At 45.2% G+C, this 71,762-nt stretch overlaps 3 protein-coding genes and 1 long non-coding RNA gene across 6 annotated transcripts; 2 read left to right on the forward strand and 2 right to left on the reverse strand.

The window, feature by feature from the left end:
* The first annotated feature begins 28,920 nt into the window (after positions 1-28,920).
* pfdn1 (prefoldin subunit 1) lies at positions 28,921-31,368 on the forward strand. The gene is made up of 4 exons (XM_062453870.1): positions 28,921-28,989; positions 29,416-29,582; positions 29,795-29,879; positions 31,122-31,368. Exons 1-4 carry the CDS (start codon positions 28,957-28,959, stop codon positions 31,203-31,205), a joined length of 369 nt encoding a protein of 122 aa, XP_062309854.1. The 5' UTR covers positions 28,921-28,956; the 3' UTR covers positions 31,206-31,368.
* Positions 31,369-37,335: 5,967 nt separating this feature from the next.
* On the forward strand, positions 37,336-53,440 carry slc23a1 (solute carrier family 23 member 1). 3 transcript variants are annotated; one of them, XM_062453670.1, is made up of 14 exons: positions 37,336-37,485; positions 44,459-44,605; positions 44,747-44,904; positions 45,426-45,514; positions 46,381-46,448; positions 47,275-47,456; positions 47,660-47,780; positions 48,009-48,165; positions 48,334-48,481; positions 48,639-48,744; positions 48,987-49,116; positions 51,632-51,775; positions 51,969-52,064; positions 52,661-53,439. In XM_062453670.1, the coding sequence occupies exons 1-14, from the start codon at positions 37,462-37,464 to the stop codon at positions 52,942-52,944; spliced, it is 1,854 nt and encodes a 617-aa protein (XP_062309654.1). In that variant the 5' UTR covers positions 37,336-37,461; the 3' UTR covers positions 52,945-53,439. The 3 variants fall into 3 exon arrangements, with proteins under 3 accessions (XP_062309654.1, XP_062309655.1, XP_062309657.1); XM_062453673.1 differs by having other exon boundaries at positions 37,355-37,485; positions 44,767-44,904; positions 52,661-53,440; XM_062453671.1 differs by lacking the exon at positions 51,969-52,064 and having other exon boundaries at positions 52,661-53,440.
* A 3,516-nt stretch (positions 53,441-56,956) lies between these two features.
* LOC134013579 (golgin subfamily A member 6-like protein 22) lies at positions 56,957-58,570 on the reverse strand (the record flags this gene model as incomplete). The annotated part of the gene is made up of 1 exon (XM_062453081.1): positions 56,957-58,570. A coding segment is annotated over one exon (1,614 nt), but the record flags the coding sequence as incomplete, so codon positions are not given.
* Positions 58,571-58,698: 128 nt separating this feature from the next.
* On the reverse strand, positions 58,699-60,049 carry LOC134014056 (uncharacterized). Its single transcript, XR_009929020.1, has 3 exons — positions 59,923-60,049; positions 59,702-59,761; positions 58,699-59,001 (listed from the first exon to the last, which is right to left on the reverse strand). It is a non-coding gene; the product is annotated as an uncharacterized LOC134014056 (long non-coding RNA).
* Between the last annotated feature and the right edge of the window lie 11,713 nt (positions 60,050-71,762).

The following is a 71,762-nucleotide window of genomic DNA, read 5'->3' on the forward strand; positions in this document are numbered from 1 at the left end:
GTGTCTATTCCAATATGTAATGGTGGTATTCAATGACACATATCTGTGTTCTAGAAAGAGTGGTCTGGAGTCGCAGAGGTCCGATAATATCAGCTTTAATGCAGCAGTTGGAAATCAACAAGTACAGAGCTCTGGGGTTGTCTACGTTTCCCTACCCGCAACAGAGTTTGGGCTGGTTCACGAAGTCCAACTGGCTATCTGTCCCTCCCCAGCATATATTTATACAGTGCAATTGAAACACAAGTATCAAAAAAGGGTTCAGCTTGTTCTAGGGAGTTTTTCTTGCCTACGCGCGTCCCACCTGCTCGGGTGCCATCTCCACCCAGTTTCAAGGTTGTTTCTGAAAATGAAGAGATAGAGACACATTTACATTTAGTCATTTAGCAGACGCTCTTATCCAGAGCGACTTACAGTAAGTACAGGGACATTCCCCCGAGGCAAGTAGGGTGAAGTGCCTTGCCCAAGGACACAACGTCAGTCGGCATGACCGGGAATCGAACTGGCAACCATCGGATTACTAGCCCGACTCCCTCACCACTCAGCCACCTGACTCCCCACACTCCCCACACACAAAGAACAGCCTGCTTCCCACACTCAGTGTGAGACCCAATGTTTAAGCCTGAGCACACTTCTAAGTTCATACCTTTAATAAGCCCAATGCATAACTTTAATAAGCACAATATATTCTTTAATCCCTCTTTTGATCTCTGAAAACACCAGAGATCAATCAACATAGCCCGGACCAACCACCGCCTCCTCGTCCTGGTCAGCCAGCCCCAGCAACGGCATTTGGAACCCCTTCGTCGGGTTCTCCTCAGCCGAGACAATGATCCTGTTACACAGGGACCTGATACATGGGATACAGCAACAATCATGTTGATATTGATATAGCACACTCTTAAGTAAAATAGCGGAAACCTTCTTAGTCCAGTACAATTCTAGTGTGGTCAAGCAGTATCACTCTTGACCTAGTCGTAACCCTCTTTTCCGGACTCTCACATTCGAAGCAATAGCAAAAGGTTCACTGGCCCTTCTCCACCAACTCCTGCAACGTACGACTGGATTCTGGAGCAGCTCAACACATGCTCCAGTGGTACCACGTACTTCCTTTCCCCAGCACCCTTAGGGCGTGCAAGGTTCTCTCGATGACCTTGAATGGTCCTGTCCATAAATGTACAACAGGCTTCCCCGTACATCTGATGATGTATTGGGGCAGGTGGGACAGGGTCTTCAAGGGGAAGGGAGGGGGGCAGACCACTCATAGGTCTGATGAGGCATAGGGGCAGATGGGGCAGGGTCTCCAAGGGGAAGATCATCCAGTGAGAAAGGGGGGGGGACATGGTCTCCAGGGGAATAGGGCCTTAGAATAGGGGTTAGGTAGTCAGACCCGCCGGTCTGACTCGTCCTGAAGCAGAAAAGAGTTACAGTCCCAGCATCACCTTATCTCCCATGATCAAGCAGTAACTGAGTCAAATGAGATGCGAACAGTCGAACACCAATGATTAAACACAGATTTTGAAATCAAGAACCCATTTGAGGATTTAAAGTGGATATTTTTAAAGTTCAAATAAATCCCTCCTTTCACACCCTTATAGGGTGTGACAACAAACCCAAATTTAAAAAAATATCCCATTACCGATTACACAATGTTGACATACAAATCAACAATAATGATGAGACTATGCAGCGTTATGGCAAAGTGGTGTGGACACACTGGACACAGTGGGAAAACCCTAATGATGTTATAGGGGAAAACCCACCGTCACTCCACAGAGTGGACATTCGACATCCATGTATCCACGGCAGACCTGGACATGCTCACAGGCCCCCTTCACCACATACATACAACTTTAGCCAAGCTTTTAGAATTGTAATAAAATAAAATAAATTTGAAACAAATAGAAAAACCAGAAATTAGACAGGATATTTTAACGTTTTCATAAGATCCCTCCTTTCATTGATAACTTTAATCAATACCCAATCTCCTCGTTTGACTCCTCCACTCTTTGATTTACTGCTTCACCTGGAACAGAACTTAGCAGAAGACATCTCTTTTCTCGTGAGCATTAGGTTTAAGTTGTGGAATTATGATCTTCCATAATTCAATTCAAATGTTGTTAATGCATCTGGTACAGGACTGGGAAAGATTTCAATCCACTGTAAACATATCTATAATTACCAGGCAGTATTGACCCTTCAGTTTTCTTATTGTTGAGCAAACACATGTAGCTAACAGCATCTAATAAGACAATACATCATCATTTGATATTCAACTCCTATTAGTCATGCCTAGAAATGACAATCTGTTTCTTTGTTCCCTTCTTTAGAAAATCAACTGTTAGTCTAATTTCTTTCACTCCAGAAAACCTTTTCTGTCTTTTAAAACAGTTAAGTTTAAGACCAATATTGTTTTAGATTCTCTATTTTACCAAATCTCAAGCAATTTTCATTATGCCAAACCAGAATCTGTATGCTTCTTAAATGAAATAGAGACCAAATAATGTTCTTAATGTAGCTATTAACCAAACATTTTTCCCAACTATATTTTCTATAAAGGTCAGATAGGTAGAACTTCATAACTCGTTTTGCTGCAGTTCAAAACGAGCCAATTAGCTCAAACCATCATAACCACAATTTATCAGACTTGGTGAGTCTTCCCAAATTATTTCAGAACTGAATGTTATAATAACCCTCTTCATGCACTAATACCATGTATTAATACAACATTATCACAGCCTAACTGTTTATCCCAAACAGTATGCCAGGCTCTGATAACACTCAAATAAAACTTAAAACCAAATTACAATTAAACTCCAAATAAAAATACATTTCGTTTTTTCTCTTGTTCATTTTTAGCCAAATTACATCTAATACCTTTATCAAAACTCTTAAAAACCCTAGATTTTACTATTTTGACTTAAAATGTTATCCCATATACCCTCAAAGTATATTCATAGTTTCCTCTTCAAACATCAGTGTTTAAACCAATCATCTCTTCACATCCACAAAACGTTCTCTTGTTTCATTTCATAACCTTCCATGCCTCTCTAAACCAATCCTTTATGTAACTTTCCAATTGCTTCCTCATAATTTTTCACATACATTTCCTCAAACCATTCTTTGACCAACACAGCTGGTTTGCTCTAGTATAACTCTTCCAATTGTATTAGAACCAATTTATTAACCAGGGGTTCAATTTCTGCATTTTTACCGAATACCATCACACATCACAGATTTTCCGCCTATAAATACAAGTTCTGGTCGGAAAGGCTTAAAAAAAAAAACTCCCTGTTTGGCTAGGAATTATAACAAATGTTGATCACGCATTTGTTAACCACCAAACTTGGAATTCATCTAAACGAACACATCTATCAGCATTAATACTCACATAATTATGCAGAACTATACCCTCTGGGATCACCTTTGTAAGATCTCAAGTAACGGGACTCTTTTAGCCCCCACCTTTCTCCATCTCTCCTCGGGATTTCTTTAACTTCTTGGTCAAAGGAAAAAACACACCACACTCCTCTCTATTTTTATTCAACTCAATCTGACTCTACACAAATAGACAGTGTTCAGGGACTCTAACCCTTGGAGAGGACTCTAACCTCCCTCTTGACAAAGACCGTGTTCAGGGACTCAAACCCTTGGAGAGGACTAACCTCCCTCTTGACGTGTTCAGGGACTCTAACCCTTGGAGAGGACTCTAACCTCCCTCTTGACGTGTTCAGGGACTCTAACCCTTGGAGAGGACTCTAACCTCCCTCTTGACAAAGACAACGTGTTCAGGGACTCTAATCCTTGGAGAGGACTCTAACCTCCCTCTTGACGTGTTCAGGGACTCTAACCCTTGGAGAGGACTCTAACCTCCCTCTTGACGTGTTCAGGGACTCTAACCCTTGGAGAGGACTCTAACCTCCCTCTTGACGTGTTCAGGGACTCTAACCCTTGGAGAGGACTCTAACCTCCCTCTTGACGTGTTCAGGGACTCTAACCCTTGGAGAGGACTCTAACCTCCCTCTTGACAAAGACAAAACTTAAACACGGTTGATTTCCCACCACTGTTGGTTTGATTAGGTACGATGAAACATAGTAATTGTCTAAATTTGGTTCTCAGTTCCGAATAGCAGTACTTTTAATTAACAGCTGGAGTCAGGTGGCTAAACGCTTAGGGAATCGGGCTAGTAATCTGAAGGTTGCCAGTTCGATTCCCGGCCGTGCAAAATGACGTTGTGTCCTTGGGCAAGGCACTTCACCCTACTTGCCTCGGGGGAATGTCCCTGTACTTACTGTAAGTCGCTCTGGATAAGAGCGTCTGCTAAATGTAAATGTAAACAGGTGTCTGCTTACCTTTTTTTATGTTGAGGCCTCTGACGATTACGTCTGCCTCCTCGTACCGGTGTATGGGTCTCTCCCCCGATCCGTCGGTCGGGCCGGAACCCTCTGGACTCCCAATTTTCAGCGTCGGGGTCACCAGTTGAAGGATTGAAATTCTTTGTGTCTATTCCAATATGTAATGATGGTAGTCAATGACACAAGTCTGTGTTCTAGAAAGAGTGTTCTGGAGTCGCAGAGGTCCCATAATATCAGCTTTAATGCAGCAGTTGGAAATCAACAAGTACAGAGCTCTGGGGTTGTCTACGTTTCCCTACCCGCAACAGAGTTTGGGCTGGTTCACGAAGTCCAACTGGCTATCTGTCCCTCCCCAGCATATATTTATACAGTGCAATTGAAACACAAGTATCAAAAAAGGGTTCAGCTTGTTCTCTCGTGCGTCAGGGAGTTGTTCTTGCCTACGCGCGTCCCACCTGCTCGGGTGCCATCTCCACCCAGTTTCAAGGTTGTTTCTGAAAATGAAGAGATAGAGACACAAAGAACAGCCTGCTTCCCACACTCAGTGTGAGACCCAATGTTTAAGCCTGAGCACACTTCTAAGTTCATACCTTTAATAAGCCCAATGCATAACTTTAATAAGCACAATATATTCTTTAATGCCCTACCAGAGAAGGAAACACCTTGGATCACTGCTACTCTACAATCAGCAAAGCATACCATGCGGTCCCCCGAGCAGCACTGAGTCACTCTGACCACGCCATGGTCCACCTGATTCCTGCATACAGGCAGAAGCTAAAGCGCTGTAAGCCTGCTGTGAGGACATCAAAACAGTGGACCAGTGAAGCTATGGAGGATCTGCGGGCGTGCTTGGACTGCACTGACTGGGACATGTTCACGACCAGGCCCGTAACGGAAACACATGAAGCCACCCCGCAGAATAAGCCTGAGAGCCCCCCCCCCCCCCACCACATATGTAACGGATAATGTAATACAAATACCGACGGGACGAACAGGACCCCGACGCGATCAACTGAACTTTTTGGAACATTCTGAAGAGCCGTGTAATAAATGCAAGATATCAAAACTCAAGCTTGTCTTGTGAGGGAAATTTATTCAATAAGAATAAAACACTCAAACGGTTTGCAGGTGAATAGCCTACACATGTGCGCGTCTTTTAGCAAATCTGTGTGCAAAGTCTTTTACCACACTCTTTACATCTAAACTGCGCGCACATTAATTTTCTATGCTAAGGATGGCCAGACCTGACAGCCTCTCTTGTGACATGGAGCTTCTGAGATATGTTTTGATCAGTTTCAGCTTGGAAAATGACCTTTCAGCGCTTGCGACAGTCACGGGTATTGTCAGAAATAATTTGATGGCCGTGGCTACATCAGGCACACTTGATAGTATGGAGTTGTGTTTTATTATTAGCGTGTTCGCTAACAGTGCGTTCACACTGCAGCGTTTTTTAACGCTCTGCATCGCTTGCCTTCCCACAGTACACCACGCTCGGGGGCGTGTTAGACAAGTTAATACAGAGTTGTAGTTCTCTAAGGTCACTGTTGTAGTCATGGCCAAGCGTGCGGATTTGGGTTCATGTACTCACAATATCGATCAAAATACCACTTTTACACAACATTTATGTAAGTGCAAGATTTTACTAGTGCAAGATTACAGTAGAATACATGTTACGCCACCGGTCACTCAACCAGTCGTTTGTAGGCTGGGCTAGCAGTGGCACAGAACAGTCACGTAATGTGACGAGACTGAATTTAAAAGTAGGCTATAAAAACACACTAGGAACAATGACGACATCGGCAACCATGCACCATGCATTATTAGTTTAATGTAATCTTTAAATTCAGGCTCGTCACATTAGTAACTTTGTTCTGAACAGAACTGGGTGTGCAGACACATACGAAAAGTTTCTCCTCCATCTTGAAATTGTGAAACCTAGAAATGTTTATCATGACCAAAGGTTGCTACGTTACAAGAAACAAGAAAACAATCCGATTGGCCAACGCTAGCGTTTTCACGCTCCTCATTTACATAAAGTTGAGAAAATCCAACTTGCAACGCTCCGCTCCGCTCCGCTCGCCTTCCCACAATGCCCTACGCGAGCGTCAACGCCTGGTTTCATTGAAAATGAATTGGAAGCCGACGCCACGCGCCACCCGCTCCGCTGCAGTGTGAACGCACTGTAAATCATAAATGGAGCAATTTTTTGTTGTGTGAATCTTGTAGAAAGCAATGACTGTACGTTTTACACGATCATAATATGTATATAACTGAAATACAATGACTTATTGTAACTTTGATTATGTTTTTTGTATGTTTAAATAGTCAAACGCAATCGCTGCAACTGCACGATACTACTGTCGCATACGTTATCATGTTTGCTAATAATGTCAGTTATGTAATATATTTTATAATTAAGCACTTTTTCTACTTTCTCTTTTTTTGTAGTTTCACTCCATTTTAATGTTGTCAGCTTGATAGGAAGTCAATAAAGGAGCCAGGCCAATTTTCCTGGCTCTTGGAAAGGAGGCTCTGTTAACGCTAGGAAGCACAACACAGACAGAGCAGTACAGCTGTCAAAGTATAGGCTAACGTTAGCTACGTGGTACAGTAATGTTAGCTATAGCAAACAGTACAATACCTGTCTCTTCTGGCAGGTGAGTGCATCCTTCACCGGCTGAAATTTGTAATTTTGGGAAGTTTGGCATTTAATTCAGAAATGTTCTGTTTTGAATGCCGCTTTTGGGCACCGCTTTTAAATGTGCGTTTCATTTTTCCTACGCTACGCTACAGTTAGCTACCTATTTGCAGCGGGCTCGCAGGTCTGTGTGACCATCTGACCTACTTCATCATGTCACTTACCTAGCTAACAAAGAAAGCACAATTAAATATACAGTTAGGTCCATAAATATTTGGACATTGACACAATTTTCATAATTTTGGCTCTGTATACCACCACAATGGATTTGAAATTAAACAATCAAGATGTGCTTTAAGTGCAGACTTTCAGCTTTAATTTCAGGGTATTTACATCCAAATCAGGTGAACGGTGTAGGAATTACAACACATTTTATATGTGGCCCCCCGCTTTTTAAGGGACCAAAAATAATTGGACAAACTAACATAATCATAAATCTAATTGTCACTTTTAATACTTGGTTGCAAATCCTTTGCAGTCAATGACAGCCTGAAGTCTGGAACCCATAGACATCACCAGACGCTGGGTTTCATCCCTGGTGATGCTCTGCCAGGCCTCTACTGCAACTGTCTTCAGTTCCTGCTTGTTCTTGGGGCATTTTCCCTTCAGTTTTGTCTTTAGCAAGTGAAATGCATGCTCAATTGGATTTAGGTCAGGTGATTGACTTGGCCATTGCAGAACATTCCACTTCTTTGCCTTAAAAAACTCTTTGGTTGCTTTCGCAGTATGCTTCGGGTCATTGTCCATCTGCACTGTGAAGCGCCGTCCTATGAGTTCTGAAGCATTTGGCTGAATCTGAGCAGATAATATTGCCAGAAACACTTCAGAATTCATCCTACTGCTTTTGTCAGCAGTCACATCATCGATAAATACAAGGGAACCAGTTCCATTGGCAGCCATACATGCCCACGCCATAACACTACCTCCACCATGCTTCACTGACGAGGTGGTATGCTTTGGATCATGAGCAGTTCCTTCCCTTCTCCTTACTCTTGTAGCACAGTCCACAGACAAAGCACGGTACCATCACACCTTCTCCTACCCCCGACAAGGAAAGGGTCTTCCCCCTTTGTCCTTCTCCCAGAGGAGAAGCTTCAAAGCTTCTGACCCAGCATGGGGTCAGATACAGAGGCCACACGGCCCACAGTATCAGACAAAGGATTTACAAGGAAGAACTTTCTTATGTGGATTTACAAACATATTCTCAAGGACTACATGGCTCATGGACACTATTTCAATGACAGTAGTTGATGTGTTATAATGTGTGTTTTTCCCATTTACTTAGAACATTGTTTAATTGAGGTTTGATTATAACTTCCCTTCAAGTATAGTTAAGCCAGCCAATCTTGATATCAAAATGATTGTACCATACTAACAAAACCATTTACGAATGTTGTATTGTTATATTCTGAAGTTTGAGCATTCCATGGACAGTTGAAATAACGGAACTCAAAAGGTACAGCTACTTCACACCTAGGCAGATCTCAGGACGACGCCCAGGTGGGGGGAAACGGACCAATGAAAGAGGTCACCTTCAAGGGGACCCCCCCCTTTTCCTTTGGAGTATAAAACCCCCAAACGTACAATCACCCCCGCTTGTTCGTAGGATTAAACTGAAGTGCTAGCTACATTTCTAAACTATTCCTCTCAACCTGCAAATTCACTGAGCGCCCGGAACTTTGGCCAAAGATTCCGTTGTTCTATTTTCGTTGGACGATAACAAAACCATTGACTCTACCCTTCTTCAAACCGACAAAAGTAACTACGATTTGCAATATTTCTTACCTGTGACATATTGGCATGTTGTGATTAAATTGTTGATGTTTGATTGTAATTTACAAATGAGTTAGCTTAACCCTTGCTAAGTCAGTTGCCCTTGCTCGTCCATTGTTACCACAAAGGCCTACCTGTCCCTCTCTACCCCTCTCTCTCCCTTCCCCCTTTACACGCGCTCTACACAGCCATTGTGTTGCTCGCCCTCATTTGCATCCAGCCACTGTACTACTCTGACTAACCCATAACTTATCTGGTATTTGTTCATTATAATTACATTCTCCTAAATAAATCATTGTGTATAACATTCGCGTATCACTCACGTTATCTGATCTGCTCTACTTTCATAGAATTCACGACTTAAGATTAGACTGATTATTACGAAGGCTATTATTTAAATATTATTCAATAAGGTTTCCTCTATCCCTTTAACAATAAGAGGTGGTGCCCCCCCCCAAGAACTACATACTTTATTATAAATTAAGTATTGCTAATCTTAAACGAGCAAACCCCGCTACACTCTTCTCTTCCCATCATTCAGGTACAAGTTGATCTTGGTCTCATCTGTCCATAGGATGTTGTTCCAGAACTGTACAGGGTCTTTTAGATGTTTTTTGGCAAACTCTAATCTGGTCTTCCTGTTTTTGAGACTCACCAATGGTTTACATCTTGTGGTGAACCCTCTGTATTTACTCTGGTGAAGTCTTCTCTTAATTTTTGACTTTGACACAGATACGCCTACCTCCTGGAGAGTGTTCTTGATCTGGCCAACTGTTGTGAAGGGGTTTTTCTTCACCAGGGAAAGAATTCTTCTGTCATCCACCACAGTTGTTTTCCGTGGTCTTCCGGGTCTTTTGGTATTGCTGAGCTCACCAGTGCGTTCTTTCTTTTTAAGAATGTACCAAACAGTTGATTTGGCCACACCTAATGTTTTTGCTATCTCTCTGATAGGTTTGTTTTGATTTTTCAGCCTAACGATGGCTTGCTTCACTGATGGTGACAGCTCTTTGGACTTCATATTGAGAGTTGACAGCAACAGATTCCAAACACAAATACCATACTTGAAATGAACTCTAGACCTTTTATCTGCTCCTTGTCAATGAAATAACGAACTCCCATGAGGGAATAACATACACCTGGCCATGGAACAGCTGAGCAGCCAATTGTCCAATTACTTTTGGTCCCTTAAAAAGGGGGGGGCCACATATAAAATGTATTGTAATTCCTACACCGTTCACCTGATTTGGATGTAAATACCCTGAAATTAAAGCTGAAAGTCTGCACTTAAAGCACATCTTGATTGTTTCATTTCAAATCCATTGTGGTGGTATACAGAGCCAAAATGATGAAAATTTTGTCAATGTCCAAATATTTATGGACCTAACTGTACTTTCCTTTATTTTTATATCAACTCTGGAAACACAGACAAGACAATAAGACATCCCATGTAATTCAAATTGGATAAAAAAATTAAAAAAACGGGGGGCCTGGCACGCGAGGCCCCCCATCCCTGCAAGGCCCCCCCGCGGTGCGGGGGTAATCTTTACGGGCCTGTTCACGACTGCTACCAATAGTCTGGATGAGCTCACAGAGGCTGTGACATCATACATCAGCTTCTGTGAGGACTGCTGTATACCAACACGCACCAGGGTGAGCTACAATAACGACAAACCCTGGTTTACAGCTAAACTCAGAAGGTTGAGGTCAGCGAAAGAGGCCGCGTTTAGGAGTGGGGACAAAGACAGTTTCAAGGAGTCAAAGAACAGGTTTAGCAAGGCGGTGAGGGAGGCTAAACGACTGTACTCGGAGAGACTAAAACACCAATTCTCTGCAAACGACTCTGCTTCTGTCTGGAGAGGGCTCAGGCAGATTACCAACTACAAGCCCAGAGCCCCCCACTCCACTAACGACTCCCGCCTGGCCAACGACCTGAATGAGTTCTACTGCAGATTTGAAAGACAATTGGACAGTCCTGAACTACCCCTTCCCACCCAGGAGGCCTCCCACCTCCCCCCCTCTACAGTGACGACTCTCTCCATTCAGGAGGGTGAAGTTAACAGAATTTTTAAGAGGCAGAATCCCCGCAAAGCAGCTGGGCCGGACTCTGTCTCTCCAGAGACAGAGTCAAGCACTGCGCTGACCAGCTGTCTCCGGTGTTTACCTACATCTTTAACACCTCCCTTGAGACATGCCATGTGCCAGCCTGTCTCAAGTCCTCCACCATCATCCCTGTGCCCAGAAAGCCAAGGCCAACAGGACATAATGACTACAGACCCGTCGCCCTGACCTCTGTGGTAATGAAGTCTTTCGAGCGCCTGGTGCTGGCACACCTTAAATCCATCACAGACCCTCTACTGGACCCCCTGCAGTTTGCCTACAGAGCCAACAGGTCTGTGGACGATGCAGTTAACATGGCCCTCCACTTCACCCTACAGCACCTGGACTCCCCAGCATCCTATGCCAGGATCCTGTTTGTGGACTTCAGCTCTGCCTTCAATACCATCATCCCCACCCTGCTTCAAGACAAGCTCTCCCAGATGAACGTGCCTGATTCCACCTGCAGGTGGATCACTGACTTCCTGTCTGACAGGAAGCACTGCGTTAAGCTGGGAACACAAGTCTCTGACTCCCGGTCCATCAGCACCGGATCACCTCAGGGCTGCGTCCTTTCTCCTCTGCTCTTCTCCCTGTACACCAACAGCTGCACCTCCAGTCATCCGTCCGTCAAACTCCTGAAGTTTGCGGACGACACCACCCTTATTGGGCTCATCTCTGGTGGAGACGAGTCTGATTATAGGTGGGAAGCGGCCAACCTGGTGACCTGGTGCAGCCAGAACAACTTGGAGCTCAATGCTCTTAAGACAGTGGAGATGGTTGTGGACTTCAGGAAGAACACAGCCCCACTCACCCCCATCACCCTGTGTGACTCCCCAGTCAACACTGGTGGGGAAACGTAGACAACCCCAGAGCTCTGTACTTGTTGATTTCCAACTGCTGCATTAAAGCTGATATTATGGGACCTCTGCGACTCCAGAACACTCTTTCTAGAACACAGACTTGTGTCATTGACTACCATCATTACATATTGGAATAGACACAAAGAATTTCAATCCTTCAACTGGTGACCCCGACGCTGAAAATTGGGAGTCCAGAGGGTTCCGGCCCGACCGACGGATCGGGGGAGAGACCCATACACCGGTACGAGGAGGCAGACGTAATCGTCAGAGGCCTCAACATAAAAAAGGGTAAGCAGACACCTGTTTACATTTACATTTAGTCATTTAGCAGACGCTCTTATCCAGAGCGACTTACAGTAAGTACAGGGACATTCCCCCGAGGCAAGTAGGGTGAAGTGCCTTGCCCAAGGACATAACGTCATTTTGCACGGCCGGGAATCGAACTGGCAACCTTCAGATTACTAGCCCGATTCCCTAAGCGTTTAGCCACCTGACTCCAGCTGTTAATTAAAAGTACTGCTATTCGGAACTGAGAACCAAATTTAGACGATTACTATGTTTCATCGTACCTAATCAAACCAACAGTGGTGGGAAATCAACCGTGTTTAAGTTTTGTCTTTGTCAAGAGGGAGGTTAGAGTCCTCTCCAAGGGTTAGAGTCCCTGAACACGTCAAGAGGGAGGTTAGAGTCCTCTCCAAGGGTTAGAGTCCCTGAACACGTCAAGAGGGAGGTTAGAGTCCTCTCCAAGGGTTAGAGTCCCTGAACACGTCAAGAGGGAGGTTAGAGTCCTCTCCAAGGGTTAGAGTCCCTGAACACGTCAAGAGGGAGGTTAGAGTCCTCTCCAAGGATTAGAGTCCCTGAACACGTTGTCTTTGTCAAGAGGGAGGTTAGAGTCCTCTCCAAGGGTTAGAGTCCCTGAACACGTCAAGAGGGAGGTTAGAGTCGTCTCCAAGGGTTAGAGTCCCTGAACACGTCAAGAGGGAGGTTAGAGTCGTCTCCAAGGGTTAGAGTCCCTGAACACGTCAAGAGGGAGGTTAGAGTCCTCTCCAAGGGTTAGAGTCCCTGAACACGTCAAGAGGGAGGTTAGAGTCCTCTCCAAGGGTTAGAGTCCCTGAACACGTCAAGAGGGAGGTTAGAGTCCTCTCCAAGGGTTTGAGTCCCTGAACACGGTCTTTGTCAAGAGGGAGGTTAGAGTCCTCTCCAAGGGTTAGAGTCCCTGAACACTGTCTATTTGTGTAGAGTCAGATTGAGTTGAATAAAAATAGAGAGGAGTGTGGTGTGTTTTTTCCTTTGACCAAGAAGTTAAAGAAATCCCGAGGAGAGATGGAGAAAGGTGGGGGCTAAAAGAGTCCCGTTACTTGAGATCTTACAAAGGTGATCCCAGAGGGTATAGTTCTGCATAATTATGTGAGTATTAATGCTGATAGATGTGTTCGTTTAGATGAATTCCAAGTTTGGTGGTTAACAAATGCGTGATCAACATTTGTTATAATTCATAGCCAAACAGGGAGTTTTTTTTTTTAAGCCTTTCCGACCAGAACTTGTATTTATAAACAGTTAGGCTGTGATAATGTTGTATTAATACATGGTATTAGTGCATGAAGAGGGTTATTATAACATTCAGTTCTGAAATAATTTGGGAAGACTCACCAAGTCTGATAAATTGTGGTTATGATGGTTTGAGCTAATTGGCTCGTTTTGAACTGCAGCAAAACGAGTTATGAAGTTCTACCTATCTGACCTTTATAGAAAATATAGTTGGGAAAAATGTTTGGTTAATAGCTACATTAAGAACATTATTTGGTCTCTATTTCATTTAAGAAGCATACAGATTCTGGTTTGGCATAATGAAAATTGCTTGAGATTTGGTAAAATAGAGAATCTAAAACAATATTGGTCTTAAACTTAACTGTTTTAAAAGACAGAAAAGGTTTTCTGGAGTGAAAGAAATTAGACTAACAGTTGATTTTCTAAAGAAGGGAACAAAGAAACAGATTGTCATTTCTAGGCATGACTAATAGGAGTTGAATATCAAATGATGATGTATTGTCTTATTAGATGCTGTTAGCTACATGTGTTTGCTCAACAATAAGAAAACTGAAGGGTCAATACTGCCTGGTAATTATAGATATGTTTACAGTGGATTGAAATCTTTCCCAGTCCTGTACCAGATGCATTAACAACATTTGAATTGAATTATGGAAGATCATAATTCCACAACTTAAACCTAATGCTCACGAGAAAAGAGATGTCTTCTGCTAAGTTCTGTTCCAGGTGAAGCAGTAAATCAAAGAGTGGAGGAGTCAAACGAGGAGATTGGGTATTGATTAAAGTTATCAATGAAAGGAGGGATCTTATGAAAACGTTAAAATATCCTGTCTAATTTCTGGTTCTATTTGTTTCGAATTTATTTTATTTTATTACAATTCTAAAAGCTTGGCTAAAGTTGTATGTATGTGGTGAAGGGGGCCTGTGAGCATGTCCAGGTCTGCCGTGGATACATGGATGTCGAATGTCCACTCTGTGGAGTGACGGTGGGTTTTCCCCTATAACATCATTAGGGTTTTCCCACTGTGTCCAGTGTGTCCACACCACTTTGCCATAACGCTGCATAGTCTCATCATTATTGTTGATTTGTATGTCAACATTGTGTAATCGGTAATGGGATATTTTTTTAAATTTGGGTTTGTTGTCACACCCTATAAGGGTGTGAAAGGAGGGATTTATTTGAACTTTAAAAATATCCACTTTAAATCCTCAAATGGGTTCTTGATTTCAAAATCTGTGTTTAATCATTGGTGTTCGACTGTTCGCATCTCATTTGACTCAGTTACTGCTTGATCATGGGAGATAAGGTGATGCTGGGACTGTAACTCTTTTCTGCTTCAGGACGAGTCAGACCGGCGGGTCTGACTACCTAACCCCTATTCTAAGGCCCTATTCCCCTGGAGACCATGTCCCCCCCCCTTTCTCACTGGATGATCTTCCCCTTGGAGACCCTGCCCCATCTGCCCCTATGCCTCATCAGACCTATGAGTGGTCTGCCCCCCTCCCTTCCCCTTGAAGACCCTGTCCCACCTGCCCCAATACATCATCAGATGTACGGGGAAGCCTGTTGTACATTTATGGACAGGACCATTCAAGGTCATCGAGAGAACCTTGCACGCCCTAAGGGTGATGGGGAAAGGAAGTACGTGGTACCACTGGAGCATGTGTTGAGCTGCTCCAGAATCCAGTCGTACGTTGCAGGAGTTGGTGGAGAAGGGCCAGTGAACCTTTTGCTATTGCTTCGAATGTGAGAGTCCGGAAAAGAGGGTTACGACTAGGTCAAGAGTGATACTGCTTGACCACACTAGAATTGTACTGGACTAAGAAGGTTTCCGCTATTTTACTTAAGAGTGTGCTATATCAATATCAACATGATTGTTGCTGTATCCCATGTATCAGGTCCCTGTGTAACAGGATCATTGTCTCGGCTGAGGAGAACCCGACGAAGGGGTTCCAAATGCCGTTGCTGGGGCTGGCTGACCAGGACGAGGAGGCGGTGGTTGGTCCGGGCTATGTTGATTGATCTCTGGTGTTTTCAGAGATCAAAAGAGGGATTAAAGAATATATTGTGCTTATTAAAGTTATGCATTGGGCTTATTAAAGGTATGAACTTAGAAGTGTGCTCAGGCTTAAACATTGGGTCTCACACTGAGTGTGGGAAGCAGGCTGTTCTTTGTGTGTGGGGAGTGTGGGGAGTCAGGTGGCTGAGTGGTGAGGGAGTCGGGCTAGTAATCCGATGGTTGCCAGTTCGATTCCCGGTCATGCCGACTGACGTTGTGTCCTTGGGCAAGGCACTTCACCCTACTTGCCTCGGGGGAATGTCCCTGTACTTACTGTAAGTCGCTCTGGATAAGAGCGTCTGCTAAATGACTAAATGTAAATGTGTCTCTATCTCTTCATTTTCAGAAACAACCTTGAAACTGGGTGGAGATGGCACCCGAGCAGGTGGGACGCGCGTAGGCAAGAAAAACTCCCTAGAACAAGCTGAACCCTTTTTTGATACTTGTGTTTCAATTGCACTGTATAAATATATGCTGGGGAGGGACAGATAGCCAGTTGGACTTCGTGAACCAGCCCAAACTCTGTTGCGGGTAGGGAAACGTAGACAACCCCAGAGCTCTGTACTTGTTGATTTCCAACTGCTGCATTAAAGCTGATATTATCGGACCTCTGCGACTCCAGACCACTCTTTCTAGAACACAGATATGTGTCATTGAATACCACCATTACATATTGGAATAGACACATAGATTTTGAATCCTTCAGCATTTGATGAATTGTCTATATTTTGGGAGTTCTTGAGTGAGATTGCCTTTCTTAAAGTCGCCTACCACAATAACCAAGGAATCCGGATTTTCATGCTCCACACTCAGTATCTGGCTGGCGAGCACACGTTGAGCCTCGTTGACGCTAGCCTGCGGAGGCATGTAGACGCCAACCAGAATGAATGATGCAAACTCTCGTGGCGAGTAAAAAGATCTACAGTTAATAAAAAATGATTCCAGATCAGGAGAACAGTGCTGCAGAATCACTGTCACATCTTCACACCAGCCACTGTTAATGTAAAAACAAATACATTTACATTTAGTCATTTATCAGACGTGTCTCCCCAGTGTGACTCCCCAGTCAACACTGTGGAGTCCTTCCGCTTCCTGGGCACTATCCTCTCCCAGGACCTCAAGTGGGAACTGAACATCAGCTCCCTCATCAAGAAAGCACAACAGAGGATGTACTTCCTTCGGCAGCTGAAGAAGTTCAACCTGCCAAAGACAACGATGGTGCACTTCTACTCAGCCATCATTGAGTCCATCCTCACCTCCTCCATCACCGTCTGGTACGCTGCTGCCACTGCCAAGGAAAAGAGCAGGCTGCAGCGTATCATCCACACTGCTGAGAAGGTGATTGGCTGCAATCTGCCTACCCTCGAGGACCTACACACCTCGAGGACCCTGAGGCGAGCGAGGAAGATTGTGGGCGACTTCTCCCACCCTGGACACTCCCTGTTTCAGTCACTCCCCTCCGGCAGAAGGCTGCGGTCCATCAGGACCAATACCTCACGCCACAAAAACAGTTTCTTCCCTTCCGCTGTTGGCCTCTTCAACAAGGCCAAGGGACCACACTGACTCTAATGACTTCCTGCTTAAAACACACTGCTTTTTGCACTGCATTACAAAATTGTATCTTGTACATTTGTATTTTTTGTAATATTTGTATTTTTGTATTTTTATATTGTAAATTACGGCAACTTATATTTTATTTTATTGTATATTTTATTTAATTTTAATTCCACTTAGTACTGCTAGTTTATGTACCCTTAGTATAGATAGTCCACATATTTACATTTTTAGGTCCCTATATGTTAATTGTATGCACCTTCCTGCAAAAGCAAATTCCTTGTCTGTGCAAACTTTCATGGCGAATAAATCCCATTCTGATTTCCATCAGATATAAGTGGGGGTGAAACAGTCACTGAGGACCTTCATTGTCCCACAAAAGCAGTCTGGCTTGATGACACGATTAAAAAAAAGAATAATGGGTGTGTTTAACAAAAGCTTCTGAAGGCAAGACTAATCATATTTACATCATTTCTTATTGTGGTTATCACTTAAAGTATTAATCTTCGTCTTTGCTCCAGATAGACATGTCAACAATCTATGCTCACGCTTAACATAATGTAATATTTGCCATCATGTCATGAACGTAAAAACGTTCTTGACAGAAAAATCAAATCTGTTTTAAAATAACGGGAATAAACTATATTAACAACATTTCATGTATGTGTGACAACCATTTGCTAAACTTGCCACAACAGGGCAGGCAACTCAAGCCATTTCTCCCTGTGCTCATTCAATATGGCTCATTCAGCTCCAGGTAAATCGGCTATCGGCCAATGTGAACTTTTGTGCTCGTGCCCTGTTAGTATCCGCGAGCACATTTGCAGGCAACTTTTATTGACGTAAGCAAATGAATGGGGTGCTAGTTTACCCATTTCGGATTGGTTTCAAATTTAGCAAAAATCAGGAAAAATTATTTAATGGAAAAGCTAGAAGTATGAGCCAGGTTCGAGAATCGAACAAAAATTATTGGGGGAGATAGTTTTGTAAATGTTGACTGGAGTTAAAGATCCTGTAAAGTGGACCTGGAAACGAGTTTTAAGTTCGCCATACCACAGAATAATGTGTTATTAACTACCCATCCAAATTCGAATGAAAAAATAACACTGACAAGTATGTTAAATTAGGCTTTGAAATCGTGAAAAAATCAGCAGTCTTCTCTGCTTGAGACTGGGGGGGCGTGTCGCCTGAAGGAGCTGAAGCTCCGCCCCTCACTGCCTAGTGCCTGCCTCCGACCCAGATAATGGACGCTATGTCAAGCCGAACAAAACCGCATAGAATTTGAATTTATTTGTTCAATGACTGAAACATACAGATGCATATAAATGAAATGTTCCCCTGAGCTGTAACAGTAAAAATGGACACCAGAGACAGCAGACATGAGCTCTCCAACTAGGCTACTTCTAACACATTAGCTATCATTTCACCAAAATACCATCATTCTACACCGAGTAGCCTAATATCAATTTAGCGGTTTGCACTAACTCATAGCAGAGATACCTCTGGAAAAGTTATCTAGTATAATTATGACAAGCACACAGAACTGAGTGATGAACTGCTGGCGGCGGTGGATGGTCCAGGTGCGACCGGAGGCTGAACGGCCGGAGGGGCGATGCTCGGTACGGCTCCGCGCTGCAAGAGAAGCCGTGTGTTGGTGAACCCCGTCTGTCTCTGGTCCATGTTAAAACTGTCCGCTGTGACATGGTCAGTGCAGAGGCGGCTGTTGGAGTTTATATGAAGCTTTCCATGAGCGTGGCTCTTCACAAAATCTATCCACCTATTTTTCCTTTCATTATCAATAGGGAACTTAAATGGCGTTGCAGCGCAGCTGGAGTTCTTGCATCCAGGGAAGATGCAGTTGCAGGTGGTGGGAGACATCCTGAAGCTAGCTAGCTAGCTGATGTAGGCTACAATAACAGTACAGCAGGAGGAGCCATTCAGTGATCTGACGTAGATAGGGCGAAATGACGTACATAGGGCATTTTTTGGCTCCGCCCATTAAAACCTGATCTGAAAACGGAAGAGAAACTGTTCTTCAGTTTAACTCCACATTTCAGTGTGACAAAGTTTTAGCGCTTTGCACATGCTTTCAGGAACTCATTTCACACGTATATAATGTACTTAGAAGCAAAACATGGAATTTACTTTACAGGATCTTTAATAGAATAAAAACGACCGGAAGAGCCGGAAGTCTAACAAGAAATGCAATACCACCTACATCCACCGGGGCCGTTGCTTCAAGCCGAGGGGCGAGGGGTGGGGGCTTGGTTATTACATACAGCTGTTCGATGGCTATCACGCGGCAAGGTTTTCGCACGACTCTACAAACTGAGGGAAGAGTTAAAAACGTTCCTCAATCAGGAGAATTCGGGATATGCAGAATGAAGTCCTTTTCATTTGGGGGTGGGGTGCCACAAAATTTAGAAACTTTTCTAAGGGTGCCATGACTGAAAAAAGGTTGGGAAACACAGGGTTAACCAACTATACAACAGATCAACGACACAAGTTTGATATCAGCTTTGTCAGGGACATCAATAGTTAATGCGAACGAGCATGTTTTAGTAAAAATAAGATTATTGGTACGTCTATCATTTCGAAACGATCTGTAGTTTTGTAATGTTTTCTTAGCCTACCTCACGAAGAGCACGCTGACATGGAATTCTGCGTGCATCGGTTTGTGTTTTCGGTTAAACACTTTTACAAGCGTTGATTGGGATACTGCGTTATTTTTTTATGCTAAATATCTAAATCCACTGTAAATTGTTAAAACTCAAACTTTAGATTTTACTGGGGCACAGCAGATTTATAATGGGGCAGTGCCCCAGTAAAAAAGGGTCTAATGACGCCCCTGGTAAAAAGCCAATCAAATCACCAGCTTCCCAATTTTTACCCAAACGTTGACAGTTATCGGAATCTCGCGCCAAACGTATAAAACTTGAGCCCTGCTAATGTTACTTTTGACAACTATGAATAAAAAATACATTTGTCAATCAAACTGTCAGGTAGACATTACTATGTTGTTACAAACTCACCATGGACAAAAACAAGCACTAAGACGAAACGAAATTCAACATCCATAGCAGCTTTCTTCTACATTTACATTTAGTCATTTAGCAGACGCTCTTATCCAGAGCGACTTACAGTAAGTACTCCCCGAGGCAAGTACGGTGAAGTGCCATGCCCAAGGACACAACGTCATTTTTGGCACGGCTGGGAATCGAACTGGCAACCTTCAGATTACTAGCCCGCTTCCCTCACCGCTCAGCCACCTGACGCCTTACCACCGCCTTTCGTTTTGCCAGAGAGCACAGGGTCACGATCCGCTCTCAGCAGTTTGAAACCTGCTAGCTGTAGCGCAGAGTCTGGGATCAGTTCACTCAGCCATGTTTCCGTAAAGCACAAAACGGAAGATGGATGAAAGTCTGTTTTTCCACACCAGAAGCTGAAGTTCATCCATAAAAAAAAAAAAAAAAAAACAGAAACGTCTTGTATATAGGCCTAGTTCTGTTAATATGCCCCTTTCAAAGGCAAATGTTAAATAAAGTATATTTTAGACACACTTCTCAAGCTTTTATTTATTACATTATTTCCTATATCCATTAAGTCTTGTTAGATCACGTTATATCCATTAATAGGCGTTGGGTTTTGTAGAACATATAAAACACAGGCCACATTTCTACACTGATATGTAAATTGAAGGCAGTGTGAATTTTGTGGCATTTCGTTTGAAAATACAGTTGACAGTAAGCTTTGGGGTCCGTGTACTTTGCGGCCAATGGATTTTCGTTTTGAAATAAGAAAACCAAAATCGGGAAACGAGCTGTTTCCCGACTACCATTTAGAAATAGGAAAACAAAAAACGGAAAACGACCCATTTTCCATTTTCTGTTTTGATAATAGAAAACGGAAAACAAAAAAATGACCCGTTATCTAATTTTCTTTGATGTGCTTAAACATGGAAATCGGGAATTAAAATAGTGTGTGGAAATCTTCTTTCTCAATTTTGCGTAGATTTTTGTGTTGTGACCCCGAAGTTGCTCCCACGAGCTTGACAGTCACATATTCAGGATGTCAGCAGAGGGCGCATAGCAGAGCAGATGAACGATAAAATTGCTCGCAGAGCAATCGAGCCTCAATGCAAAATTGGATTACATCGGACTGAAGCATGGTTCCAGAGTCTCATCAGCCACCTCACAAAATAAAGAAGGTTCTACCCAAATTTGAATATTTTTCTAAGAAAGTCAGCGACCGGATATATTTTATAAATTATTTTAAAGTGAGTCTCTTTGACTTTTGGGGAAATGGGCCATTTAATGAATTTTAAATGTTAGTTTTTTTTATGGACAATGCAACCATATTCGGAACCTGTACACACAATCCTCTGTTATCAAAAAAATATTTAGATTTCAAAGCATCACTAATATATGCATTATTACATTTACTGTCAAATAAAGTACAATCATTAATAAAAACATTTGGTAAAGTTGGTAAGGGTCTTATTCTTACATATAACAATGTGCTTTGAACTAACTGTAATAATGGTATCGGTATTGCTTTACAGATCTTGTTGTATTCTCTATAAGTACAGTTTAAATTATATTTGTCGAAGAAAGCTATATATTACAAAAGGTTACCAGACATCTATAACATCATTCACAAACACAATGCCCTTTTTATACCAATCATATTTAAACAATGATTTCCTATTGATTACAATGACCCTATTGTTCCATAAGGCTCAAATTTGTTAAGATATAAATTTTTAGGCTCGAAGTTGATAGGCTCGAAATTTTAAAGCTCGAATTTTTGGGGGGGCTCGAATTTGAGCAACTTGAATTTCCGAGTCTTGAATTTTTGGGTCAGATTTTTTTTTTTCATTGAAATATGTGAATTCGGTGTTGTTTAAATTATTAAAAGTATTCAATGCCTTTTAAAATTCTAAACATTATGTCACTGATTTGCTTCCATACAAATGGCAGCGCGCCCTCTGCTGACATCCTGAATATGTGACTGTCAAGCTCGTGGGAGCAACTTCCGGGTCACAACACTAAAATCTATGCAAAATTGAGAAAGGAGATTTCCACACACTATTTAAATTCCCGATTTCCATGTTTAAGCACATCAAAGAAAATCAGATAACGGGTTGTTTTTTCGTTTTTTGTTTTCTATTATCGAAACAAAAAACGGAAAATGGGTAGTTTTCCGTTTTTTGTTTTCCTATTTCTAAATGGTAGTCGGGAAACAGCTCGTTTCCCGATTTTGGTTTTCTAATTTCAAAATGAAAATCCATTGGCTGCAAAGTACACGGACCCTATGGTAAATCTGCATTATGGAAGATTTCTGTTACCAAAATAACTATTGAGCTTTCTTTGCCTGGCGAGAACAACGACGGAGATAGTTGTTTATGTTAACAATTTATTTAATCCGATACAATGCGTTGGAAATCATACTCAAATCACAAGAAAAAAAGCAACATATGTGATGAGTTCCATCTAGAATAGCCCTATATTTAACCCTATAGCTTATTTTTTTAAAAAACAAGTGAAAGGAATACTATACAGTGACAGCATACATTTCCGTAAAGTTTGCATCATGTCTCTGATTCTTATCGGACTTGTACCCCATTCTGCCACTGCAATGCCTTAGCTCACACGCTCGCAACCATATAAATCTATGCTCGCGACTGGTTGTCGCAAAGTATGACGTGTACAGCTAGTTGCAAGCGTGCACGAGGTCTCGGAGCTAGGGAAAAAAAGAGCCACTGTTTAAAGCTAGACCGGAAGAGTCGGAAGTGGAAAGATGGCGCGGTCCAGTTTCGTAGTCTCGCTTGCCTCACTGTGCCACTGAGCACTTTTCATAGAAATGAATGGGGACGCCATCTTGGAAGACAAAAGTTGCTTCCTCTAGTTATATTAACTCTATGACAACTATGGACACTACTCGCCCTAAACGGGCGCCATATTGGCTACGTAGCGGAAGAGGAGGAGCCCTTTCGACAGCTTTTCATTTAATGTACATTTACATTTAGTCATTTAGCAGTAAGTACAGGGACATACCCCCCCGAGGCAAGTAGGGTGAAGTGCCTTGCCCAAGGACACAACGTCATTTTGCACAGCCGGGAATCGAACTGGCAACCTTCTGATTACTAGCCCGGTTCCCTAACCGCTCAGCCACCTGACTCCCCTAATTTCTAAAATAATGGCGGACGAAATGACTCGCGAGCAGATTCGCCTTAGATTCGCGGGTGTCACAATCAGATTGGGTCCGTCACTTCCCGCCAAGTGGTTAACTTAAGTGTTCCATTTGAGACAGCACTACTCAGCGACGGAGTGCACTACAGATGTAAGTGCACTGTATTGCAGTGCACTGTATTGCAGTGTACTTAGTAAAGTGCGCGGTAGTAGACACAGCCTATGAGTCTGATACGGCTCCGTTGGGCTGTGAGTATGTGGCGTGTTTCAACCGAACCCGGAAAAAAATGCCTCTTCACTCAATTGGATAGACCTACAACCAATCACAGCAAGTAGGCCTATGTTGTTTGTTGAAAACGAATTCAACCCAAGCGCTCTTTGGTGATGTGGTTGATTATGTTACTGTTGATCATCTGTCCATCATCGTATAAAGCCCGCCCTGACAATTTGATTGGTCCGAACAGCTCTTGTTCGGACATAGTTTTTCCCCAACCGAGCGACCCCAGACCCAACTTCCCGACCAAATATTTTTGTGGGCAGGCTAAGTTTGGCTGGCACTAGTGATGTGTTGTTCGTGAACGACACATCGCATTCACACAGCACACAGCAGGAGAGCATTTACACAGCACACAGCACACAGCAGACAGGGGAGCATTCACACAGCACACAGCAGGAGAGCATTCACACAGCATGCAGCAGGAGAGCATTTCGTTCATTTGGAACGAATCCTTACAAGGACTCGGGAGTAACAAGTCCTCTCAAAGAGTGATTCGTTCATTTTCTCGTGGCCGCGCATCGGGACTGTTGCATAGGCTCGCCCAAGTAAACAGAAATGATTCGTTCATTTCCCGACTCAGTCTTCGGGTACGAGTCTTTGGATCATTTTTCACTTGACCTGTATAGGCTCTGTAGTGGTAGCTAGAGGAAACGATTCGTTCATTTCCCCGAATCGGTCCTTTCTACGAGTCTTTGGATCATTTTTCACGTGACCTGCATAGGCTCTGTAGTGGTAGCTAGAGGGAAACGAACGATTCGTTCATTTCCCGACTCGGTCTTTCTACGAGTCTTTGGATCATTTTTCACGTGACCTGCATAGGCTCTGTAGTGGTAGCTAGAGGAAACTAATGATTCGTTCATTTCCCGACTCGGTCTTTCTACGAGTCTTTGGATCCTTTTTTCACGTGACCCGCATTGTATTTTTTAGTAGTTGAAACAGTTTCCTCATTCCCTTTCGCGTGGCCGCTGTTTTAGTAAGACGTGAATGATATTCCCTCAAGTCATCATACTGACTGGTTTTGTTATTCTCACTTTACATTTAGAATCAGAATCAGAATTCACCAAGTATGTTATACAAACACAGAATTTACGGTGGCAGGGAGGTGCAAAACACTAAACATATACAGATCTTAAATTAAGTAAAAGTACAAAAGTTTAACTATTTCTAAGAACTAAACAATCTAAGAATACAACAATTTAAATATAAAATAATATATATATAAAAATAAGAATAATGAGCAGCGTGAATGGTCAACATAGTGCAATCGGATACTGAGATAAAGTGGCTTATGCATACTGAATTGCCATTATATTATTAGATGGACTTATAATAGTTAAATAAGTGAATGAATGTCAATGGGAGTCCTTGGCCTTGTTGAAGAGGCCAGTAGCAGATGGAAAGAAACTGTTCTTATGGTGTGAGGTTTTGGTCCTGATGGACCGCAGCCTTCTGCCAGAGGGGAGTAGCTGGAACAGGGAGTGACCAGGGTGGGAGGGGTCGCCCACAATCTTCCTCGCACGCCTCAGGGTCCTCGAGGTGTGCAGGTCCTCGAGGGTAGGCAGATTGCAGCCGATCACCTTCTCAGCAGTGCAGATGATACGCTGCAGTCTGCTCTTGTCCTTGGCAGTGGCAGCAGCGTACCAGATGGTAATGGAAGAGGTGAGGATGGACTCAATGATGGCTGTGTAGAAGTGCACCATCATTGTCTTTGGAAGGTTGAATTTCTTCAGCTGCCGTAGGAAGTACATCCTCTGTTGTGCTTTTTTGGTGAGGGAGCTAATGTTCAGTTCCCACTTGAGGTCCTGGGAGAGGATGGTGCCCAGGAAGCGGAAGGACTCCACAGTGTTGACTGGGGAGTCGCACAGGGTGATGGGGGTGAGTGGGGCTGTATTCTTCCTGAAGTCCACAACCATCTCCACTGTCTTAAGAGCATTGAGCTCCAAGTTGTTCTGGCTACACCAGGTCACCAGGTTGTCAGCTTCCCACCTATAGTCAGACTCATCCCTGTCAGAGATGAGCCCAATGAGGGTGGTGTCGTCCGCAAACTTCAGAAGTTTGACAGACGGATGACTGACTTACAGTTTAGTGCAGTGTAATTGTTTGCCGTGATATTTAAATGCTAGTGTGATAATAAATGACCAAATAATACAAACTGTCATGATACATTATTTTAATGCAAGAATTTCTTTTAAAATAGTATCTGCTGGTGCACATGTCATGCACTAACCTACATGAGAATATGTAGGTTAGTGCATGAACAAATTACTCGCAAAAAGATTCGTTCATTTTACTGAACGAGATTCAAAGAACCGAATCAGTAAAATGATCCGAACTTCCCATCACTAGCTGGCACCATAGAGTTAATATAACTAGAGGAAGCAACTTTTGTCTTCCAAGATGGCGTCCCCATTCATTTCTATGAAAAGTGCTCAGTGGCGCAGTGAGGCAAGCGAGAGTACGAAACTGGACCGCGCCATCTTTCCACTTCCGACTCTTCCGGTCTAGCTTTAAACAGTGGCTCTTTTTTCCCTAGCTCCGAGACCTCGTGCACGCTTGCAACTAGCTGTACACGTCATACTTTGCGACAACCAGTCACGAGCATAGATTTATATGGTTGCGAGCGTGTGAGCTAAGGCATTGCAGTGGCAGAATGGGGTACAAGTCCGATAAGAATCAGAGACATGATGCAAACTTTACGGAAATGTACGCTGTTGTATCCCGCCTTTACCGTCTGACACTTGCGTTGTGAATGATTGTACAGACAACTTCTCTGGCGGTGTGAGAATTTATTTGTACCCTCAAAAATCCTGGACAGAAATACAAAATGTGGCACAATGAGCAGGCTTCTCCAACGCAGCTAGCTCAGAAAGTCTCCGCACAGACTGAGGCTAACCATAACCAATAACAGATTAGCAAAATGTAACAAGATAAACAGCATTACATACAAAAGTGACATTACCTGGACAGAAATACAAAATGTGGCACAATGAGCAGGCTTCTCCAACGCAGCTAGCTAAATGCAAGAGGGGGAGGGGAGAACAAAGAAGAGTAACGTTACACACAGACACACAGAAGACACTCCGTGCAGTTAAGATAGTTCAAGGTCCAGCTAGCTAGCCCACCAAAAAGTACTCGTCCACATTACATTATATTCCCGTCTACAGTCCCTTCAACAACAATAACATTTCAACAGCACTAAACAAAATGTAACTATCAACCAAACAGACTTGTGACCTTTTCAAACAATACAATTATAATTTTTCCCACAGTTGCGCTCCCGAGCACGCCTCACCTCAGAAAGTCTCCGCACAGACTGAGGCAAGATCGCACCAGGCACCCCGATGACGTCATCGACAGAACGCCAAAATACATTCTATAAAGCTTTTTAAAGTATACACAAAACGTATAATTAAATAAAACAAACAGCAGTACAATAATGGCAATAAAATGGAGAGGGATTTTATGTGAAAAACAAATGATTACTCATATCTGTTACACTGTCACTGTATAGTATTCCTTTCACTTGTTTAAAAAAAAAAAAGCTATAGGGTTAAATATAGGGCTATTCTAGATGGAACTCATCACATATGTTGTTTTTTTTCTTCGTGATTTGAGTATGATTTCCAACGCATTGTATCGGATTAAATAAACTGTTAACATGAACACTTAACTCCGTCGTTGTTCTCGCCAGGCAAAGAAAGCTTAATAGTTATTTTTGTAACAGAAATCTTCCATAATGCAGACTTACCATAGCTTACTGTCAACTTTATATTCAAACGAAATGCCACGAAAATCACACTGCCTTCAATTTAACATCAGTGTAGAAATGTGGCTTGTGTTTTATATGTTCAACCTACAAAACCAATTGGTTTTGTAGAGTAAAACCTAACCCAAACGCCTATTAATGGATATAACGTGATCTAACAAGACTTGGTAATAATGTAATAAATTGAGAAGTGTGTCTAAAATATAATCTACTTTATTGAACGTGCCTTTGAAAGGGGCATATTAACAGAACTATATACAAGACGTTTCCATCAGATAGCCTATAAGTGGGGGTGAAACATAGAGTCACTGAGGACCTTCATTGTCCCACAAAAGCAGTCTGGCTTTGACACGATCAAAAAAAGAATAATGAGTGTGTTTAACAAAAGCTTCTGAAGGCAAGACTAATATTATTTAAATATATATATCATTTCCTATTGTGGTTATCAGTTAAAGTACTATTAATCTTCGTCTTTGCTCCAGATAGACATGTCAACAATCTATGCTCACGCTTAACATAATATAATATTTGCCATCGTGTCATGAACGTTTTTACGAAAAATCTAATATATTTTAAAATAACGGGAATAAACTATATTAACAACATTTCATGTATGTGTGACAACCATTTGCTAAACTTGCTACAACAGGGCAGGCAACTCAAGCCATTTCTTTCAGCTCCAGGTAAATCGGCTATCGGCCAATGTGAACTTTTGTGCTCGTGCCCTGTTAGTATCCGCGAGCACATTTGCAGGCAACTTTTATTGACGTAAGCAAATAAATGGGGTGCTAGTTTACCCATTTCGGATTGGTTTCAAACTTAGAAAAAATCAGGAAAAATTATTCTATGAAAAAGCTAGTAGTATGAGCCAGGTTGAGAATCGAAGAAAAATTATTGGGGGAGATAGTTTTGTAAATGTTGACTGGAGTTAATAGAATAAAAACGACCGGAAGAGTCGGAAGTCAAACACGAAATGCAATACCACCTACATCCACCGGGGCCGTTGCTTCAAGCCGAGGGGCGAGGGGTGGGGGCTTGGCTGGCACCCAGGCTACATCACTTGTGGAATTAGACTGTTGTGTATGCCATAGTCGTAGCTGCCAGCAGATGTCACTGTTGAGTAAAAGTTTCGAGCGTTTCAAAGGCACCGACTCAAATGTTTCCTGTGTTTCAGAAAGCCTCGGTTCGCCCTAATCATGACTGTAGATGTGTTTTAACCCTCGTGCTGCCTTCGGGTCACATGACCCAAAGGTTCATAACGAACCATCGTTGTGTTTACCCAATTTTACCCAATACAAAAACAAATAAAAATAATTTTCTTTTAACCTTCGCAATGTGGGGGGTCTGAGACAGCCCAACGGTTAAAAGAAAATGCTTCACTTTGTTTTTGTATGCGGTAAAGTTGTCGCAATACGACGGTGGGTCACAATGACTGATGGGTCAGAACGACCCGAAGATAACACAAGGGTTAAACAATGGGTTTCATGTGTGCAATTAAGTTACAAACTTGGGGAAATATAACTCTGAGCCAGGATGGTTGTAGGTTTAAACCGAAAATAAAAGAAAAAAGGGGATTTCGGCTTTTATTTTACATCACATTTTTGTACATTTTAAATATACTTACAATGTTTAATTATTCTAATTAATTCGTTTGGATTTGGGGTATTGTAACAACAACAAAAAAGTATATTAAATTACATAAGTGTTACTCATATTTGTGCGCATGACGCTAGAGCCTCGACATTCTCTGACGCTACTGACGTCCTAGTTGAGTCCATCATGGCCGCGCCCATAGACCTCGAGCTAAAAAAGGTACATCTTATTTTGTATTTTCTACGCGATTAAAGATACAGATGGGGTGTATTCTAAAGGTCCCATAGTAAACATCACTCAACTAAATTGTCTAATATTCTCTGAAGCTGTACAAATGAAAAGAAACGCCACTGAGGGCATGGCACAAAAAGCTCGTGCATGGTACCCACAGGCTAGCTAGCTAACATTATCTTGCAGTAAGAGGTAGCAAGCTAGCGGTAGATGCCACGGTAGAAACTGTTCATGAATAGGCATCAAACAGCGAAGTTAAAATTACAAACTGTGCTAAACAAAAGCCTATGATCAATGTATGATATCTTCATCCTAACTACCTACTTTGATGAGGTTGATGAAGGTTAAAGTGCTAGTACACCTACAGGACATTATCAACATTAATGACTGCTGTTATTGTCTGGCTGCACGCAGGCCTTTGCAGAGCTTCAGGCCAAGATGATTGACACACAACAGAAGGCTAAGCTAGCTGACTTGCAGATCGATCAGTTGACCCGGATGAAGAAACATGCCAACCTCACACACACGGAGATTGCCTCATTGCCAGGGACCACGCGAATGTACGAGGGTGTGGGGCGGATGTGAGTAACCTTCTCTAGACTGGTGCACAAAGTTGTGGAACACCACTATAACTTGTGCGTGTGTGTGCACGCAAGTTCTGGTACACAACTGTGGAACACTCAACCACTATAACCTGTGCGCGTGCGTGCACGCAAGTTTGTCCTTGCTTGGTTTTGTCTGACTAAACTTTCTCTGTCTCCCTGCTCCTTCTCCCCTCTCTCTCTTCTCTTAGGTTCATCCTGCAGTCTAAAGAGGATATCAACACCCAGCTCACAGACAAACAGAAAACGGCAGATGAGAAGATTAAAGAGCTGGAGGTGGGAATGCAGACACCTCGTCTGCCCCCATCAGTTACACACACACACCAGGACTCTGACTCACATTAGAATACATTTGTTCAAAACTGTTTTTGTGGGGGGCATTTTGTTTTTAACATTACATAGACATTATTCCAAATAGATCTTACTAGAAATGTGTGCGTATGATGCTAATGATATCCGAGTTGAGTCCATCATGGCCACGGTGTTTGTTGCATGTCTCCACGCTGGTGTTGACATCTTGGTTTTCTGCTGGCGCTGGCTAGCACAGTCACAGTTCCAGCTGACTCATTCTTTTAATATTTGTGTGGGAGAGCAACAATGGCCCCCCAGATGTCAGCGAGTCCTCATTGTGTGGGCTTGCTCCTGCATCGCCGAAAGCTGCCCATGCTGCTGATATTCAGGGGCCATTTCGATGGCATCACAGGTGACATCTTGGTGGTGAGGTCATAGCAGGCTCCTCTGTGTGGGGTCAGACAGGGTGACTGGAGGCGTCACACTGGAAGCTATTGTAGGGGTGTCTCAAGCAGTTGTCATGGAGTAGTTTGTCAGAGTCTCTTCCTCACTTTCTCCGGGCTTTGAACTAGGGCCCTCACACTCACACATGCAATAACCAACTTTCATAACCACCTCTTTAGCCAGCTGCACCATGGAAAGGCTAGCAATTCCATGGCCCGGGTGGCCCGTATTTATACTGAGTGAGATTAACCAATTCAACTTGGGTCACAGGAGCACAGGGTGACTCAACGCTTCACACAGGAAGTCATTGTAGGAGCACAGACAATAGGTTTGATGTGTTGGCCACTAATCTTCCTGCTTCTGTGTGACACGTCATTCTCTCCCCATGTCTTCTGACTCCCTCTCAGATCCCTCTCATATCTCTCTAAAATTCAAATTTGATGTATTGGCATGAATGTCACAATATCGATGTTGCCAAAGCATCAAAAATCTACTAAACCTCAGGTTGTGGCATGTTGATTCCTATTGGGCAGCAAGATATGCCCTGTCTTCTCCTAGGAGTATTTTTTATTTGGATATGTCATTAAGATCTTTGAAATCTGTAATTATAGAGTGGAAAAGAAAATATTTACTATTTCATTTAATGGTTCACATTGTAGAATGGTTCACACTCTCTCGAACTCTTCTTCAGTGAGATGGTGTGTATATTTTCAATATGTCTTTCTTATTTTCTTCCCAACTAACCTCTGTACCTCTGTCTCCCGTCTCCCTTTCCTCCCTCAGCAAAAGAAGACCTACCTTGAGCGCAGTGTGAAGGATGCTGAAGACAATATCAGAGAAATGCTGATGTCCAGGAGGGCTCAGTAACACACACACACACGCAGGCTAATACACCCACAGACAATTTTACGTCTATGTAATAAGTGTTCCCACATTACCCAAGGTGGCCACGTGTCTGTAAATCACCAACCAATTCTGCAAGCTCTTTCCTCCTGTTGGTCTTTCCAGGTAATAAAGTTATGAAACAGCAGAGTGTCTGTGTGTGTGTTTGTGTGTGTGTTCTAACATGTGGGAGTTCCAGGAAAAAGGTTTGAGACATCCAGAACGGTCTGAAAATCTTTTGGAATGACCTTTGGCCTATTTCACACAAAAGTGTTGTTGCATTTCCGATCAGGAGTGGATTATGGAAGACCAAACCTGCCATATTAATAAACTTCCACGTCTATGCATACATATGGAAATAAATAATAGAATAAATGAATGCACAAATGCACACAGAAATACATGAATGAGAATATGGAGCCAAGACAAAAATAATTGTTTATCCATAATTATATATTCTTTTGATTTATGCATTGATATAGATATTTCATGTATGCATTTATACATGGATTTGAACATGTATGTATTGTACAGCAGGTTTGGTCCTCAAAGATAAGGATAATTTATTGTCATTCCAAAGAAATGGTACATGAGCTGGAACGAAATTAGGTACTGAGGTCCCGTTAAAACCACTCACAAATAACTTAACTACTCATAAATAAATACAATAAATACAGATAACCAATCATATACACACATAGATACATACTACAATAACCTGAAAAATTAGCAGCATAGTAAAGGAGATAGGAGCTCAAACTTCTAGAACTAAGGGCTGAGTCATTGTCTTGCCACCTGATCACACTCCCAGTATCAAGGGGGCATTGTGGGCTAAACATGCGCACCGTACAAATACTGTTAACAAGATGCATAAGCTGACCTCTGTTTCATGATCCCAGATACTGCAAGGGAATGGTTCACAAGTTTATTACTAGTTTATTGCTAGTTAAATGTTTCTTGTCTTAATTAAACAAAACAGACTAAATTGTTTTTGAGTAGGATCATCTCTACATTTTTGGCGATCCATCTGTCTGTAATGTATGCATTGTGGGAATTTTTACATTTGCAAAAACTGTCAAAAACTCGGGGTGCTGATTCATGTCACTTCAGCGTGTGTTGGGCTCCAGAGGATGGACAGAGCTATGACACCTTATCAGGGCTCTCAAGTGTCACGAATTGAGCGTGACAGTCACTCATTTCGGTCTTTTGTCACGCCCTACCGCCACACATTGTATTTCTCACGCATAAAAAAAATATTTATAATATATTTAATATGCCGCAGCATATTAGGTGAGTCACCACCTTACCGCGGTGGAGGGGTTTGCGTGTCCTAATGATCCTGGAAGCTATGTTGTCGGGGGCTTTATGCCCCTGGTAGGGTCACCCAAGGCAAACAGGTTCCAGGCGAAGGATCAGACAAACCGTGGCTCAAAAACTACCATGAAGAAAACTAAAATGGTTTTCAGTTGCCCCTGCCCGGAAGCGGGTCACCGGGGCCCCCCCCTGGAGCCAGGCCCGGGGGTGGGGCTCGATGGCGAGCGCCTGGTGGCCGGGCCTTTTCCCATGGGGCCCGGTCGGGCACAGCCCGAAGAGACAACGTGGGACCCCCTTCCAGTGGGCTCACCATCCGCAGGAGGGGTCATGGGGGTCGGGTGCAGTGCGAGACGGGCGGCGGCCGAAGGCGGGGGCCTTGGCGGTCCGATCCTCGGCTGCAGAAGCTAGCTCTAGGGACGTGGAACGTCACCTCGCTGGCGGGAAAGGAGCCGGAGCTGGTGCGCGAGGTAGAGAAGTTCCGGCTAGATATAGTCGGCCTCGCCTCGACGCACAGCATCGGCTCCGGAACCAGTCTCCTTGAGAGGGGCTGGACTCTCTTCCACTCTGGAGTTGCCCTCGGTGAGAGGCGTCGAGCTGGGGTGGGAATACTTGTTTCCCCTCGGTTCGGCGCCTGTACGTTGGGGTTCACCCCGGTGGACGAGAGGGTAGCCTCCCTCCGCCTTCGGGTGGGGGGACGGGTCCTCACTGTTGTTTGTGCTTATGCACCAAATGGCAGTGCAGAGTACCCACCATTTTTGGAGTCTCTGGGAGGGGTGCTGGAAAGCGCTCCTCCCGGAGATTCCCTCGTCCTCCTGGGGGACTTCAATGCTCATGTGGGCAATGACAGTGAGACCTGGAGGGGCGTGATTGGGAGGAACGGCCCCCCCAATCTGAACCCGAGCGGTGTTTTGTTGTTGGACTTCTGTGCTAGACACGGCTTGTCCATAACGAACACCATGTTCAAGCATAAGGGTGTTCATATGTGCACTTGGCACCAGGACACCCGAGGTCTCAGTTCGATGATAGACTTTGTAGTCGTGTCGTCGGATCTGAGGCCGAATGTCTTGGACACTCGGGTGAGGAGAGGGGCGGAGCTGTCAACTGATCACCACCTGGTGGTGAGTTGGCTACGATGGTGGGGGAAGATGCCGGTCAGGCCTGGCAGGCCCAAACGTAATGTGAGGGTCTGCTGGGAACGGCTGGCAGAATCCCCTGTCAGAAGGAGCTTCAACTCCCACCTCCGGGAGAGCTTCGACCATGTCTCGGGGGAGGCCGGGGACATTGAGTCCGAATGGGCCATGTTCCGGGCCTCCATTGTTGAGGCGGCTGACCGGAGCTGCGGACGCAAGGCGGTCGGTGCATGTCGCGGCGGTAACCCTCGGACTCGGTGGTGGACGCCGGAGGTGAGGGAAGCCGTCAAGCTGAAGAAGGAGGCCTATCGGACTTTGTTGGCTGGTAGGACTCCAGAGGCAGCTGATGTGTACCGGCAGGCCAAGCGGAATGCGGCTTTGGCGGTCGCGGAGGCAAAAACCCGGGCGTGGGAGGAGTTCGGCGAGGCCATGGAGAATGACTTCCGAACGGCTTCGAAAAGGTTCTGGACCACCATCCGGCGACTCAGGAGGGGGAAGCAGTGCACTGTCAACGCTGTATATGGTGGGGATGGTGCGGGTGGCCTGGGAACGCCTCGGGGTCCCCCAGGAAGAGCTGGTGGAAGTGGCCGGGGAGAGGAAAGTCTGGGCCTCCCTGCTTAGGTTGCTGCCCCCGCGACCCGACCCCCGGACAAGCGGAAGATGATGGATGGATGGATGGATGCTGCAGCACCCAACCAAAATTCCTCTGGCCGCGCCACTCACACTATGGAACCGGCAGGAATCAAGCGCGTCTCCCCTGGAGTTCTTAACAGCCATCAAAAAAAAGAAAGGGTCTATACAATAGCCAATAGGAAAATAGCACCATTGTATCTGGGTAAGATTTAATGCAACAACCAATGGAAAAAAAGCATATCCTGTAATTTTTCACGTGATTCTGCTACAACGTCTTCCAAAAGTTTGGTTCACCAACAGAGCAAACCACTGGAGCTCGAGCATCACTTTGAGCACAGTCATGATATCCTGTTTTAATGCAAATTAAACAACAGCAAATTCACAACTTGTTTGACACAAACAATGACAACTTGACTGCTGTTAGAAAATGTTTCCCAGATAATTAGCATCAGTTTTTCATGAGTGTCTTAACCAACAGTTTTACAGCCTGTTCACTGACAACACCTGCTCAGAACAAGTAGTTCATAGATGTAGCCGGTGTGTATCGGTGAAACTCACTTCTCAGGTATGTAAAAGGCCACCCGCGTCGACGGTTAGCTAGCTTTTCGTTGGTGTAGTTGGTAGTGGTGGCGCTTGAAATGTCAGAGGTGGCAGGTTCAAACCCAGTGCGGGACGAACATAGGCCTGATACCTTTTCGTTATCACACGATGACTGACATATTGTCACATTATAAACATCTCTTTCCAAATACACGTAATAATTTTATGTGTTTTGCATAGTCGATGTTATAGGTCACTTTTAAAATAATGTCATATTTTATAATTATATCCTGGCCATGGATGCATTAATCATTGCTGCCTTTCAAAGATGTCAGGTAAAAAGCAATTAATGAATTAATTTTGACCCCCTGGTGGGGGGGGGGGGGGTTATGGGGGGAATGTCACTCTTGCCTGTCTTCAAAACTTGAGAGCCCTGCCTTATATTCAAGATCCTGTAAAGCAAATTCCATGATTTGCTTCTCAGTACATTATATACGTGTGAAATGAGTTCCTGAAAGCATGTGCAAAGCCCGACAACTTAATGTGGAGTTAGACCGTAGAACAGTTTCTCTTCCGTTTTCAGATCAGGTTTTAATGGGCGAAGCCAAAAAATGACCGATCTACGTCACTTTGACCGATCTACGTCAAATCACTGAATGGCTCCTTCTGCTGTACTGTTATTGTAGCCTACATCAGCTAGCTAGCTAGCTTCAAGATGTCTCCCTCCACCCGCAACTGCATCAAAAATAGCGTTAAATTTCACTATTGATGAGGAAAGGAAAAATAGGTGGATTGATTTTGTGAAGAGCCACGCTGATGGAAAGCTTCGGATAAACTCCAACAGCCGCATCTGCAGTGACCATTTCACCGCGGATAGTTTTAACATGGACCAGAGACAGACGGGCTTCACAAACACACGGCTTCTCTTGCAGCGCGGAGCCGTACCGAGCATCGCCCTCCCGGCCGTTCCTCCTCCGGTCGCACCTGGATCATCCACCGCCGGCAGCAGTTCATCACTCAGTTCTGTGTGCTTGTTATAATTATACTAGATAACTTTTCCAGAGGTATCTCTGCTATGAGTTAGTGCAAACCGCTAACTTTATATTAGGCTACTAAGTAGAATGATGGTATTTTGGTGAAATGGTAGCTAATGTGCAAGTAGTTGAAGAGCTCACTGTCTGCTGTCTCTGGTGTCCATTTTTACTCCTGTGTTACAGAACAGGGGAACGAGCTTCATTTATATGCATCTGTATGTTTCACTCATTGAACAAATACATTCTAATACTATACTGTTTTGTTCGGCTTGACGTAGCGTCCATTATCTGGGTCGTAGGTACTTGAGAGAGGCGGTGCCTTCCAGCAATGGGGCAGAGCTTCAGTTCCTTCATGCGACACGCCCCCCCAGTCTCAAGCAGAGAAGACTGCTGATTTTCTCACGATTTCAAAGCCTAATTTAACATGTTTTTTTCCATTCGAATTTGGAAGCGTAGTTAATAACACATTCTTCTGTGGTGTGGTGAACTTAAAACTTGTTTTCAATTCCACTTTACAGGATCTTTAAGTGTGCTTCAGATCGGCAGAGAGATGTCGGGGCTTGTGTGCAGTGACCCAGATGTATGTGTTATATTTACATTAGTCATTTAGTAGATGCTCTTATCCAGAGCGACTTACAGTAAGTACAGGGACATTCCCCCCGAGGCAAGTAGGGTGAAGTGCCTTGCCAAAGGACACAACGTCATTATGCACGACCAGGAATCAAACCAGCAACCTTCTGATTACTAGCCCAATTCCCTAACCGCTCAGCCGCCTGACAACTTATATGACAATGACTTTGATAGTGTCACAAGAGCTGAGTCATCAAATTATTCAAGCGCTGCCTCTCCAGGAACACACACGGTTGGCTGCATTCACATGTGAGGACACACACTGATATACTTTAGAACACTTACATGGATGCACTCTGTGTCATAAATATATCGACTCTCACACATTCTGTTTGTTGGTCTTTCACATTGATAAAGCTGTTATACGTCACTGATCAAGCTCTTTATTAACCAGACTGAACCCTGACTCTGACTCCTCCCTGCTCTGATCGCATTCATCCCCAAACTCTTGTGTCCTATATCCTTGTCTGCCATCTTATCTCCTGCCTCCTATCTCCTCTCCTGCCTCCTCTCCTATTTTCTCTCCTGCCTCCGATCTCCTTTCCTGCTTCCTCTCCTATCTTCTCTCCAGCCTCCTATCTCCTCTCCCATCTTCCCTCCGCCTCCTCTCCTGCCTCTTCTCCTACCTACGATCTCCTCTCCTGCCATCCAACTCCTTGCCTATCTCCTCTCCTATCTGCTCTCCTGCCTTCTATCTCGTCTCCTGTCCCAATAGGCCTCCAAACCCAGATCTCCTGATCTGAGGGGGGGGGGGGGGGGGGTAAAGTCCGTCCCAGGGCAGATGATTAACCAAAGGTAATCTGTTTCCTAGCGCCCCTTAAAACAGCACCGACTATCACCTCACACGTGTGTCATTGAAACAGTCCGTAGGACCTGTTACACACACACTCACTCACCCTCTCTCTCTCACACACACTTGCTCACTCTCTAACACGCGTGTCAGGAGGCCCACCGAAGCACATGGACTCGACAGTGGAACGCAAGGTAAACTCTCCTCACACCCACACTTCCACCTGTTGATACACAACCACACGTTCTGACGGCATGCCTACTGAATGACACCTTGGTGGAAATTCATCAGAAATAGACTTAGCTGCCAGAATACTGCAGCTTCACAGATGTAGAACAGGCTCTGTTTGTGTGGGGAACCAGGTCTTTATCACTGCTGAGTGATTATTCTGATGGGGTGGGATGGATATATGGATGGATATATGGATGATGGAAGGAAGTAAATATATCTTGGGTATTGAGAGATGGAGGGATGAATAGAGTTGGGCTGGTGAGGAATGGAAGGATGAAGAGAAGATTGAACTCTTTGAGGGTGATATAGAGGGATGGAAGGGTGGAGATGATATTCTTTTAAGATGGTATGGAGGGATGGAGATCTTCAAAAGTGGGATAGAGCAGAGGGACATTTGGTAGAGCAGTTTTAACCAGCCAAAGTTCCATAGTTCTTCATGAATGTATGTTAAAACCACCATCTAAGATGCTTGTGAAACGAATTTGGACCTGCCAAGTAACTTATCTTGCCTTATCCCAAACATGCGTCTGTAAATCATCATTAGATGGCAAGTTGATGTGGAGCCTTCCATCTTACCCTGCAAGGATACAATTCTCGAATTAGATTGTGATTTTGCATAGTGATTACTTAACCCAAAAGTTCACATTTATGAAAGAAATCAAAATATGTACTTTTTGTATGTATAATATTTTGCATTAGGCAACTTTGAAGACTTCATTAGCCTATCCTACAGTATAGGCATAGACCACCCAAAAATCGAAGTTTGTCAACTGTTTTCCGACCTTAAAAATTGTGTAGTAGAAAAACTAATCCATATTCTACATTTACAGGATCTTTTCCGTAGGGGGCAAGTGTTTCTCCCTTCTGAATTATTGGAAAAGATAGGGGGGACTCTAGCTCATGCTTTTGAGCCTATAGAGTCTATAGTATAATCTGAGTCCTACGTTATCCTTTCATTTTGGTGTTGGAACAACTAGGTCTACTGAAACAGTTGACAAATGATTGGATGGCCTTTGCCTTTAATGTTGAGAGGCACAGGCCTAGATGCTATACAGTAGTAACACATCTGTTGACCTCTTTGGCATGTTGATAGTGTCTGTGGTTCTGGTGCAACATCGTGTGGGTCTGTGTTTGAGCAGAAATGATGGTCTGTTGTTGTTGCATGTGTGTGCGTGGGTCTGTGGGGCAGTTTTTCTCTAGAAGACTTTAGTGGTCGTGTGGGTCTGTGTTTGAGCAGAAATGATGGTCTGTTGTTGTTGCATGTGTGTGCGTGGGTCTGTGGGGCAGTTTTTGGGTGACCCCCACTCCAGAACTTGTTGTGTGGTACGAGCCCCATGAGCTGGTGTAATACATTTCATGTATCATCATCTAAAGACTTAAGACATTATATTTAACAAGCAAGATACTGTAAGCATTGTAAAACTACAGTTCATTCTCCCGATGGCCACTCCAGGCTTGAGCCCAGTGTTCAAACAAAACAAAACTGTGCCTATTTAAAGTAAAGGTATAAAAAGCAAAATGAAAATTAAAAGTAGGCCTACAATAATTGTGTCCAAGATGCAGTGGACTACAAGTATAAAACAGCATACAATAGCCTACTCAAGTACTTATTATAATTAAAAACTTATAATTAGGCTACAGTCAACAAATGACCCATGATCACCCATCTTTTTTAGGAAAGCTTAAGGTGACGGTTGTTGTGCTTTGCAGCAAAACGTTTCACAAACGATATGTGAGAGTAAGTGGATTTTATAGGACTGCTTAGCTGATGATATAAAAATGATCGATCTCCCAACTGGCACTGTATTGTGTGTTGTTGTAACGTAACGTCAGCGAAACAGAGACCATCAGTAAACCTTATGGATACAAACAAGATTTTATATTTTATATTAAGCTGTTCTTGTCTTTACTCAAATTAAAACTAATCAAAGGGCAGTGCTCTTATGACGAGGGAGCGATTTGACTTTTGGCTAACGCAATAGACTCGCTGTTTTTGCTGATGCAGAATCATCTTTAGCATTGCCCTACATTAGGCTAGCCTAGTCCTAACCAGACTCTCGTACATTTCATTTGTACAGAGAGTCTGGGTTCGCTCCATTGACAAGCGTTGACTTCCTTGTAGGCGGATACTCTGTTGAAGTTTAAAACTATTGGATCTGCCCAGAGCCACTCTGGATCTGCCATAACCAATTGCTAGCGTTCGCCTTAGCCAACTCCTTCACCACTAACGGAGCTAGCTGGAAAATCAAACTTTTCCCGAACCCCTTGGGGAGGAGGGCCACGACATCATGGCCCCCACCAAAACTCAGCAAAACTGTTTCTTGCTCCGGCTTTATCTTATAGATATTCGGCAGCGTTGCCACAACGGACCGAATGGCTTCGCTCGCATCCTTCTCCGCCGCCATTGCGGAACTACAACACAAACTAGCGCAACGCATCAACGTCATCGTTCTCATCCACTCCCTCTGTTCGCTGATTGGACAGGTAGAACGTTTACCGGAGACATCTGACTAACGCTACGGCTACACCAAGCGCGGAAATTCTGACGTGCGGAAAAAGAACGTTCACGGAGCGGATCTTTTATTTAGCCGGCTACACTGGACGCGTCAAAGATTTACATTTAAGATGAATCCGTTATCTGTTTTTCTGTGTTTGTTTACTAGACTCTATGTAAAAAGGGCCACGCAAACCTTGCGGAAAATAATAAAAATAGAAGCCAGTCTATTTATACATTTTCCGCACAGAAATTTCCGCACAGAAATTTCGTTTCGCGTCTGGTGTAGCCACTCTCATTGCTTACAATGTATTAGAACTCTGCTGAGTCCACACTGCGTCCGCAAGGCAAAATTTCCATGCTTGGTGTAGCCACGGCGTAATGTAGGCCTACCTCAAACCCAGACGCAGTACAGAAGCAAAATTAAAATTGAGCGGAAGTACGTAGGAGGGCAGATCTAAACACAAACGTGTGTTTAAACTTCACCTGGGGAAACTGACTTCACCTTCAGAGGCTAGGGGGCAGCTCAGTCACTCCAGTCTTTGCCGGGATGCAGTGCCACCGCACCGCAGCAGACTCCAAACAGGTCAGGGGTAAAAAAGGTGAGAAGGATACGGTGAACCCCCGACCCTCTAGGTGGGTTCGGGGGCATGCTCCCCTGGAAGAAAATGTATTAAATTTTAAAGTTAAACGCATCAATCTGGTGCACTTTAAGAACAAAATTAAGAGGCTAGATCTATAGATGTAGAATCTGTGCTCTTGTAAATAACGTAATGTTCTTTTAACCATAATAGGTTTGTATAGCATACATCATAAAAAACTATTAAACAAACGGGATTACCTGTGTTGAACTACTTTATTTTCTATAAGTCAAAAGCATCACTTACTACACGACATAATGGCGGTTTATTTTTACAGTACAGTTTTTGGATCACCAAAGTTAAGGGGGCAGCTGGGGGGGTAAGGCTCTAGGCTCTATTCAAACAGTACCATCTGCCCCCAAACACTTAAATAAGCTTGATATTTATCCAGGGGGAAATGGCTAATTCAAAAGAAGTTTGCTGGAAGCGATCATTGTCAGTAACAAAGCCAAAAGCGACAATTTGGTCTCAGTCTAGAGCCCTGCGTGGAGAAGCTGAATTGTGCCTGAATTGAAACATTTTGACACCAACGTTGTCTATGTAGCCCAAATATTGAGGGATCCTTAAGGCCGATTTATACTTCTCCGTTTTTACGGACCACCGACTCTTCTGGCAGTGAAGTGTTTTCAGCACCCACAGCCTTCGGAGTACTATAAATTCAACCAATCCGTCCAACTCCGTCCGTCCGTAACGGAGTCGGAGAAGTAGGATTCAGCCTTTAGGGGTGGGAAAAGAAAGAAGAAAAATAATAATATATATGTGAGAGAACAATGGTTGTGCTCGACGAAGGCTTGAATCTCGTTCATTAAAAGGAACAAATCTTTTTTCGAGTCATTCGTTCATTTCAACGGCAAATCATTGTATGATTTGAAATTTTTCATGATCACAGTCACACTAGCATTTAATTATCACGCCACACAATTACACTGTGCTGAACTGTAAGTAAAGTTAAACAAAAGTTGCAAAAATTACCAAAATAACAAAACCTGTAATCAAATCAAAGATTGATGTAACCTGTAATCAAAGAACGAATATCATTCACGTCTTACGCCTGGGACACACTGGCTGCGAAGCGCCTGGACGCGCCGCGCAGCGCCACGATCGGCTACGACTGAGCAAAAGCTGTTCACACCAGACGCGCATTTCTCCGCGCCGGTCACCAAGCCTTTCAGCTACTCTGAGCTTTCCTTTACGCCTGGGACACACTGGCTGCGAAGCGCCTGGACGCGCCGCGCAGCGCCACGATCGGCTACGACTGAGCAAAAGCTGTTCACACCAGACGTGCATTTCTCCGCGCCGGTCACCAAGCCTTTCAGCTACTCTGAGCTTTCCTTTACGCTGACATGGTAGCCTACATAAACATGGCATTGGCTATATCCCAGCATTGATCCTTATCTACGTTGTCCTTGTAAAATTGTTGCTGACATACAGTAAAATCTTAATAACATGTTTTTTAATTCAAATATATCAATTAATATGGTGTCTTTCATCATCCTGCAGCCGATTTCGCAAGCGTCTCGCGAAAAAATTCGACCAGCTGCCGAAACGATCGCTGCACATCGCAGGCGATCGCAGGCAATCGCAGCGCTTCGCAGCCAGTGTGGTTGGTCCCATTTGATAACATGGGCGCCGAAAGAAAAAATGAGGCGCTTCCAGGTGCGTCGCAGCAGATCGCAGCCGATCGCAGGCAGTGTGTCCCAGGCATTACGCTGACATGGTACATAAACATGGCATTGGCTATATCCCAGCATTGATCCTTATCTACGTTGTCCTTGTAAAATTGTTGCTGACATACAACAACTCCCTGTGCTTTTCAACTTTGAGAATTCATTTGATGCTGATTTTAGAAATCTACTTGGGGGTTCTCTCTCGGTAGGCTATGTCTGCTTGTGTGTTGTGTGCAACGCGTGACAACTCGTTTCTCTCAAACAAACAAAACAACTACGGGCATGCTAGCTCAACGGATCTATCCGTTTATTTTCATTCGTTTTCATCAGGGTAACCACATGTAAAGGACGTTCGTTACCAACATTGTGTAATTATAAAGTCTACAACTTTACAAATGTTCACCGTAGTCTACAATTAATGGAGTAAAATTTTAATAACATGTTTTTTTATTCAAATATATCAACTAATATGGTGTATTTCATCATCCTGCAGCCGATTTCACAAGCGTCTTGCGAAAAAATTCGACCAGCTGCCGAAACGATCGCTGCAGATCGCAGGCAATCGCAGCGCTTCGCAGCCAGTGTGGTCGGTCCCATTTGATAACATGGGCGCCGAAAGAAAAAAGGAGGCGCTTCCAGGCGCGTCGCAGCAGATCGCAGCCGATCGCAGGCAGTGTGTCCCAGGCGTTACTGCTAAACCTAGCAGTCACGCGAAAGTGAATGACGAAAACAAATCCTTTCTGTTTTCTTTTCGGAGCGTGTGTATTCAGATCACGTGATAAACTATCCAAAGACTCGGATCCGAAGACACAGTCGTGGTTTCTTAGGTTTCGATTTCCTCTACCAGGGGTGGCTCTATGCAGGTCACGTGAAAAATTATCCAAAGACTCGTACCCGAACGAAGGAATCGTTCCCCTTCCGACCGAGTCTTCGGGTTAAAGATTCGTTCCTCTGCCGACCGTGAATCTGGGTACGAGTCTTTGGATCGTTTTTCACGTGCATAGGTAGAGGAAGTCGAAAGGATTCGTTCATTTCACGACCGTGTCTTCTTTTCCTCTACTAAACCTATGCAGGTCATGTGAAAAAGGATCCGATGACTCGTACCCGCAGACTCAGTCGGGAAATGAACTAATAATTTCTGTTTCATCGACTGTGAGCCTATGCAACTGTCCCGATGCGCGACCATGAGAAAAAGGAACTAATCTATGGAGTTAGATTAGTTTCATAATTCACAAACAAACGTAACACGATTCACAAATGTATTTCATGATTCACAAATAAATGTAACGCGATTCACAAATGTATTTCGTGATTCACAAATGTATTTCGTGATTCACAAATGTAACGCGATTCACAAATAAATGACCCCATTACATTTGTTTGCAACCTGACAAACACGAGTTACAAATCGGAGAACACGAGTTAAGGCCGATTTATACTTCTCCGTTTTTACGGAGACGGACACAGGGAACGCCCTCTCCGACGAGAAATTCCCTCTCCGTGCCCTCTCCGAGCCCCTCGGAGAGCTCTACGTGCACCTCCTGATTTTCCTGACTATCCGTCTGTCCGTCCGTCATTTTACGGAAACCCCTTGGCTGTGATTGGTCCGTATTAAGAACCGCTTGCGTCAGGGGCGGGGTTGCCGTGATAAACAGGACGAACAGAATCCTTTGACCGCCATTGCTGTAAGTTGTTACAATTCATATTTCAGCTAAACAGTACATGTAAATCAGCAACTGAATTAAAATGTGACGAGAAATGGGGAGTTTAGTTGATGAAAATGTGCGTATTTTATTGATGAAACGGCTAATTTGTAAATTTGTATCTTATTTATTCACATGCTTTCAAGTCTCTGACCAGAACTTCCTGTCTCCTGAAGAACTACCTCATAACTTAAATCTAGTAGGCTACTGACACCTTGTGGTCATGATTTGTAACTGCATATCATTACAGTAAATAACGAGTCAATCACCCTGCCATCAAATCGAATTGTTTTCCAGGCGGGGATCAACACAAGTGTCTCTGGCTTTACACTTGTGTCAGCTCTGTGTACTGGATAAAATTGACCCCCCCAATTGTCATTGTATGATTTGCTTTCTGTGTGTGACCTCACCGTATGATGCCCCTCCTCCAGAGTCATGATGTTCTGGAAGTCCCAGAGGGGCGGGGTCAGCAGACGGACAGGGTTAAGGAGACAATCGGAGAGAGGAAGGCCCTGGACATGATCTACACTATTGAGGATGTCCCGCCCTGGTATCTTTGTGTACTACTGGGCCTCCAGGTACATACACACACACACGCACACATACACACACACTCACTCACACACATTACACTCGCACAAACACATACAAAATGTTTCTTGCACATTCATACACGTTCACACTACCTTGTGTGTATGTGTGCTTGTGTGTGTGTGTAGCACTACCTGACGTGTTTCAGTGGTACCATCGCGGTGCCCTTCCTCCTGGCGGAAGCCATGTGTGTGGGTCAGGACCAGCACGCAGTCAGCCAGCTGGTGGGAACCATCTTCACCTGTGTGGGCATCACCACTCTCATACAGACCACCTTCGGAATCAGGTACCAATGTGTGTGTCAGCATGTGGGTGTGTGCATGTGTCTGTGTGTCAGCATGTGTGTGTCTGTATGAGTCAACATGTGTGTGTGTGTATGTGTGTGTATGTGTGTCAGAATGTGTGTGTGTGGATGTGTCGGTGTGTCAGAATGTGTGTGTGTATGTGTCAGTTTGTGTGTCAGTATGTGTGTGGATGTGTCAGTATGTGTGTCAGTATGTGTGTGTGCGAATGTTTTGGTACGTGTGTCAGTATGTGTGGATGTGTGTGTGAATGTGTCAGTATGTCAGTCAGTATGTGTGTGGATGTGTCAGTATGTGTGTAAGTATGTGTGTGGATGTGTCAGTATGTGTGTGGATGTGTCAGTATGTGTGTCAGTATGTGTGTGGATGTGTCAGTATGTGTGTAAGTATGTGTGTGGATGTGTCAGTATGTGTGTGGATGTGTCAGTATGTATGTCAGTATGTGTGTGGATGTGTCAGTATGTGTTTCAGTATGTGTGTGTGTGTAACCTCGTCTCTCCTCCAGACTGCCTCTGTTCCAGGCCAGTGCGTTTGCGTTTCTCGTCCCAGCTCAGGCCATCCTGGGGCTGGAGCGCTGGAAGTGCCCCCCTACTGGTCAGTCCTCCCTCCCTCCATCCCTCCCTCCCTCCCTCCCTCCATACCTCTCTCCCTCCCTCTCTCTCTCCCTCCATCTCTCTCTCCCTCTTCCCCCTCTGTCCCTCCATTCCGCCATACCAATGTGCCTCTGCCCCTCTGTCCACCCCTTCTTTTCTCCATCACTACATTGCTCCATCCAAGGGCGTAGGTTTGGTTTGAACATTGGTGGGGACACAGTTTTAGTATTCTATTGGCTATCGATGCTCATGCCTGTTGCTAAAAGCACGAATGAATGTCCGATAGCTACTAGTAGCAAGCAGACAATTCCGTAGTTGTGTTCCAGAGCTAGCAAAGACTCGTTAACGTAAAAAATACTATACATTTTCAACAATAGTATACAGTGTGTAGGGAGTGTTATATAATTCGATTTTATCGTTTATTATTCAATCAATGTTAATGTATACCTTACAGGAGTAGCCTGCCAAAAAGCCAATCATTGAATCTCTTCTCACAGTCTCTCTTTGACGCTCACTTGACCACTGTTAGCTAACAGGCTGGTACACATTGTGATCAGCGCTCTCCTGCCAATCAGGAGTAACGCTGACCTTGAGAGAGTTAACCAATTGTGGAGCAGAACATTTTAAAAGAATTAAAACATTTTGTTTCGACTCGCAATTATTGGTGGGGAAAATTACATGTTTCCTAAACATTGGTGGGGACATGTCCATACCGTCCCACCCTAAATTTACGCCTATGGCTCCATCCCTTCCTCTCTCTATCTCATCATCCCTCTGTCTCTCCATCTTCCTCACTGAACCTACATTGATGGCTTCTCTAATAAGTCTTCATTACAGAAGACTTCTAATTCTAATGTTGTTCCACAGAGGAGATTTATGGGAACTGGAGTCTTCCCCTGAACACCTCCCATATATGGAACCCCAGGATCAGAGAGGTGGGTGTGGCCACAGCACACTGGCCAATGACAGGCCTGTCTTTTCTGACACTCATACCCAGGAAGGGAAATATCCATCTAAGTCCTTGTTGAATATATGAAGTATAAGACACTTCCATTGATAGCCCAGTGGATTTTGTAGGAAGTAAATTGCTCATGGACACCAATATGGGACCAACTTTGGGTAACTGGGATGACAAGATTTGCCAAATGTACAATTTGGCAAATTTGGCAAAAAAAATAGATTTATTTTTACATAATTAGTTGTCATCATGTGCCATTTCACTAGATTAAAGCAATTTTATACCTATTAGCTAGATTATGTTTCCGTTGCTGTGGGTGATGAGCTACCAAAGTACTGAGGTACCACCATCAAATCCTCCATGTTGTGACGATGTCGTTGTCTCAACCATGTGTTCAACCTAGCTACCCCAACCCCTGAGTCACCCATGTCCCTGTAAGGATAATGTCCCCCTAAACCCCCCTGTCTGTCCCCAAACCCCCTGTCTACCCCAAACCCCCTGCCGGTCCCCCAAACCCCCTGTCTGTCCTCCAAACCCCCTGTCTGTCCTCCAAACCCCCTGTCTGTCCCCCAAACCCCTTGTCTGTCCCCCCAAACCCCCTGTCTGTCCTCCAAACCCCCTGTCTGTCCTCCAAACCCCCTGTCTGTCCTCCAAACCCCCTGTCTGTCCCCAAACCCCCTGTCTGTCCTCCAAACCCCCTGTCTGTCCCCCAACCCCCCTGTCTGTCCCCCAAACTCCCTGTCTGCCCCCCAAACCCGCTGTCTGTCCCCTAAACTCCCCAAGTGACCCTTTCCCTGCTCCAGATCCAGGGGGCCATCATCGTGTCCAGCCTGGTGGAGGTGCTGATGGGATTGGCTGGACTCCCAGGCCTGTTGCTGGACTACATCGGCCCGCTCACCGTCACCCCCACCGTGTCCCTCATTGGCCTGTCTGTTATTACCACCGCTGGAGACCGGGCCGGCTCACACTGGGGGCTGTCTGCACTGTAGGAGGACACAAACACACACACACAGGAACACACAGGCAAATATAGACATACACACACACGGCCACACACAGACACATAAACACAAACATACGCTTCATATAAATAGTGTAGATTCTTTGTCATCTCAAAATTTAGCACTTACAGGACAACTTCTTGTGTCTGTCAACTTCTTGTCTCTGTTTTCTTCTTCTCCATCCCAGGTGTATCTTCCTCATTGTTCTGTTTTCCCAGTACCTGAGGAACTGGCCCCTCCCCCTGCCCACCTACACCAGGAAGAGGGGCTTCTCAACCACCAAGGTCCACATCTTCAAGATGTTTCCTGTAAGAACTCACACACACACAGACGCACACATACACGCAAGCACATAAACAAACTCATGCATGCAAACAATGAGTTAACAGTGTTACTGGCTCACAGTTGCTTAACTTGACATGAATGTCAAGTTAAGCAATTGACACTGCTAATGATAGGATTGTATATCTGTGTTAATGTGTGTGTGTTTTATGTATGCATGTGTGTTTATGTATGCTTGTGTGTGTGTGTGATAGATTATCATGGCGATCATGTTGGTGTGGCTGGTGTGCTACATCCTCACCCTTACTGATGTGTTGCCTAGCGACCCTAGTCGCTACGGATACAAAGCTCGCACAGATGCCCGCGGTGACATCATGACCTTGTCACCATGGTTCCGGGTCCCTTACCCCTGTAAGACCAAACACACCGCCTACATACACACCCTGTACACACACACACCTCTTACGCATACACAGATACATCTTACACATACACCCCTTACCCACACACACTCCTTACACACACACACCCCTTACAAACACATCCCTTACAAACATCCCTTCTACGTCCTTGTGATAGGCCAGTGGGGGTTGCCGACAGTGACTGTTGCCGGGGTGCTGGGAATGTTCAGTGCTACCCTGGCGGGCATCGTGGAGTCGATTGGAGATTACTATGCCTGTGCCCGCCTCTCGGGGGCGCCACCACCACCTGTACATGCTATCAACAGGTGCGATCTTCTGGTTTGTCACTGCGTTCTATTTTACCATGTAATGGTGGGTTCTATTTGACTAGTTTGTCGTGTGATCTATTTTGTTGTGTCGTGTGTCATATTTTTTTGTGTCACATTGCGTCATGGTAATGTATGTAATTTCCTGTTGCTGCAGGGGCATCTTTACAGAGGGGGTGTGCTGCATCATCGCAGGACTGCTGGGAACTGGTAATGGATCCACCTCTTCCAGCCCCAACATAGGTGTGCTGGGGATTACCAAGGTAACCAAGCCCCACCCCTCTGGAGCCCAAAACACACCCAATCACGTGAAATCACATCAAATCACTTTGTATTGTTCTGAGAGGGCTTGGCCTAGACATCAATGCCAGAGAAAGAACTAGAACCTTTAGAGAGGAACAAAGGATGGGAGGACCTTGATGCATGCCCTGCTGTCTGAGCCAGCTAGTGATTACCGACCTCAGGGTTTTATCCTCTCTCTCTCTCTCCTCCCCTCCCGCCCCAGGTGGGCAGCAGGAGGGTGGTCCAGTATGGGGCAGCCATCATGTTCCTCCTGGGCACCGTGGGCAAGTTCACGGCTCTCTTTGCCTCCCTGCCCGACCCCATCCTGGGGGGCATGTTCTGCACCCTGTTTGGTGAGTGGTGGATCATAAAAACAGCTACACACTGGTCCAGAGGAGTTGGAACATGCCACCTGGGGTTAGAACATAGCATCTTGGGGTAGATTCTGGGGGTAGAACATGCCACCTGGGGGTAGAACATGCCACCTGGGGGTAGAACATAGCACCTGCTGGTAGAACATAGCACCTGGGGGTAGAACATGCCACCTGGGGGTAGAACATAGCACCTGGGGGTAGAACATGACACCTGGGGGTAGAACATGACACCTGGGGTAAAACATAGCACCAGTTACATACTGGTCGACAATTACTCTGCTCCAGTCCGGCCCATTTGAAATTGGAAATATAATTTCAGCCACCTCGCCTCACTTGAATCATCTTTTTTGTAGCAAGGTACTGGCACTCCACTCATCTCCCTGTACCCCCCACAGTTGTTCCATGTCCCCTCCATGTAAACACAGAGGCCCTCATTTACTAACACATGCGCAGTTCACGTTGCGTCTGTTTATGCGAGTTCGGTAATAGAGCCCGCTATGCTTCCTCATTTTGCGTAGTATTTATCAAACCTGACACTCATCAGGCAATTAGCGCATACTCCGCCATCAAGCGCAATTATCGCGCCTCTAAAAGAAAAATGGGCCAGCATGTTTCTATCATGGATCTTCCTATGGGAAAAAGAAAGCGCAAGCTTAAATTTAGTGACGTGCATGAAGTTACCGCAAGCCTGAACGTATTACAGTGCAGAACATTTACATGTAAATTTTTTCATTTAGCAGACTTTCCAAAAGTGCATAGGTCAATGATCACAAACAACGAGATAGCCCCAAAAACTTTGCAGGTAACCATGTTACGAACATGAAGAACATCAACACTCTACGAAAAAAAATTGCCCTATGTCTTCGCCTTACTCGGATCATTGCTGCCATTGCATAAGGTAAATTTGTACACACATGAAAACGCACTCCTGGGGCCTGTTCCATAAAGGACGCTCAAATAAGTTGGACTTAAAGTCCCAAACCCGACTTGAATTAGCTTAACAAGTCAAGCGGGGCTAAAGCGGTTCCATAAAGGCCAATTTCAGCTCACGCAGTCCTACTAATTCAAGTCAGATTTAAGTAGTCAAGCTAATTGCGCGTGCACCCTATTCTTAAGCAGCCCGAGAGGTAAAACATGGATCATACAATCCACCACGGCAAAAGCAATGCACACGGCCACGTGACTTCTTCCAGAAAGAACGTTCCCTTTAAGCCTTGTACTATGACAGCTCCCTCATCCACCGCTTCATCAAAATGAAACGACACGCCATGATTGACGTGAACGATAGGCTACGTAGGTCGAGGTCCTTTTTAGACCTTTACTTCGTTGATTAAAAAACAGACACCCTCTAAACACATGTAAATTTACTTTTTTGACATTGTTTTAAATAAATAGCCTACTATTAATCAATACATTACCCAGTAGCCTAACTTTTTAACATGGTTGTGTCGGGAAAATGGAGGAGATGTAGCCTATGGATTTAGGTTTGTTTTGCAATTGTAGACTACTGTTAACAACTATATAGCTATGATAATTATACTCGGATAATTTAGATTGAGATAGGCCTCCCTGATGCCTAAACATTTGAAATCACAAACTACGTTCACGCTACGTTTAACGTGGCGTGTATCAAATCATTGTTCATCGTCGTTTAATACATTAGGCTAAATGTTGTAGCCTATGTAGGCTATTTAAGTTGATTTTCTATCAATGTTGAACATATTGAACTGATGAGAATAAGAAAATGAGACTATCCGTGGTAAATCATCGTTTTCCCGTTGGGTCAGTGTTACAGGAAGGTCTGGTTAAGCACCAAGTCACGCTAAGCCTGACAGTTAACCTGCCCCGGACCAGACTAGTTTCGGAGCCTAAGTTGCCATAGTAACCGAGTTTGAACTACGTTGAGCTAGCTTTATGGAACCGAATGAACTAGAAATGAGCCAGACTAACTGACATAAGTCTGGCTTATTCGGTAAACTCGCTTTATGGAACAGGCCTCTGGTTTACACCTGCTTTTAAGAGGCTGTAAATTTCCTCCGCAAAATAGAGGCGCACTCTTACTGGCAGTCTTTGTAAATACCACAGAATATATAATTAGGCGCACTTTACCCGTTCACGTGGTACGCAATCTGCGATTTTACGCAATTGCGCCCTGTTTTTAAATATCCCGCATCGGTTAAGTCAGTCTTTGCGAACAATTAACGTCTGGAAACAGGCGCAAAGGCCTTGATAAATGAGGCCCAGAGAACCATGCATGTTTATGGAAAGGAGCTCCGGCCTGCAGTGTTGCCTATCCACCACCACAGGGCAGTGTGATGACAGACAACTCCCTTCTCAGTCTCAAAATGAACTCTCAGAATATAGTCATATAGTTTCACAAATTCGATACTAGCTACTTTCCTGTATTGTGTGTTCAATATTTTTACTTTTATACTTTTATTTACTCGTGTTTGTGTCCTGACTGTGTATGTGTCCTGAGTGTGTTTGTGTGCAGGTATGATCACGGCAGTGGGACTGTCCAACCTGCATAGTGTGGATCTGAATTCCTCAAGGAACCTCTTCGTTCTCGGCTTCTCCTTGTTCTTTGGCCTCATGCTTCCCAACTACCTGGACACACACCCTGGCAGCATCCAGACAGGTGGGTCACACACACACACTCATACAAAGGCAGCACCCGGAAGGTGGTTAGACCTGGGTTATACCTGGGCTAGGCCAAGGTTAGATGGAACTTGATAACAGCACGTGTATATTTACAATACAACATAAAACAATCAAGATACGACCAATCAATCAATCAGTGAATCCATCATGGTTTGGTTCCCTGTGGACAGGAGTGTCAGAGCTGGATCAGATCCTAACCGTGCTTCTGACCACGGAGATGTTCGTAGGTGGCTTCCTGGCCTTCGCTCTCGACAACACCATCCCCGGTATGACGGCTATGTGACCAACCTGGCTGCTCCACTTAACACATGACCAACATGCACACACACATGCACACACACACATAGATATGCAGAGGCATGTGCTCACACACTTACACGTGTACACACACACAAAGACACACACACACATGAAGCCAATGTGATCAGAGTGGAGTTATCACTTTCTGTCTGTTTGTTGGTGTTTGTCTATCACATCACCAAGGAACACATCAATCACTCACAGTGCAACAGCTGTTGCCCTTGACTACCACTGTTTGTTTACAAGGTGGTCTGTGTTATGTGTGTGTGTGTGTGTGTGGGGGGGGGGGATTGGGGGAGGATTGCTTGCATAATATGTAGTGGCTCTGTATAAAGTATATGGTACACTTTTGTGTGTCTGTTTGTTTGTAGGTCTACGTGTGTGTGTGACCCATTGTGGATGTAGGTCTGTGTGTGTAACCCAGTGTGGTTGTAGATCTGTGTGTGTGTGTGTGTGTGTGTGTGACCCAGTGTGTTTGTAGGTCTGTGTGTGACCCAGTGTGGTTGTAGGTCTGTGGGTGTGACCCAGAGGGTGTGACCCAGTGTGTGTGTTTGTCGGCCAGGAACGAGGAAGGAGCGTGGCCTGTTGGACTGGAAGGCGGCGGTTGCCTCAGAGGGCTCCTCTGCCAGCCGGGGCACCTACGACTTTCCCGTGGGGATGGTCTGTGTCCGCAAGACTGGCTGGCTACGCTACCTGCCTATCTGCCCCAGCTTCCAGGGCTGGGGGGACCGAGGGGGCCACAGGTCCAGCCTCCAAGAGGAGGTCAGCGAGGGGGCTGGTGGGATGGTGGAGGGGGCAGCATCAAACACAGACACCTCAGCTAGCCTGGCATGCACTAAGGTGTAGCTAGCATGTTAGCATGCTAACATAGCCTGATCTGCACTCGGGTAACCTGTAGCTAGTGCTTTAGCACGCTAGGCTAGCCTGACCTGCACAAAGGCAGGCTGTAGCTAGTGTGTACGCATGCTAGCCCAGCTTGACCTGCATCAAAATTTAGTTAGCGTTTTGGCTACCTACAGTAGCCTACTGTAGGTAGCGTGTTAGCCTGTTAGCTTTCTGCACTCCTATGCCTCTACTGTGACTCATAGTTGAAATGTCATAATATTACTTTTGAACACTGCTGTATTTTCACAGCCTTTTACTTTAATGACATGCTATTTATTAGATTTGAAGCTGTATTTAAACTGTATGAATTTATAAAAGCAACCACAAAACAATGTTTTTGTTACTGTATATCTTTATTGTGTACAAAAACAAGTAATTCATTAAATGTTTTAATTATGGATGACCTGTACTCAAATGTGAGGATATTGATGATACAAAACAAATGTAATAAAAACACTTTTTTCAGTGTGAATGGTTGTTTACATTATGAGCAAACTACTCAAATGAAGTTGGCAAACAAGAAAATGTTAGCAAGCAAACAGTAACATCCTGTCTTTGTAAAAACACAGTTGTGGATCCTTACAAAACATTTCACTGTGAAGTAAAAATATTAAAAAGTTAAATCAGTAAAGTATTGAGGAAGCACTGTGCAGTATGAGAGTAGGACAGTCAGGCAGTGGGAGGGTGAGCAGCTGTCTCTGGGGTCTCAGGTCCTTACTCAGGCTGCTCTCCTCCTCTCATAAACAACATGCCGCTATGGCCGGCTATGCCCTCAAGCTGCTAGCGATAGATGGAGGAGGTGGTAATGCTGAGATTTGAAACCATGAAGCTTGGTTTCACAGGCCAGTGAAGACCTTTAAGGACGATTGTCTTAGACCGTTGAAGACAATTAGAGACTGGGGAAGGTTGTTGGAGAGTGTGTGAAGAAGACTAGATCCTAGTCATCCACAGTACTGTTGTCTTGGTGGTCAGAAAGGAGGAAGAGGACAGAAGGTGTGGATTGTGTTCTGCTTCAGGGTGCATTGGGGGGCAACTCCTGGGCATGGGTCTGGATGTTAATGGGCAGACACTGGGGGGCAAACAGTGCATGGAAGGGAAAGGAGGGGTAGGAGGGGAAGGGCATGGAGATAGCTGCAGGGGCAGTAGCAGCCATGTTGTGCTGGGGCAGATAGACCTCTATGTACTGACCCGTTTCTGGATCAAACAACATCTTACGCTGAGGTTGAGGTGGGGTGTCCACAAGGAAGCACCGACCACTCTCTGGGTCCAATAGCATGTGGCGGGGAGCCTGGCCATAAAGATGGGCGGCGGGCATCTCAGGGAAGTTCCCCTGCCCTCGGAGCTCTGTGTTTGTGACTGGGAAACCCTGTACACTGGACAGGAAGTGCTGCTGCTGGGACTCCAGGGTGGCCATTTTGGCTCCCCTTTCTCCGCTGTTTCCACTAACTGTTGGCTGAGCTGGGGAGAATGTAACTTCTTTGTAGCTATCTGGAGGTTGATGGGGCTGGAAAAGGACAGGGGCCTGGATATAGCTGACTTTCCCCAAGTGAGTGTGCAGGGCTGGGTAGCCTAGGGGTGTGGGGGTCTGGAGGGCCTGGTAGCCCAGGGGGCTAGGGGTGTAGAAATAGGAAGAGAGGATCTGCTGGGGTGGACAGCCAGGAGTGGACGAAGGAAGGTACCCCAGAAGGGTGGTCTGAGGCTGGGATCTGGGGGGCTGGTCAAGTCCCTGGTCAAGTCCCTGGCTGCTGGTGTCTCTGGTACCAGAGCTCCCTGGCCCAGACTCTGGCCGGTGCTGGTATGCTACTGAGGAGGACATGTAGGATGGAGCTGTAGATTGAGCTGAGGAGGACATGTAGGACGGAGGTGATATCTGTTTGTTGGTGTCAGACCCGGCTCTGCTCGGCTGGCAGCGCTGGGGGGCTGGGGTGCCCTCACTCCTGGAGGGGCGAGCAGGGGTCAGGGGTGTCGACCCGGCATATCCCTGATTGACGATTGGCTGGCTGCCTCTCCTTCCAAAAGGCAGTGGGAGAACCTGGAAGGCGGAGTTAGTAAGTCCAGTGTTTGGCACCCTGTCATGTGATTGGTTGAGAGGGGTTCTGTTGATGTACCCTCTGTAGTGAGAGACGTGTTCTGGGACCTGCGTCTTTGTTACCGGGGGCGACACCTTCCTCACGCCCAGGATGTCACGCGAGGGCGGTTGATTGGCCGACGGGGGGCTGTCCTCTCGCCCAATCCCGGCATCTGTAGGGGTATTTCTGAAGGAAAGGTTGTAGGTGGTCTTCACCAGGCTTCTCATATCTCTGACCACGTGAACTGGAGCCATACCTTTAAATACCCCGGCAGCCCCCTGGACACTGGCCCACTGGCCTATAAACCTGAGATCCCCTGTCCCTGCTCCTGCCCCTGGCCCAGAACCTAGCCCTGCTCCAGTCCCTACCCCAGACCCAGCACCAGTCTCAGCCTCTACCCCAAATCCAGCACCAGTCCCACTATCTACCTCCCTCCCCTCTATATTCCTGCTGCTCCACCCTGCATCTGCCCCCTGCAGCTCTGCAGGAGGAGTGAGGAGGGGTTGCGGTTGCTGTTTACTGTTCCCTTGGCGCCCTCTCTGGCATTCCCCCTCCTTCTCTCCTCCTCTGTTTCTCTCTCCATCATCCTGTCTGCCCTCTGGAGCCCCACGGGTCCCCTGTCCTACACACGTGCTCCTGCTGTCGGATTTAGCTGAGTCACAGGATAGTCTTGCCCCTGAGTTCCAGTTAACACACTGCTTTCCTGCCTCCTGGTGTCTCAGTCTCTCTGCTCCCTCTTTCTCTCTCTGTCCCTCTACTTCTGTCTCCCCATCTCCCTCCCTCTCCCCCTCCCCCTCTCCCTCTATTTCTCCAGCAGTGCTGGCTATTTCAGACCTCCTCCTCCCAGTGTTCTGATACCGACACCCTGGAAGGCTGCTGGCAGAGACGGACACACAGATCTGTTTGAAAGGAGGCTTCTGCTGGGTTCTGGTGCTCACACTGGGATGCTGCGGAGGCACTCCAGGGCCCAGGGCACGCTGTTTAATGCAGTTCTTATCAGCCACCTGGAACTTAATGGCCAGGGAGCCATGGTAGAGAGAGTTTCTGTTGTTGTTCTGTGAGCTGTTGTTGTAAGCTTCAGCAGGTGAGAAAAGGTTCTCCTGAATGTTCTCCTGACGTTCTCCCAAGCTGTTGTGCATGGTCTGCTCGATCTGCATCTTCTTTGACAGGACACTCTTGATGATGCAGGACGCCATCTTGGTTTTTCTGGGGGAGACCGTCTCGTCCAATGAGAGGGACTTGTGCAGGCGCTGGCGCCGCTCGGCCAGGGAGGTTCCAGGCAGGGGGAGGTCGAGTGACGTGGGCAGGTCATGTGACCGCTGGTTGAAGGTGGCAGGAGTGGAGTGCTGGCGCAGGAGCAGTCGGGGGGGGGCTGAGGCTTCAGCCAACACCTCCTTATCTCCTCCTCCCCCTTCCTCCTCCCCCTCCTCCTGGTCCTTCCTCTTCAGTTGAATCTGACGCTTGGGGACAGTCTTGCCCCCCCGCTCTTCCCCCCCTTCCCCCCGCTGCTCCAGCGCTACGTCCACACACTCGAAGCTGCCCGTGTCCGAGCAGGCGGGGGTGGGGGTGGCGTCGCCAGGCAGGCTGCCGCCGGGCAAGTGGAGGGACAGGTCCTCCTCTGACCAGGGGGAGGCGCTGCCTTCCTGGGAGGGCAGCGGGGAGGGCTGGGCTGAGTGGCTGGAGGATGGACAATGGTCCCGGTCACAAACCTCCAGGTAGTCGGCCTCAGGGCAGCGGTGCTTGCTGAGGAAGTGGCGCCCCTGGCCCAGCTCCCTGTCTGGCTGGTACAGCCTGGCGGTCATACTGGGGGGTGGGCCAGACAGGGGGGCTGCTCTGGGGGGCTGTCGGGGGGGGGAGGCAAGGCTGCCGGGGGAACCGAAAGGATCCGGGTCCTTGACCTGGTACTACTCCGGTCTGTGTCCGGGTTTGGGTCTGGGTGGGTAAAAAGTCGTCCGGTAGTCCGGTATGTGGGTGATGGAAGCGGGAGGGCTAGGGCTGTGTGTCCGATGCTGCCGGTGTTCCTGGTGCTGCCGGTATGTCTGATGTTGCTGTCCAGTTGCGAGGGAACCCTGTGAATAGCAGGGCGGTGTTGTGCGCGGCGGCGTCTGCGTTAGCAAGGGTAAGATTCCTGACTGTGGCTGTCGGACGACTGAGAGTGTGGAGCTGCAGCTTGCAAGAGCTTTTCTATTCCTGGATCTGAGTGACAAGCCAGTCTGGAGCTGCAGGCCCTCCCCCTCCCCTTCCCTTTCCTTTGCCCCCTCCCCTGGCCCTTCCTTTGCCCCCTCCTCTGGCCCTTCATTTGCCCCCTCCCTTCCCTTCTCCTCCCCCCTTTCCCGCTTCAACCCTTGAAAAATCGTCTCTCTATCTGCCTGTCTCTCTCCCTGTGTCTCCTCGTGTCTCTCCTCCTCCTCCTCCTGCTGTCTCTCCTCCTGTCTTTCATGTTTCTCCTCCTGCCTTGCCTCCTGTCTTATCTCTATCTCCTTTTCCTTCTCCTCCTGTTTTCCCTCCTGCCTCTCCTCCTGTACCTCCTCCTGCCTCTCCTCCTGTATTTCCTGTTTCTCCTCTTGCCTCGCATCCTGCCTTATCTCTATCTCCTCTTCCTTATTCTCCTGTCTTTCCTCCTGACTCTTCTCCGGTCCTATCTGTCTCTGCTCCACATTATCCTCCTGCCTTGCCTCCTGTATCTCCTCCTGCACCCCCTCCAGACTCTTCTCCTGTCTCTCCTCCTGCCTCGCCTCCTGTCCCTCCTCCTGCCTTGCCTCCTGTCCCTTCTCCTGCCTCTCCTCCTGTCTTTCCTGTTTCTCCTTCTGTCTCTCCTCTTGTCTCTCCTTCTGCCTCGCCTCCTGTCCCTCCTCATGTCCCTCCTCCTGTCTTTCCTCTTGTCTCTCCACTTGTCTCTCCTCTAGTGTTTCTTCCTGTTTTATCTCTTTCTCCTCCTGCCTCTCCTCATGCCTCTCCTCCTGCCTCTCTTTCTGTATCCCCTTCTGCCTTTCCTTCTGCTTCTCCTCCAGTCCTATCTGTCTTTGCTCCACATTATCCTCCTGTCCCTCCTCTTGCCTCTCTTCCTGCCTCTCCTCCTGTATCTCCTCCTGTCTCTCCTCCTGTATTTCTTCCTGTTTTATCTCTTTCTCCTCCTTTCTATCATCCTGCCTCTCCTCATGCCTCTCCTCATGCCTCTCCTCATGCTTCTCCTCATGCTTCTCATCCTGTCTCTCCTTCTGCTTCTCCTCGCACCTCTCCTCCTTTCTCTCCTCCAGTCTTATCTGTCTCACTTCCCCCTTCTCCTCTTGTATATCCTTCTGCTTCTCCTCCTGTCTGTTCTCCTGTCTCTCCTTCTGTGTCTCTTCCTGTCTCTCCTGACACTCCTCCGGTCTCTTATGTCTCTGCCATCTCTCCTCCTGTGTTGGCACCTGACTAGTTTCCTGGTCATCCCTGGTCTCTCTGCCTGTCTCCTGGATGCCCCTTGTCTCTCTGCCTCCCTCCGGCCCTCTTTGCAGGCCTTTTCTGGGCAGGGGACACACAGACACACTGGCCCTGCAGGGGAGACACAGAGCAAGTGAGCTGGAAGCCTCTCCAGCTGGATCTGCACCCCCCTTGGTCTGTTGGTGGGCGTAGGAGTAGAGACCTGGGTTTGAGGCCCTCCGTCTACCCTGTTCTCCCCTGGCAGGTCTTCCCGGTCACTCAGAGAGCTAACGGCTGAGTAGTAGGAAGCTGAGGAGTCATCATCATCCTGCTCCTCTTCATCTCCCGCTGTCATTTCTGTCTCCTCCTCATCCTGTAACTGCTCAGAGCATGGTGTCCTTTCTGGTAATGTCGTCTTGCAGCAGAGTCTGCGTCAGGGCTGGTTAACCATTATGGAGAGGGCTGTTTCCACTCGCAGGTAAAGCTCAAGATCATATGCTTACAGAGTACAGGGCCTGGAGTTCACGTCTCATTTGCTGGACCAGAACTGATGAAAGACAATTACAGAAAACATCTTCATATCAACCTCAAGATTCAATAATGGATAACAAGTGTTTTGGTTTTCAAACCAATGCCTTGTTTTTCCATGCTATATTTCTACACAGGTTGTGAAAGTGTGTTTGTCATGTGTTGTGTGAGATGTTTTGAACGTGTGTGTTGTGTAGATGGTGGTTATGCAAGTCAGTGGAAGAGACCTGTGCAGGCACATGATCTGACATGAAGACATTCTGTGTGTGTGTGTGCTAACGTGTGTTTCTGTGTAAACGTGTGTGTGCAGGTGATGTGTGAGGTTATGCGAGGGTGTGTGACAGTCAAGCTCCCGTGGACTTCCAAACAGACAGCTTCTGTTACCTCCATGTCATGTTGAAGAGGCCCCCTACACAAGGGTCCTGTCCTAATACTTTGAACATGCTTCCTTCCTTCCATTCCTCCTTAAAGTATTCTCTGACCTAATATTGATTTATAGGTGGATGTTCTGTGCACTTCTACACAGCAACTTTCTCATCTTAACCATTAATATCCAATGAAGGGAAGGAGGCAAGTCATCATCATCCCTGCAACAATCCTCCACCTTCTGATTACTAGCCCGCTTCCCTAACCGCTCAGCCACCTGACTCCCATTAGACTCCACATTAGGGAGACTCTGCCCAGAACTCTCTGGAAAGGAAACGCTTGTCAGGACCTACCTTACACCCAGCAAAGACAGATAACGATCAGGACTGACACATCTTCATATGCACTCAAACCTGAAACCATATAAACATCACAGAATACCCCTTTAAATGACTGCTTATCTTTCACACACAGCAGAAAATAGAAAGCAGAGGAGAAATCTAGGTCAAGCCCTTTCCCCCCTGGGCATACGACTGTGCCTGATGGGTGTCATGAGCCAGGCCGACCATCTGACCTTCTTCCCCGTCTCTAGGGCTCTGTCAGCGGGCAGGAGCACGAGGTCCAAGCCTCTGGGTGGGTCTGGGTCTGGAGGTATGTGATTGATAGTGATCGCGCCGGGGCCTGAGGGAGAGAAGATGGCGGAGGTGGTGGTTAGCAGCTACAGCAGGTGTGGACTGAAAGAAAGAGACAGAGAGAGAGAGAGAGAGAGAGAGAGAGAGAGAGAGAGAGAGAGAGAGAGAGAGAGAGAGAGAGAGAGAGAGAGAGAGAGAGAGAGAGAGAGAGAGAGAGAGAGAATACTCTGCCTGCTGGGATCAGACCTCTGGAATCCACCTCTCTCCGTTTGCTGGGACAGTCCCAGTCCCAGTCCCATACCCTGGGCTAAATATAGCGACAGGGTAGACACAGCCGAGCCGTATCACCGACCTGATAGGACAGGGTAGGTGTGGGGAGTGGAGGCTGGTTAAAGAGGGACGGAGACAAGCTCAGCCTGAAAGATTAGCAGGTCCAGATATGCTGCTGAAGATAAAATTCTCTCTGATCAGCACACAGAATGTTTCCACACAGGTTACAGTAGGCCTGGGCCTAAGTGTGACTATAAGATCTAAAAAGGATAAATAAACTATTAATTAAGGAGGAATAAACAGTCAAATGCAATATGGTTACTAAGGTGTATCTCAAACTATATGAATCCTACTTTTGGGATGAGTATAGGTTAGTGGTAGAGTGTTTGACTGCTCATCTAGAGGTGGCAGGTTCAAATCCCCCTCATCACACTGACAATTGTGTCTGCTATTTGAACAAATTATTATTACAATACATCATTTCTCACTTGTGGTAACGAAGCAAAGTGCAAACATCCACGAAATGTCATCATTGATTTTTAGCAACTGAATGCCAATTATTTCCTTTTCTGGGACATGTGTGTGAGGCCCTATAATGTGTTCAGTGAGTACAGACCCGATACTGTGTTCAGTGAGGACAGGTCCTATACTGTGTTTAGTGAGGACAGGTCCTATACTGTGTTCAGTGAGGACAGACCCTATACTGTGTTTAGTAAGGACAGACCCTATACTGTATTCAGTGTAGACAGGTCCTGGCTGCAGGGCAGCTATCAGCTTGCGTGTGCGTAACTCATATCCTTGGCAGTCACAGGATGTGGTTCTGAGCCATGTTTTCTTGATGACTAAACCAGCTTTAGGACTTTAGCTTATTAAGTCGGCACAGGAGACTCCAGGTTTGATTCCTGCAACTGTTGACTCATTTATCTGACCAGCTAGGAGAATCTGACAAGTGTGTTTATGTAAACTGTTACAGCAACAGATGAGTGTTTTATAGTTTTTACAGGTAGGCTGGCTTTACATGGTGACAGTTTTACAAAACATTATTTGGTGGAACTAGGTAAAACTACTATGTTGCAGTTGAGTTGCATGGTGAGTAAAGGATGGTGGAGTCAGGTGGCTGAGCGGTTAGGGAGTCGGGCTAGTAATCTTAAGGTTACCGGTTCGATTCCCGGCTCTGCAAAATGACGTTGTGTCCTTGGGCAAGGCACTTCACCCTACTTGCCTCGGGGGGAATGTCCCTGTACTTACTGTAAGTTGCTCTGGATAAGAGCGTCTGCTAAATGACTAAATGTAAATGTAAAATGTAAAGCCCTCTGCAACACACTTGAAACTTTCTTGAAACTTAGACACAACCGTTTGGAAAACAGACATTGTGTCGGATGATGACGTTAAACTACCATTGATGTGATGTAATTTCAACTGTTTCAACTGATTGATTTCAACTCGACGACGGCTTATCGCCAAATTGAACAAAATAATAAAACAGAAAATGGTTTCTTCTTTAGTTCTTCACACATAGACTCTTAATTGTCTATGTGTAATTCCTTCCTAACTGTCGAGTTGTATGGACATTTTGTTTCATGCAATTTGCAACCTGCTACAATTTGTGTGAAAATGTCACTGTGTAAAGCCAACTTTGTGTTTCACAAACTGTTACAGTGACAGGGATGTGTTTTATAGTTGTTACTGTAAGAGGCTTGCTGTTGTGGCACACTGCCTGTTCTGGAGACACCCCATACAGTATACCTGCCCCCCGACCTGGCCCGTCATGGGGTATATGTGTCCTGGATCCTGTAACTTTAACCTGGGCCGAATGTCCAACCTCACAGGACAGACACCCACTAACTCAAACATTCACACAACTCACAAACATTCACACAATCTATGTCTCATGGGACACCAGAACGCCAAGTTGACAAGAACATAGTTGGTCCAGTATTAAGATACCAGAGCTTTGCCACTTTGACAGCATGTTACAGACAGTGCTGATGGAGACAGGTGGTGTGGTATGGGTCTGCTAGTGTGTGTATGTGTATGTGTGCTTAGTATGTCTGAATGTGTATAGCCTCAGTCCCTGCAGATCAACAGGGATCAGCTGTAACAGCCAGGTGTTAATGTGTGCGTGTGTGTGCGCATGTGTGTATGTTTGTATTGTGTGTGTATGTGCGCATGTGTGTGTGCGCGCTCCTGTCCCCAGTGCAGTGCCGTTCAGTTATGCCGTTCTGTACAGTGGGTGCTATGACTGCATTCTTGTCTTGTGGTTAACTAGGGTTTGAATTTCAAGCACCATGGGAAATGAATATGGCCGACAAACTTTCATAATGTTTCAGTGATTAGATTCAGCAGCACTTGAGACTGAACTCTGTCTGTTTTGCCTGTCAGATACCATCGCTTTACTCTGCAATGGAAACCTTCACTGTTGCTGTGGATATCAAAACAAACTTGAACCCATTCACCCACACATACATGTATGGACACACACGTGTATGTGCGCGCGCGCACGTACACAGTCGTGTAGGCAGTCAAAACCTATATGCCAAATGTAGAGTTCATACGCCATCTGTTGGCCCAATAAGTGGTATTTAATGCTTAGCTTCAGACATGAAAACCAATAAATTCAAATAACGTATCAAGATCAAAGGTAAACTAGAAAGGTACATTTCCTGAAGAAAATGTGTGTGTTTGCTGAAAGCAGTTGAAACGATTGTTTTGATGGCTTGAATAGTGAAGAAGGTTTTACAACATTTTTAAAAGAGGTATGTGCTTTAAAAACAAAATGGTGAGAAAGTGTTAAAAGTATATCTGTCACTGTTATGCATTGCGATATTTTCTTACTGTTGAAAATTGAGAAAAAACAGTGATGAAAAGAGTATCTTATTGACTTTCATACATTTTTAAGCACTAAAGGTATTAAAGAATGAAAGACTGAGAAACAGAAAAAAGTTTGAAGAAAAATGAGCAAATATAGTGATGAAGAGTATATTGCATAACAGTTATCAATATCATAGCAGACAAAAGTATGTCAGCAGTATGAAGGTGAAAAAAGTGTTGCTTTGAAACCAAAATGGTGAGACAGTGTTAAAAGTATATCTGTCATTGTTATGCATTGCAATATTTTCTCACGGTTGAAAAATAGAAAAAAGAGTGATGAAAATGGTATCTTATTTAATTTCATAAATGTTAAAGCGTTATGTTAGAGCCTTTTTATATTTTATTTCATTCTAACCCTTTTACATTTTTAGCCCCTTAATATTAGTTAGACTTGTACACTTCTTATTTAAGATTCTTATATGTTTAATGTGTGCACCTTCCTGCCACAGTAAATTCCTTGTCTGTGTGATTTTTCTTGGCGAATAAAACCCATTCTGAAAAGTATTAAAGATCCTGTAAAGATGACCTGAAAACGAGTTTTAAGTTCGCCACACCACAGAATAATGTGTTATTAACTACCCATCCAAATTCGAATGAAAAAATAACACCGACAAGTATGTTAAATTAGGCTTTGAAATAGTGAAAAAATCAGCAGTGTTCTCTGCTTGAGACTGGGGGGGGCGTGTCTTCTGAAGGAGCTGAAGCTCCACCCCTCGCTGCCTAGTGCCTACCTCCGACCCAGATAATAGGCGCTATGTCAAGCCGAACAAAACCATATAGAATTAGAATTTATTTGTTCAATGAGTGAAACATACAGATGCATATGAATTAAATGTTCCCCTGAGCTGTAACAGTAAAAATGGACACCAGAGACAGCAGACAGTGAGCTCTCCAACTAGGCTACTTCTAACACATTAGCTACCATTTCACCAAGATACCATCATTCTACACCGAGTAGCCTAATATCAATTTAGCGGTTTGCACTAACTCATAGCAGAGATACCTCTGGAAAAGATATCTAGTATAATTATGACAAGCACACAGAACAGAGTCATTGTGTTTGTCCAGGTGCGACCGGGAGGAGGAACGGCCGGGAGGGCGATGCTCGGTACGGCTCCGCGCTGCAAGAGAAGCCGTGTCCGCGAACCCCGTCTGTCTCTGGTCCATGTTAAAACTATCTGCTGTGAAATGGTCACTGCATTTAGTCATTTAGCAGACTCTCTTATCCACTGCGGAGGCGGCTGTTGGAGTTTATCCGAAGCTTTCCATCAGCGTGGCTCTTCACAAAATCCATCCATCCATCATCTTCCGCTTATCCAGGGGTCGGGTCGCGGGGGCAGCAACCTAAGCAGGGAGGCCCAGACTTCCCTCTCCCCGGCCACTTCCACCAGCTCTTCCTGGGGGACCCCGAGGCGTTCCCAGGCCAGCCGAGAGACATAGTCCCTCCAGGGTGTTCTGGGTCTTCCCCGGGGCCTCTTCCCAGTGGAACGTGCCCAGAACACCTCACCAGGGAGGCGTCCAGGAGGCATCCTTATCAGATGCCCGAGCCACCTCAACTGGCCCCTCTCGACACGGAGGAGCAGCGGTTCTACTCTGAGCCCCTCCCGGATGACCGAGCTTCTCACCCTATCTCTAAGGGAGAGCCCGGACACCCTGCGGAGAAAACTCATTTTGTCCGCTTGTATTCGCAATCTCGTTCTTTCGGTCACTAACCACAGTTTGTGACCATAGGTGAGGGTAGGAACGTAGATCGACTGGTAAATAGAAGCTCCTTCTTCACCACGACGGACCGATGCAGAGCCTGCATCACTGCAGACGCTACACCGATCCGCCTGTCGATCTCACGCTCCATCCTTCCCTCACTCGTGAACAAGACCCCGAGATACTTGAACTCCTCCGCTTGTGACAAGATCTCCTCCCCAACCCGGAGATTGCACTCCACCCTTTTCCGGTCGATAACCATGGCCTCAGATTTGGAGGTGCTGATTCCCATCCCAGCCGCTTCGCATTCGGTTGCGAACCGCTTCAGTGAGAGCTGAAGGTCACGGCCCGATGAAGCCAACAGGACCACATCATCTGCAAAAAGCAGCACCCGATCCTGAGGTCACCAAACCGGACCCCCTCAACGCCCTGGCTGCGCCTAGAAATTCTGTCCATATAGGTTATGAACAGAATCGGTGACAAAGGGCAGCCCTGGCGGAGTCCAACCCTCACCGGGAATAAGTTCGACTTACTACCGGCAATGCGGACCAAACTCTGGCACCGGTCGTACAGGAACCGAACAGCCCCGATCAGGGAGTCCGGTACCCCGTTCTCCCGGAGCACCCCCCACATGAGTCCCCGAGGGACACGGTCGAACGCCTTTTCCAAATCCACAAAACATGTGTAGACTGGTTGGGCGAACTCCCATGCACCCTCCAGAACCGTGCCGAGGGTATAGAGCTGGTCCACAGTTCCACGGCCAGGACGAAAACCACATTGCTCCTCCTGAATCCGAGGTTCGACAATCCGACGGACCCTCCTCTCCAGAACCAAGCCCTGAATAGACTTTCCCAGGGAGGCTGAGGAGTGTGATCCCCCTAAAGTTGGAGCACACCCTCCGGTCCCCCTTTTTAAAGAGGGTAACCACCACCCCGGTCTGCCAGTCCAGAGGCACTGTCCCCGATGTCCACGCGATGTTGCAGAGTCGTGTCAACCAAGACAGCCCTACAACATCCAGAGCCTTAAGGAACTCCGGGCGGACCTCATCCACCCCAGGGGCCCTGCCACCGCGGAGCTTTTCAACCACCTCGGCGACCTCAGCCCCAGAGATAGAAGGGCCCCCCCCAATGTCCCCAGACTCTGCCTCCACGTCGGAACGCGTGTTGGTGGGATTAAGGAGGTCTTCAAAGTATTCCTTCCACCGATCCAGGACGTCCCCCATCGAGGTCAGCAGCGCACCATCCCCACCATATACAGCATTGACAGTGCACTGCTTCACCCTCCTGAGTCGCCGGATGGTGGTCCAGAACCTTTTCGAAGCCGTTCGGAAGTCATTCTCCATGGCCTCGCCGAACTCCTCCCACGCCCGGGTTTTTGCCTCCGCGACCGCCAAAGCCGCATTCCGCTTGGCCTGCCGGTACACATCAGCTGCCTCTGGAGTCCTACCAGCCAACAAAGTCCGATAGGCCTCCTTCTTCAGCTTGACGGCTTCCCTCACCTCCGGCGTCCACCACCGGGTCCGAGGGTTACCGCCGCGACATGCACCGACCGCTTTGCGTCCGCAGCTCCGGTCAGCCGCCTCAACAATGGAGGCCCGGAACATGGCCCATTCGGACTCAATGTCCCCGGCCTCCCCCGAGACATGATTGAAGCTCTCCCGGAGGTGGGAGTTGAAGCTCCTTCTGACAGGGGATTCTGCCAGTCGTTCCCAGCAGACCCTCACATTACGTTTGGGCCTGCCAGGCCTGACCGGCGTCTTCCCCCACCATCGTAGCCAACTCACCACCAGGTGGTGATCAGTTGACAGCTCCGCCCCTCTCCTCACCCGAGTGTCCAAGACATTCGGCCCCAGATCCGACGACACGACTACAAAGTCTATCATCGAACTGAGACCTCGGGTGTCCTGGTGCCAAGTGCACATATGGACACCCTTATGCTTCACAATCAACAATCAACAAAATCTATCCACCTATTTTTCCTTTCATTATCAAAAGGGAACTTAAATGGCATTGCAGCTGTAGCGGGGTTTGCTCGTTTAAGATTATCAATACTTAATTTATAATAAAGTATGTAGTTCTTGGGGGGGCACCACCTCTTATTGTTAAAGGGATAGAGGAAACCTTATTGAATAATATTTAAATAATAGCCTTTGTAATAATCAGTCTAATCTTAAGTCGTGAATTCTATGAAAGTAGAGCAGATCAGATAATGTGAGTGATACGCGAATATTATACACAATGATTTATTTAGGAGAATGTAATTATAATGAACAAATACCAGATAAGTTATGGGTTAGTCAGAGTAGTACAGTGGCTGGATGCAAATGAGGGCGAGCAACACAATGGCTGTGTAGAGCGCGTGTAAAGGGGGGAGAGAGAGAGAGAGAGAGAGGGGTAGAGGGGGACAGGTAGGCCTTTGTGGTAACAATGGACGAGCAAGGGCAACTGACTTAGCAAGGGTTAAGCTAACTCATTTGTAAAATACAATCAAACATCAACAATTTAATCACAACATGCCAATATGTCACAGGTAAGAAATATTGCAAATCGTAGTTACTTTTGTCGGTTTGAAGAAGGGTAGAGTCAATGGTTTCGTTATCGTCCAACGAAAATAGAACAACGGAATCTTTGGCCAAAGTTCTGGGCGCTCAGTGAATTTGCAGGTTGAGAGAAATAGTTTAGAAATGTCGCGAGCACTTCAGTTTAATCCTACGAACAAGCGGGGGTGATTGTACGTTTGGGGGTTTTATACTCCAAAGAACAAGGGGGGGGTCCCCGTGAAGGTGACCTCTTTCATTGGTCAGTTTCCCCCCACCTGGGCGTCGTCCTGAGATCTGCCTAGGTGTGAAGTAGCTGTACCTTTTGAGTTCCGTTATTTCAACTGTCCATGGAATGCTCAAACTTCAGAATATAACAATACAACATTCATAAATGGTTTTGTTAGTATGGTACAATCATTTTGATATCAAGATTGGCTGACTTAACTATACTTGAAGGGAAGTTATAATCAAACCTCAATTAAACAACGTTCTAAGTAAATGGGAAAAACACACATTATAACACATCAACTACTGTCATTGAAATAGTGTCCATGAGCCATGTAGTCCTTGAGAATATGTTTGTAAATCCACATAAGAAAGTTCTTCCTTGTAAATCCTTTGTCTGATACTGTGGGCCGTGTGGCCTCTGTATCTGACCCCATGCTGGGTCAGAAGCTTTGAAGCTTCTCCTCTGGGAGAAGGACAAAGGGGGAAGACCCTTTCCTTGTCGGGGGTAGGAGAAGGTGTGATGGTACCGTGCTTTGTCTGTGGACTGTGCTACACAGCGCAGCTGGAGTTCTTGCATCCAGGGAAGATGCAGTTGCGGTTGGTGGGAGACATCCTGAAGCTAGCTAGCTAGCTGATGTAGGCTACAATAACAGTACAGCAGGAGGAGCCATTCAGTGATCTGACGTAGATAGGGCGAAATGACATAGATAGGGCATTTTTTGGCTCCGCCCATTAAAACCTGATCTAAAAACGGAAGAGAAACTGTTCTTCGGTCTAACTCCACATTTCAGTGCGACAAAGTTTTAGCGCTTTGCACATGCTTTCAGGAACTCAATTCACACGTATATAATGTACTTAGAAGCAAAACATGGAATTTACTTTACAGGATCTTTAAAAGTTATCAATGAGAAAAGTAATAGCACACTAGAGCAGTTCAGACTTTATCAAATGAAGTTTGAACGGTGTTTCTAGCTTAAACGGTGTGAAAGGAGTAGGCGACGGAAAAAAGTGTGAGGAAAAAAAATAATAACTAGAAACGGCTGTTCCTGCGAAACAGCAGTGAGAATGCTGAAAACCTGAATGGGGATAGCTGACCATGCTAAAAAAGCAGAAAATTGTGAAAATTTTGGCTAGTAGAAAGTTATAAGCTGAAGCGCCTGAAAGTTTTTTTTGAAAGGGGCTGGAGCTGGACGAAGGTATAAAACTACAGACAAGAGAAGAATAATGCAAAAAGAGAAATAATTCTGAAGAATTTGAAAATTTAGCAGAAAATTATTTGCTGGAGTTTCAAAAGGCCTGAAATGTATGTTAGAAAGGACCTGCAGCAAGATGAAGGCAGAAAAGTACAGAAAAGAGAAGAAAAATGCAAAAGTACTGGCAGTTGGAAGGTACTGCTGTGAAAGGTATTTTTTGAAAGGACCTGGAGCAAGATGAAGGCAGAAAACAGAAGAAAAGAGAAGAAAAGAAGAAGAAAAATGCAAAACAATAAGGGCAAAAATTCAGAAAGATGAGCTGCAGGAAAATGTGAAAATTTAGCAGAAAACCAGTTGCTGAAGTCTGGGTTGAACCAATTTGAAGGTAAAAGGACAACACTGGAATGACTTGAACTTTCTGGAAAAACGTAGCAACCGTTGGTCATTGGCAACAGACTGGCAACATTTTTAACCTAGAATCTAGGTTTCAGGTTCAAGACGGAGGAGAAACTAATCATGTGTGCCTGCACACCCAGTCCTGTTCAGACACTTAATTTAAGATGACATCAAAATAATAATTCATAGTGCAGGGTTGCCAATGTTGTCGTTGTCCCTGGTGAGTTTTTTTACACTTAAATAATAAGATCATGCTACATCTAACCAGCAGATCATTTCTTGCAAATGTGTCAAAGTGGTATTTTTACAGACTGTATTAACTTGTGCTGCCTTCGGGTCACATGACCCAAAGGTTCATAACGAACCGTCGTTGTGTTTACCCAATTTTACCCAATACAAAAAAAAAAAAAAAAAAATATTTTAACCTTTGCAATGTGGGGGGTCTGAGACAGCCCAACGGTTAAAATAAAATGCTTAACTTTGTTTTTGTATGAGGTAAATTTGTCGCAATACGACGGTGGGTCACAATGACTGATGGGTCACAATGACCCGAAGATAACACAAGGGTTAACACCGTAGGCTTGAATAATAACCGAAGGCGTGAAGCCAGAGAGAGGATGCAATGGAACATTTCCTACATAAGCTAGATCTACTGCTTCAAATTGAAAACGACCACCATCGTTTGATTAAAGACAAGTTCCTTAACCTCTGTTGTCAATATCGCCAATAAAAAGTAAATACTCTTCAGTTACGAAGCATTTGTTTGTAGCTAGGTAATGAATGATAGTTATTAGACCGTATGTGACCTGGTTTCGCCGTTCTATTAGCAGCCATGATGACAGTAGCGTCACTAGAATGGCCATAACCATAGATCATATATATAAACACATATCTATGGCCATAACTAACAAAAGATCAAATATCGAATCTGTCCGCTGTTCTACATTGCCCACATAATTACGTATATTTAATTCCAAGACTGCCGAAACCATAGATATCCTTTATGTGTCTGTGCGGTCAGAAATACAACTCCTTTGGCAGTTTCAAAAACGTTCATGGTGCGTGTCTGTTTGGTTGCCACGGTGATGGCGCAGCTGTGATAGCTAACGAGCTAGGCAGAGAAAAACGAACATTTACCTAGCATCCACACCTCAAACAAGTTGACCTAGACGCAAAACTACACGTCCAATCAATAAAATTAGGATATTTTCCGAAAACCAAGACTCTGCCGAAACTAGAGATGTCCTTTATATGTCTGTGCGGTCAGAAATATGTCTCTACCGGCAGTTTCGAAATCGTCTTCCTTCTGGCTTTCTCTGACGGATTTTACCCACCTCTCCATTGAAGTTAGTGAGAGAATTTGAAAGGCTGCTTTCGCTTCAAGGCTCATAGCTGAAAATCTGTAAATGTGAGCTCTTTAGTAGTTACATTGGCTGAAAGAGGACAATATTTCCTACATTTTAAGGTATAGCTTGTTTCTGTAAGTTAAACTATATGAAAGTTAGAGGAATTTGTTTGACAATTTAGTTGAATATCAAAAAAAGAGCAGGCAGCAGTGTGCCACTCTGCTTGCTGCTCATTCATAAAAATCAAGAAGGAGCAAACATTTTAATGTATTTCAAACTGTCATAAATCAAAATTGGCTGAATATTTGAAAAAGCTGAATCATGTGGGAATAGCTGAATGTCTTGTGAACATTTTAAAGGTTGAATGGTGTCTCTAGCTGAAAGTATGCTGAAGTAGTTAAGTTTGAAAGAGGAGGAAGCTTTTTTAATGATTTGAAAGGATTTACCATTACTTTTAATGGGAGAATAATTTGCACAAAAACCTTAATGTAATAAAAAGTATAAAAGTGAGAAATGAGAAAAGTCATAGCACACATCTCCCGAAGGAGCTGAACGTTTTGATACAAAAATTGTAGGAATCGGTGAAAGTATGCAGGACTAGTTAAAGGACAAAAAACCAGCGGAAGAACTAAGAAGTTGAAAAACAATAGTATTATTGTTGGAATGCTGCTTCAGCATTCCAAGTATTGTTCTTTGAATCTTTATCTTTACTATTGTTTTCCTGTTTCTCTTTATTGTGAGAATGCTGTTCAGCATTCTCACTATTGTTTTTCAACTTCTTAGTTCTTCCGCCGTTTTTTGGCCTTTAACTCGTTCTGCATACTTTAACCGATTCCTACAACTTTTGTATCAAAACGTTCAGCTCCTTCAGGAGATGATGGCTATGACTTTTGGTATTTCTCACTTTTATACTTTTTAAGACATTTTTTTGTGCAAATTATTCTCCCATTAAAAGTAATGGTAAATCCTTTCAAATCATTAAAAAGCTTCCTCCTCTTTCAAACGTAACTACTTCAGCTTACTTTCAGCTAGAGACACCATTCAACCTTTAAAATGTTCACAAGACATTCAGCTATTCCCAAATGATTCAGCTTTTTCAAATGTTCAGCCAATTTTGAATTATGACAGTTTGAAATACATTAAAATGTTTGCTCCTTCTTGATTTTTATGAACGAGCAGCAAGCAGAGTGGCACACTCTGCTGGCTGCTCTTTTTCTGATATTCAACTAATTTGTCAA

Source organism: Osmerus eperlanus, chromosome 27 (assembly GCF_963692335.1).
Source record: "Osmerus eperlanus chromosome 27, fOsmEpe2.1, whole genome shotgun sequence".
NCBI lineage: Eukaryota > Metazoa > Chordata > Actinopteri > Osmeriformes > Osmeridae > Osmerus > Osmerus eperlanus.

Excerpts from the sequence above, each read along its gene's own strand:
- pfdn1 (XM_062453870.1), top strand. The coding sequence starts at position 28,957 with ATGGCCGCGCCCATAGACCTCGAGCTAAAAAAG. Across the intron at positions 28,990-29,415 it reads TAGACCTCGAGCTAAAAAAG|GCCTTTGCAGAGCTTCAGGC; the intron begins GTACATCTTATT and ends GGCTGCACGCAG. Across the intron at positions 29,880-31,121 it reads AGAAGATTAAAGAGCTGGAG|CAAAAGAAGACCTACCTTGA; the intron begins GTGGGAATGCAG and ends TTCCTCCCTCAG.
- slc23a1 (XM_062453670.1), top strand. The coding sequence starts at position 37,462 with ATGGACTCGACAGTGGAACGCAAG. Across the intron at positions 45,515-46,380 it reads CTGGAAGTGCCCCCCTACTG|AGGAGATTTATGGGAACTGG; the intron begins GTCAGTCCTCCC and ends GTTGTTCCACAG. Across the intron at positions 47,781-48,008 it reads ACATCTTCAAGATGTTTCCT|ATTATCATGGCGATCATGTT; the intron begins GTAAGAACTCAC and ends TGTGTGTGATAG.